The sequence below is a fragment of the Oryza glaberrima genome, chromosome 5 (assembly GCF_000147395.1).
Source record: "Oryza glaberrima chromosome 5, OglaRS2, whole genome shotgun sequence".
Classification (NCBI taxonomy): domain Eukaryota; kingdom Viridiplantae; phylum Streptophyta; class Magnoliopsida; order Poales; family Poaceae; genus Oryza; species Oryza glaberrima.
The window spans coordinates 15,128,512-15,200,255 of NC_068330.1; the positions used below are offsets into that span (position 1 = coordinate 15,128,512).

Here is a 71,744-nt window from a genome sequence, read left to right on the forward strand (position 1 = left end):
GTACGCGTGCACAATTTGCGCTCTGAATTTTGAGTTACTCCACTTTTGTTTCTTCTAATAAAATTTTAGAAGCAACAGAAACCATTCAATTTAGCATCACCCCGTTAAAATCCTATGAAAAATATGCGCACATAATATCTTAATATTAGAACCTTGATAGAATCATACACCCTGATCCTAGCACACATAAAAACTTATACTGACGTGCAATTGTTTTGCCCGTTCAGAAAAACACCGTACACGAAAAAACACAAGTGCTTCTCAACAAACCGTCCAAATTAATCCTACATGAATGGAAATATATATGGAATTGTTCATTCGGCCTCAGATTTTTGACATTGCTCTACTTTTGACTCTCTACCACGGCCGTTCAAAGTTCAAACCTTTGTATATCTCTTGCTCCTGATTTGACTTATTTGAGCACGGTAATAATGCTTCGTTTATACGCATCTGATTCCGATCGAATTAAGACGTGTCTAACTTCGATCGATCAGATGCTGGCAACCTGGCAACGAAGGCGGCGCTTTTGGATTTACGTATTCTAGAGAGGACGCCTAATTAACGTTTAATTATTTAATCGTAAATGGTCCGGTCTAATCCAACGATCGAGATGTGTGCTGTGTATAGTGTGTCGCTGCTTCACAAATTCAATTTTAACTTCGCTTTCGTTTTCGCAAGCTGTTGCTATAAATTTACTCACCATGGCTGCGCCATTCTCCGCAGCAGCCAGCCTAGCTAGCCCTAGCCTACTCCCATGGAAACCAAGGCGGAGGCCGCCGGCGGCGGCGGCGAGAAGAAGGCGGCGTCCGTGGCGCCGCGCGACGCCGGCGACGCCCCGTCGTCACCGCGAGCGGCGGTGGGAGGAGAGCAGCAGAGCTCAGCGGCGGCGGCGTCGAGTGGCGATGGTGTGGCGGCGGCGGCGAATGTGGATCGGAGCGGCGGTGTCGCCGCCGCCGGCGAGGCGGAGGAGGACGAGGACGACGAGCAGCGGGCCGTGGAGAGGTTCTACGCGCTGGTCGCCAACGTGCGGGCCATGAGGGGCATGTACAGGAGCAGCGGCGACGGCGCCAGCGCGGACAGCGCCACCGGTGGTAATGCCGGCGGCGGCGGGGAGAGGAAGCGGGCAAGGCGCGCCGACCAGCCGTGGAGGCCGGTGTTCAGGATGGAGGACTTCGCCGACGACGTCGCGGGCGGCGCCGCCACCACCACCACCAGGTCGGACGACGGCGCCAGAGCGCCGCCGGTAGAGCAGGCGGCGGCGCCGGGAGTGGAGGGCGGCGGCGACGTGGAGCTTAGGAGAGGCCGGCGCCGCCGCGCCGCCGCGTCCACCTCGCCGCCTTCGCCGCGGCGCGCGCCGCTGCCATAGCCGTGGGACGAATTAACTTTTTTTTTTTTTTTTTTGGCAATGAATGTTTGACTAGTCGGCAGGTTAGCTAAGCTTAGCGTGAAACATCTGTGGCGAGCGCACGATGTGTTTTGTTTGTTACCACACGTTTTTGTGTGTTATGTTAATTGGTACACCAATTAATTTCTGCGGTAGGACGCATTTGTGACGCGCTTACTTTAGCAAACTTTCGCACGACTTATCGCTTTCGATCATTAATGTTTGAAGTTAGTATTAGATTCGATCTCACTTGAAAATTAAAGCATCAGACCTTAGCTATGATCTGTTAACAAGATACTACGACACTAAAAGAGTGAGCTAAGCTATCTTTGACTTGAACAAATTTATGTACGTGTAGGCCGTAGAAATTCTACAAAAAATATGCATATATATTGCCTAATCTTACCAAGGTTGGTGTTTACTGTTTAGATTGAGATTGAAGATTTGCAGTTAGTCTTTGACTTAGAAGACTCATTATTTTTGGATGTGGAAGCTGGAGGTGTTGAGCCCTTGATGGAGCTAGGCTCACTATAGTTGGAGTTCAGCGTTTTCTTTTCTCTCTCTTTTTTTTTTGTCGAAATATTGTTATAAAACCGATGATGGCATTGAGTGGAAACATGCAGCATCGTTGGGCCATGGAGGACAGGACAGGGAGACTGGCACATTAGGTTGACGGAGTGATAGCCACACGGGACAACAGCCAAGAGAGATGGCGAGCTCTAGGGCTCCCTAGGGCTCGTTCGTTTCAAAGGCATTAGGGCTCATTTGTTTCAAGGAATTGTAAAGAAAAAGTACATAAGTATGCAATACTTAAATAGACATCAAACTGTCATTCGTTTTAAAGGAATCCACCGAAAGAGAATTTTCAATTCTATCCCTCCAATTTTAGGGGGAAGACAAAGGAAAGAACAATCCACTCTTAACTCATTGTTTTCATGTTCTTTGGATTGTTTGTTGCACAACTATAGACAAGTTTTCTATGTTTTTCAATCCAAAGTTTCCACATGTATTCCCATACTATTCTTTTTTTTTTCTATTCATACATTTTAAAAATCCTACAAACCAAACGAGCCCCGACTGGAAATGAACTATCAAACTATCTTCTAGTTTATCTTTTTTGTTAAAAAAGGAAGAAAAAAATTTAGTATAAGACTCAAAAACCTTGATAAATCGAGTTGAACTTGAGAGTTAAAAGGTGATCATCCTACGGAGTTGAATTTGAGAGTTGAAACGATATCTGTTCTAAATTATTTTCACAAACTTTTTACAAACACCGATGTGTTACATTATGGTTGAATCTTGACTTTTATAACTTCTAGTTTACTCAATCGGACATTTGAGAATTTTGTTAGTAAGAAGTTTGTAAGAAAATTTTAGTACGTGTAGCATTACTCTATGGAGTAGGAGGGTAGCTGAGAGTAAAATGGAGAAAATTTGAATGGGATGTGATTGATGTGAAAAGTACTACTACCTCATGTATGGCGCTGTTAACTTTTTTTATAATGTTTGACCATTTATCTTATTTAAAAAATTAGCATAAATATGTTAAACTATAAGTTAAGATTATATTTTATTTGATGATAAAACAAGTCACAATTAAATAAATAAAATTTATACTATAAGACAAATGATCAAGCTTTATACGAAGAGTCACTGGCATCATATATTTGGAAATTGAGGGAGTAGTATGGTTGAGTTGCATTTACTTTAGGATAAAAATTAAATCTAGAATTAGATCCCTCGTTATACTGCTACCCCCATAGTATGATCCCCTCAGGCAGCAAATGAACCTCCCAGTTTAGAGCCCCATTGGATACCCTAATAAGCTAAAGCAAAAGCTAAATTTTAAATTTCAAACTTAATTTTGAAGTTGATTTTAAAATAATTTCAATGTGGCATTTTTATATTGGATTTTGAGTCGCTAAGAACATATATATAAAAATTTTACCTATAAATTAATTTTTCTTCCTTAAGAAACCGTTTTGGCTTATAATACTTGAAGAACAATAATTCAGTATTAGACTTGAAGCCCTCAATAATTCGAGTTGAATTTAAGAGTTTAAGGTGATCGTACTATGGGATAGTAGTAAGGCCTTTCACAGTGGGCGTTACTTCATATACGTGGAGCATTACTTCGTCCTACATGGTAAAAAAAAGTTGGTGGGACCCATAGCTTCACTAGCTTCTTCGGTTCCAAGTGAAGGATCGAGAACCTCACTCAAAAAGTTGAGCGCGGGGCCCACTGATGAGAGGGATTTGGGTCACATGAGCCTGGAGAGATTGGGAGTGACCTACTTTTGTATGGGACCCACTAGGATGAAAGTTCTCTTGGTTTTGGGTCACGCACTGTGGAGAGCGTGTCCTTCCTGCCAATTTCTTTGTTTCGTTCACTTTTTAGGGCTGAAGACACGCTATACGTGCCTTGCACTGCTACTGCCCTAATAACATCTCAAAGTGAGCAGCCGACCTACAGAGAAAGTACGGAACCAGCAGCAGGCATCAGGTAGTTGGACTGTGTCGGCAAAACTACACACATCGAAAAGGATTTTGCACCCACGTGCACACAGAAACAAGAATATGTACTCATATGGCATTTTGAATTGGTTTTTTTGCAACGCTTTACTAAACTTTTTGTTTATACAAATTATTATTTTTATTTGGTGGCCGGCCAGATGGAGATGTGCCACTGTTACATGGATTGAAATTCGTAGTACCTTTATTCCAAAATAAGTACACATTCACGAATTAGGATAAACTTAAAGTGACCTAAAAAAATAAATACACATTTATACATGAATTCTATGTTTTAATTTATACATGATTCTATGAATTCTGGCTTCTTTAGCCAGGATCCATGAAAGGAGCAAGAAGGGAACTTTACAACCCCTCTCCTCCCTTAAGAGAATTTTAAAATATCTAATTAAATGATTGAGATTTTAGAAAAAAAAAACAAACTTACCACTATTGGCCCTAGCTCTACTCCCTCCGTAAAAAAAAACCAATCTAAAAAGAGATACTTTCTAGTACAACAAATCTGGATCATATTCTCTTATAGGTTGGTTTTTTTTTTAGGACGGAGGGAGTACTGCGTAAATTTGGTACCTTTGCCACCATCTTGATGACTTAAGCCTTGCAAAACCATTATCGTTATACGCAAGCAAGCGGCAAATTTAACGATTCTTCAGGGGAAAAAGGGTCCAAAACCTCGTTCTTTCTTTCTACCCGCGGCTTCTCTGAGCTGGACCAATTGATTCACTACAACTCACAACGGCACAGCTTGTACTTGCACAGATCGAGAGATATTTTGCTGGAGGGAATCGTATGCCAAGCGTATGTAAAATGGCCGGTATCAATGGCTATAAGCACATCTCATTCATGGGAATCAGATTACCTTTTATTTTCTTCGACAAGGATGCGTACCTTTTTTTCTTTGCGGGAATAGAGAGCTTTATTGATTACGTAACAGGATTACAATCATGCTGCAGACATTGCATAACACAATTCGGTGCATTATTACGCCAACCGTGCTTTGCCCCGAACGGATAGCAATCTGAGCAAGTTCATGTGCGACCCTATTACACTCTCTATTACAGTGCATCAAACGCACTTCCTTAATTAACCCTATAACTGATCTTGCTGCTCGCAGCAGAAAAGACCATCTTGATCTCTCTTCAGTAGTGGAGGACAACCTCGCAATCGCTGTGGCACAGTCACATTCAAGCATAACTGGCATGGGAATCCATTCAGCAGCTAGCTTCAGCCCTTCATAGCACGCAAGCAGCTTTGCTTCCTCCGCTGACGCACATCGCTTGAGAAACTTCCAAGAAGACAACAGAACTTTGCCCCTCGAATTCCTGATTACAAGTCCAAGTGCCCCATTACCATTTTCAGGATTGAAAGCTCCATCGACATTGATTTTAGCCCAGCCATTCACAGGCATAAGCCAGCAAACACGTTGCTTTGGAAAGGCCCGAGTTGGACCTGACTCCTTCCCCTGTTCAGGGTGACACAAAGCCTTCCCTTTTCTGTTAGCTCTTGGTTGCCCTCGTCTGATCGTCGGCACGGTTTATAAGATGTAGCAGCTAGTCAGGTCCTGACTGAGAGAACTCCTGTTCCCCCGGTAGCCACCAATTCTGCCGCATCTCTGCCCTCAGCGCAGCTGCTTTCGTGCATGCAACCGTAGCATGAAACGCATCTTCCACTTCTGCCCCACATATCTCATAGTTTGGCTTTTGTACAATCTGTCGTCGATGTTTATTATGTTGTGTGGCTAGACAATCTCTTGATACTCTCTAGGCAAAAATCCTTATTTTCTGTGGCACTTGCACATTCCAAATGTTCTTCCACAACTTCCTATCACCATCGCCATTTGAGCATTGTGCAACCTCTTCGTCAGCTCTGATTTGGGCCTATAGGGCTAATTTGTAAGCAGAACGAACAATGAACATACCCACCTTATCATAGTGCCAAGCAATGAAGTCCTCTTCAGGGCTATGTGGCAATTGGATTCTCAAAATTTCCTCAGCATCCGGGGGATAGAAGATTCGATGAACTAGCTCTTCATTCCAAATTTGTTGATGTGGAACCATAAGATCCGAGACCCATTTGATTCTCGATCTAACAGCCTTTCCCAAAACCTTTAGGGTATGCTCTCTCGGTATCTAGTTATCCCTCCAGATTCTGACTTTGCTTCCTGATCCAATCCGCCAAATTAGACCTTGTTTCAGTAGCTCTAACCCGTGGACCACCCCCTTCCAAGTTTCTGAAGAGTCAACAGGGAAAGCAGTATCACACAAGTCCCCATTGGGGTAATATTTTGCCTTTAAAATTTGAGCACACAAACTGTTGGGAAACTGGATCAGCCGCCATGCTTGCCGAGCTAGCAGAGCCTGGTTAAAAAGCTTCAAGTCCCTGAAACCAATTCCCCCTTGTCCTTTGGGTTTAATCAGTTGCTGCCATGAGATCCAATGGACTTTCCTTTTCTGACGGTCTTCTCCCCCACCAAAATTTCCGGATCAGCTGCATATATTCCTCACAAAGCCCTGCTGGAAGCTTAAACTAACTCATCACGTAGGTCGGAATGGCCTGTAGGACTGATTTAATTAAAACTTCCTTCCCTCCCATAGAGAGGTATTTCTCATTCCAATCCATTAATCTTTTCTCAAATCTCTCCTTCAGAGATTGGTATCTTCCTACCTTCAGTCTACCCATCGGAGTAGGCAGACCAAGATATTTATCTTCAAAGGAAGTGTGCTGAACTTGCAAAAGTGATCTGATGTCAGACTGCAGAGCATCCCCACAATGCTTTCCAAACATCAAAGAACATTTGGCCGGGCTCAGGAGTTGGCCTGTGCTTTGCTCTTACAAAGTAAGAGCACTCTTAACCACATTAGTCTGTTCCATATTTGATTTAAAGAACAACAGGCTATCATCTGCAAACAAGAGATGGGAAATTCCAGGGGCTCTCCTGCAGACTTTCAGAGGTTGTAACCGTCCTGATCTTTCAGCTTCACTCAGCGCCGTTGATAAACCGTCTGCCACAAAGAGGAACAAATAGGGCGACAGGGGATCACGCTGTCGGAGACCTCTGGTCAGTTTGAAGGATTCAAGCATGGATCCGTTGAAGCGAACAGCATAGTTAACAGAGGTAACACAGGTCATCAATAGCTGAACCCATTGAGAACAAAAACCAACCTTAAGAAGAGCTCCCTCCAGGTATCTCCAATCCACCCTATCATATGCCTTTGTAAGGTCCAACTTATAAGCACAGAATTGAGACTCAACTGATTTACACCGATTGATGGCATGGAAGCACTCAAAAGCTATGATAGCATTGCCAATGATCATCCGGCCGGGAATGAAGGCGCTTTGCGCTGGCGCGATAACATCCTAAAGTAACGGCCGCATCCTATTCACCAAACACTTAGCAATCACCTTGTAAATCACATTACAAAGGCTTATTGGTCTGTAATCTTTCAAATCCTTTGGCTCTTTCTTTTTCAGAATTAACACAATGGCAGTGTCATTTACACCTTGTGGCATTCTTCTCTGTTCAAAGAACAGCTTAACAGCCGCAATAATGTCCCGTTTCAACACATCCCAATTCTTCTGAAAGAACCTTGCTGGAAAACCATCTGGCCCCGGCGCTTTTAACGGACCCATATGGAACAAAGCATTTGAAATTTCATCATCAGAGAATTCTTTACAAAGCAGCTCATTCATCTCCGACGTGACTCTGGGCTGTACCAAATCAAGTAATGGTTCTGGCTCAATAGAAGGGTCATTAGTGTAAAGCTCTTTGAAGAAATTTGATGTCATATCTTCCATCTCCTCCCTCTTATCACACCAGGTTCCATCACTTCTCTGCAGCCTATTAATCTTGTTTTTCTTGTGGCGCCAAGCCGCTTTCCTATGAAAAAAGGATGTGTTTCGGTCACCTTCCTTCAACCAAGAGATTCTTGATCTCTGCTACCATTGCATTTCCTCCCTGTACAAGAGTTCATCCAGCTTCCTGGATATATCGAGATAGTCTTGATCACTAGCACACCTGCCTGCCATCTGAAGCTCTACCAATCGATTCCTTGTTTCTTTAATATCTTTGCTAACTGAACCAAATTTATCACGGCTCCAAGTCTGCAGTGCTCCCATCACAGACTTTAAGCGGCTTGCCACCGAGCCTAAGTCTGATATATGTCCCTGTAGTTGCCAAGCAGATTTAATCTCATATATCAGGTGCTCATCCCTCTCCCACATAATTTCATACCGCAGACACCGATCCCCTTTCTTGATGCGATCCACTCGGGAGGCTTGGAGAAGAATAGGACTGTGATCAGAACTGGACACAGTAAGGTGAATCACTTCTGCAGCAGGAAAGAGAGAAGACCAACTCTGGCTTGCTACTGCACGATCCAGCCGAACTCGCACATTATTCCTTCCTTTTTGCTTGTTATCAAAAGTCCAGGTGGCACCCGTGAAACCTAAATCAAACACATCGCAGTGCGACAAGACTTCCCGGAAAACCATCATCTGCTTCTCCCTTCTCTTGTGGTCAGAAAAATGCTCAAACTGCCACATAGCTTCATTAAAGTCGCCCACTAAGCACCATGGAGCAGCAGAATTTGATTTGATGCGACGAAGAAGAGTCCACATGTTATGCCTTTCGCTAGCTTTGGGCTCACCATACACAAAGGTGCATCGCCATTGCATAGGGCAGCTTTCGTCCTTAATGAGCACATCAATATATCTGAAGTTGTAGGATAGAAGATCCACTTGTACTGTGTCATCCCAAAAGAGGGCTAGTCCACCCCTCGTTCCTTCTCCAGGCACTGCTACACAATTTCGCAGCCCCAATCTCCATTTTAAGCCACACACTCTTTCTGTATTTTGACGTGTTTCAGACAAAAAAACCAGCTTGGGCTTGTGTGTTTGCACTAGGCAAACAAGATCTTGAACTGTCCGAGGCCGCCCTGATCCTCGGCAGTTCTAGCTTAAAATATTCATTGCTCCTGACGGGCTTCCTTTGGAATGCCCGTCAGGTGGATCGACTTTGCTGTCGATAGAGATAAACTCTTACTCCTCTTACTATCACCTCCAACTAGAACATCAAACGAAGGTCCATCATATCCTGGGCCAAGGAGAGATTTATCCATACTCCTCTTTCCTAGCACAGGTTTTCCCCCATCATCGATATTTTCCTTCTGTCCCTCACCAAGTTCGTCCTCTCTAAGCTGGTTTATAAGAGAGATATCTTCATGGATCGCTGATAGGGGTGGAACATGTTCGTCCACCTCCTCACGGCCATTCCCAGCACCTTCATCAAGCTATTCGTACTGATTGATTGAATCTTTGCCAGACACCCAAGTCTCCCCTGCAGTCTCACTCCCTATTTGTCCCTCCTTAGCTTGCTGTGAAGCTGCATGGAAGGTAGGCTGATCTTCTTGAGTTTTTCCCATATGCTCCCGCTGTTCAGCTAGCTTCCTGACCTCACCATCCTCCCTGGATTTTCCTGGGTTCCTAGCATTTAAACCCTTCAACTCTTCCTGCACCGTAGTGATCTCTGCCTATATCTCATCCCGGTTAGCAAAATTTTCCTTTACTGGAGCATTTTCCTTTGGCGAGTTCTTCTTCCTATCTTCCTTGCCTAATGGGCCATCTTTATTTCGGCTTCCCGCAGGAGCTGGCTTGGACTGGTTCTCACCTGGGAACCTTAGATTTCTCTTCGCGTTGTTGTCAACTTTACCAGGCAGAGCCCAGCTACGATGTTCAAACTGCTTATAAGGTGACGCCCTGAGATTAAGGCCAAATCTCACCGTTTGCTTATCCGAGGGTAAATCACATTCCCTCTCCATGTGACCAATGTGGCCACAGGAAAAGCAAAACCGAGGGATCCTCTCATACTTGACATCATACCTCTGAACCACCGAAGATGATTCCTTGTCTTTCAGTTTCAGCCAACGCGTCAGTGGTTTATCCACAGGGTCCTCCACCCGAACTCTCATAAAATCATCCCATGCTCTTCCCTGATCATCCACCGCCACCTTACGAACCTCACCCAGCCTTGCACCAATCAATTTACCCATTGTTCCAGTCATCATAGATAGGGGTAGATCGTAAATTCTCACCCAAACTGGTAGCGAAGTCAGTTTCACATCCGAAGGTCTAGACTTGCCATCATACTCCATGATCAGGAAAGCATCCCCTCGATAGATCCAAGGACCGCCTCCAGTCGCAAACCTGAAATCCCCTGCAGATTGGAATTCCAGTAGAAATCGATTATCATGCAGGCGTTTGTACTCCATGCCTTGTCTCAAGCCCCATGCCTTTTGCATGGCTTCAAACAGTCCCTTTGCGCTGAAAGTCCTCCTGGAGAAGAACTTCCCAATGGCCACATACTGTGTATCAATCTGCTTTTTAGCCTCATCAAAGTCTACCACAATTGCATCTTCATCGTCTTCCTCCTCCGAAGCCTCGCCCTAATCTTCAATCGGTTCCTCATCGGCTGTTGCACCACCTTCATCACGATGACGATCGCGCGGATCTTCATGGGATGCCATACTGCCAAGAACCAATCTGATCTATATGTTGGACTTCCCCGACTGCAGACGACGCAGCAGACACCAAAGCGAATCGATCTACACCAGGGTCAAGACCAAACCCTAAGTTCTGGTATAAAGGATTGCACCAGAGACCTAGATTGACCCGGCCTAGACTGCAGGTTAAACAACACCCGATTCAATCTGGAAAGCTTCAGGAATCGGACAGACAAATTCAACTCCCGTGCACTCTAGCATCGCCTGGCGGCGCCTAGGGTTTCACGGAGCGAGACGACAACTTACTTTGTGCTGACAAGGATGCGTATCTGAGTTAGGATTCCCGCTAATCTCGACCAGTCCCAATCAACAATGTTTTAATCGAATTTATGTATTGTTACTTTTAGATTATGTTAGCTAGTAAAAATACCCCCTTCTAGAGATGTGGGTTTCTAATTGCAAAAGTGGCTCACTTATCATAATAAATTTATTTGAGATCGTTTGTCTTAAACTGTGTCGCGACTTTGGGTCACAGACAAATTCGGGGATATGCTGGAAACCACAAATTCCCCACCTATCCTAAGGATGAGCTCAAATAGAAATGCTATGATGAATGATATGATATTCCGTTATTATTTATGTATTGTCTTGTTATAGGGTTGAGTCTGATTTATATAGCTTAAAGAGGTGTACATAATATTACAACTTTGCCCTGAGGAAGGGCATAGAAAGTTACTACAATGCCCCATAAAGCACATGACCTAGGGGGACTTAAAGGTTCATTTAGGTGGCGTCAGCTTGTAAAAGTGGTTGGCGTGACCCCCACAGTATATTCCTTTGGTCGATGGTGTATTCTACAAGTTTCCCTCCAACTTTATGTGGGCGATCTTCTCCTTTGGTCCACGAGTTCGAATGCTCTGGGCTCAAACCATATGTGCGTCGGTCATTAAGAGATTACCTGCCATGATTAAAAACCACTAGAAAACCACTAGGAAGTTCTACGGGTGTAAGAAAAACCCACTTCGTCCTTCCTCAATGGATCGAAATATACCGATTTTTTTATTTGTGATAATTAATTATACCTAAATTAAATATTTAATAATTATGGGATGGGATTTACCTATATAGGAAGGACGCTCTTGACTGTAGCGTCCAGATTGAACGCTGTAATTAAGTGCGTCCAGATCGGGACGTTGTTTGCAACAGCGTCCATATCCTGCTTCGCACGCGCAACGCGTCCAGCCAGAATGGATCGCACATTTTGGGTCTCTGGGTGCGGAAGTCTCCAATCCATTCACTCACCACGCCAAAAGGAGAGGATCAACGAATGATGATTTGCGTCCTTAATGGAGTATTTACGTACTGTACCCCTGTCTTTAGCCATTGAAGTGCATATATAATAGCTTTGCCTTCATCCCTTTCTCTAACAGACAGACTGTACACGTTATCAATTTTGTCAATGTGATGCAGTCATTTGCTCTAGCTTTTTACTCCTATTAGTGTCTAGCAGGCTGTACAGAAGAATACATATAAACAGAATGTGACAATTAACTGGTAGTGGTATGCATGGAATTCACTAATATTTGAAAGTAGAGCACTGTAAGTACAGACGTTGAGCACATAAAATAAAGCAAAATAAGAACCAATGTCTTGTTTTCGGATAGTTTTGATACATTGACTGGCCAAGGCATCCATAACACATAATTGACATCATTAGTAGCCGGTTTTTCTAACCTGCAAACAAATTTATCAAGAAGATCGATCACCAATGCAACATTGGGGGTATGTCATGATGGACATTAGCATCAGTAATATTGTTGTTCGCGAAGCCAGAGATTTTTTTTTTCTAAACTTGATTCAAGTATTGCCAAGTACTGAAGTAAATGAACTAATCATTTTGTTTTAATTTGGTAGGCCATGAACTGATGAGTAATGGAAGCTCCAAATAAAGAATTACATGAAGAGAACACATCACAAAGGGCGGTGACAGGCAATGGAGGCGATTGGGCTTCCAGTCTACCACTGACGACGACGAGCACTGCGGAGTTGAGTAACAGGCTCGCATCTCCTCTGAAGGCGGTGGCAGCAACCTTGTGGCGTACGTGAGAAGGGATGGAAGACAGCATGGAGGGGAACGACGATGGTGGTTTCTTGGGCATGGAGGCAAGCGGCTGCGGTCTCAAGGGTGGAGGAGGACAGCGATGGGCCGCCTCCCCAGAAGCCGGAGCCGAGGTGGACTCAGTACCTTCCCTGGTGGAGGTGGAAGTCGATCGGTGCGGGCCACCCGGACGTCGAGGTGGACGGCGGTGGTGGCTCCTCTGCGCTAGCCGTGCAGGGAGGAGAGGAAAGCCGGCGATGGTACACCTTTGCCTGCAAATGGTTGTGGAGAACGTCGAAGAACAACCGAACCCAAGAGGATGAGGTGAACCAGATTGGACGCCGTCCGGAACAGCGTCCACCTTTGGACGCTCTTCAAAAGAAAGTGTGTCCAAGTCTGGACGCTATTGGGAATAGCGTCCTTCCTATTTTTACAAATTTAATCTGAGATTTACTATTTATTTAATATAAGGATCATTAATTACTATAAATAAAAAATTCGGCGAAATATAAGTCACTGGTGAGAATCCCCTTTGGCCATAGGAAGTGGTTCGAATGGGATTTTCCCCTCTGACCATAGGGGATGGCTCGAATAGAGACTTTCCTCATTGGCTACAGGAAATAGCTCAAAAGGAAGATCCTACTGGTGGACATCGTCTTGGGCAGCTCCATTTCAATTTAATTACTAAGGATGTTTAGACTGAATATGGGATGATATTTACCCCCTGCTACAACAAAATGCATGTCTGACATTGGTTTCGTAGAAATATTTGATTTAACAAGTAAAGTTGGGGATTTTTCTGGTGTGTTGCTTCCTGCCCGCATACACAATATTTCATTTAATCTAAATTCACAAACCGTAGACCGGATACTATTAAGTTATATAAAGCCTAACAATCTCAGATACTATTAAGTTCCTTGCCGTTTTGATGCATAACAATCCTTCGGTATTTTCTTGCTTCAGAAAATCAGTTCTCCTGTTTCTTTTGCATTTTCATAACGATTCTTCCTAATGACTGTATTATTTGCAGAAGAAATTTTAGCACTACCAATGCCATGAAGGCAAGAGGCTCAGGAATCAGAACAAGGCCATGGTGAGATGATCACTGCTGCCAATCAACCATCAAAGGCTCTGCCCGTCATAGAGACAAAGATATGACCACTTGTGCCATACCTTGAAAATGGATATTTTTTTTGTTATAACAAGTTTATGCTTAATAATCATTTAACCATTTTAACTGGAGTAGTTTTCAATTTATACTTGGATTATTATTTTTTTGCCCGTTGCATAGTATCTCTACTACTTAAAAAATAAGAGATGTTTCCTTCGTCCGTCAAAACAAAATAAATAGCGAAAAAATAAAAAGAAAAGTCCGACTCCCTCTCAGAAAAAATAGTCTGACTCTAGATCCGATTCCCCCTTAAAACGGAACATAAAACAAACCACGGTTTGAGTCCCCCAGGCACCACTCCTCTCGGTTTCAATCTATAACATGATACCGAATACATCTTCGTGAAAAAAATTAATATGCCGGATTGAAGATCTGTTTGCAAAAACGGAACCTACCGGTCGAGAGCATTCCATTTTTATATGATTTTATTTTTTGGGGTTTATACATTTCTATTTGAGTCCCTGTAATTTTTATATTTACATTTGAGTCCCTATAATCTTGCAATAAGATACTTGAGGTTATTTTTGTTAAGAAAAAATAATAAAAGGGAGAGAACAAAAGTAGAAAGGTGCATAAAAAGAAAAACAAAAACCACAAGAAAAAAAAGAAAAACAACAACAATAAAAGTTTGTTTCCCCTAGGTGGCGAAAAAAACCGTAGATCCGATTCCTCTAAAAGGCAAAAAAAGTGGTGAAAAAAAAGCTAGATCTGATTCCTTTAAAAACAGAAAAAAAAAAACTCTGTTTCCTATAAAGGTGGAAAAAATTCGAAAAAACATCTAAAAACTTTGTTCGATTCCCTAAGAAAGTGGCGAAAAAAATTGTTCGTAAAAAATAAAAAGTTGGTTCGTACAAAATAAAAAATGCGTGCGAGAAAAGAAAATGGAAAGGGCGAAACAAATTACAATTTCTAATCAGTATATATGTCTTCTCTATCTCTAATCTAATCTAACTATTTAAAAAGAGAAAATACACGAGAAAAAACGGTTCAAAAAAATGCGTGAGAAAAAAGCGAAAAAAAACATGCTAAAAAGGTTTTCCATCTTCCAAAAAAAAACGTGGGAGAAAAATTATTTCCATTGTAGGTAAAAATTTTTTTAAAAAAATATGCCAGGAAAAAACTGTAAGAAAAAATGCACCATTTCTAAAAAATGATTTAAAAAACCGCGCAAGGAAAAACACCGTCTATTAAAAAAATAAATCGCTCTGAAAAAGCTGTCAGAAAAAACACTAAATTAATGGACGCTTGAGTCGGATAGAATCCATCGATTTTTTGCCATCTACTACACGGCTTTTATTTCGTCATATATTCTCTTGTATTGGAAAAAATCAAAACAAGAACATTTGAAAAAAAAACAAGCAAAAAACGCATGAGAAAATAATTGTTAGAAAAAACAGGCAAAAAACACACGAGAAAAAAAAAAGCAAAAAAGGGAGAAAAATATGGTTTTTGTCGTCAGTTAAAAAAAATAAAAAAACATGCTAGGAAAAAATGTTAGAAACAAATGCGCCATTTCTGAAAAATGGTTTGAGAAAATTGCACAAGAAAAAAACACCGTTTATAAGAAAACAAGCCGCTGATTAAAATACAAACATTGTCATTGACATAATTATGCATGAAAAACGTATATTATCATTAGAATTTATTCACCCGTTGCAGCGCACAGGTATTTTTGCTAGTAAAACAAAAAAAGAAATCAGGGCGTAGGAGATGATCAAATACTCGATCGGTAGTGCATATGCATACGGAATAAGTCCACTTTGACTCCCTTAAAAGTGACCCGAATCTAATCCATGACCCTAAACCGTAAAACCGGATATCTCAACCCCCGAACTATCGAAACCGGTGCAATTTGACTCCCTTGATGGTTTTGGAGGGTGGTTTTGGTGACGTGGTGGTGTTGACCTAGTCTGTGGAGTTGACGTGGCGCTTAGGTGTCATTTGAATTAAAAACGAATATGTGGGGCCCGTTTGTCATTGACACATAAAAAAAGTGGGGCCCACTGACATGTGGGACACGTTCTTCTTCCTCCCCGCTTCCTCCCCTCTCTCTCTTTCTTTCTCTTTCTCTACCCTTTGGCCGGCCGGGCCGCCGAGGGAGCATGAGCTGGAGCGGCGGCGGGTGGGCGCCAGAGCGGGGAAAGCTGAAGCGGTGGTGGCGGTGGGAGCGGCGACGGATGACGCTCGCCCTGCAAGCCGACTGCTTCACCAGCGACCTGAGCCAGCTCATCTTCGCTGACGTGATGTCCGGGTTAGTGCCGCTCGACGCAAGCATGAGTATCTTCGGGAGGGTGGCCATCTTGGGTGTGTTCAAGCCAGACAAAATTAATTGCTCCCGTATGCCTACTCATCCTATTCTTCAGTGGATGGTGAACGACCTGCTAACAATCTCTGGTTAGTTGCTAAATGAATCAATTTTATTTCTGGATTTTGTGATGCTTGTGGCCTTAGCAGCACCGGTTGAAGGAGACGCAATGGGGGATGAGTTGGTGGTGATGATGGGGCTGGTGCGGGAATTGACGGCCACGCAGCGAGCTTGAGCAATGACTTGACGACGTCGTCGTTGCAATGTTGAATGGCGTAGCTCGATGGCGGCCCTCGCCCCTAACTAGCTTGACACTTGAGAGGCTCGATGTCGCATACGCCAGATGCCCGGATCTTGTTGTTGCAATCGGCGGAGAGGCCAGAGCGCCGGATCTTGTTATCACAGACGGCGGGAGGTGGCGGAGGGAGCAGGGAGCTCGTTCCCCGGTGAGGGCGCCGTGCCGGTGGAGGTGAGGACTGGGGTTAGGGCGTTTAGGTGCCGTGCCGTTGACCGCTGTCCCCCCGCTTGATCTCTTCGACGTCGGCGTCAGCGTTGCCGTCCTCTCCCGCCTCCTTGCCGGCCATCGAGCTACCCGTTGCCGCTCTGGAACCCGCCGTTAGCTCTAGCCCGCCGCCACCACCGCTTCAGCTTCCGCTGGCCGCCACCACTCTAGCCCTCGCCCGTGAGAAAATTGGGATTATACTATCGCAAAAGTGTGATTTTGCTGAAATGCTATCGCTTCAAACTGATTCACTAAAATGCTATCCTAAACTGAGAGGTGTTCACCAAAATACTATTTTTGCTCTTTTGGGTGAATAGAAATGTTTTTCTTAATTTTAACTTTTTCTCGGGGCCCACCTATCATACTCTCTAACGTCTTTTGTTCTTGTTCCCCTCTTTCTCTCTCTCGAGGACGACGTCGGGAGTGGGGTGGCCGGCGGCCAGCGGCGGCGTGGCGAGGGCATGGTATAGCGGGGCCTGCAGAGGAGCGGCTCGGCCAGCCGCCTCAACCGGAGTTCATGCCTTGGACCGCCGCCTCCCAGCCACAGCCGCCGCCGCCGCCGGTGAGCCGCGTGTTTGCGCGGCGCCTCCCCCGCTGTGGGTGGCCTTCTTCGCGCCGCCGCCGCATCGTCGCCGCCGAGGAGCAGGAGGCGAAAGTGGACCCGGATGCGACGGAGGCGGCAGAGCCACTGGTTGACGGGCGGCGCGGAGCTAACCGAGGGGCGGTGGACGCGAATGGTGGCCGCGGCGCGACTGGATTGGAGGAGGAGCAGGAGAGGGAGCAGCGGGGGCCGCCGGCGCCGGACCCGGACCTGATGCTGAGGCGCTGAGTGAGGGGCGGCAGTGGCAGCGGACGCGAATGGAGGCGGCAGCGCGAGTGGACTGGGGCAGGAGGGAGGGGAGGAGTAGGTGGGGGAGTGGCGGGGGCCGGCGCTGGCGCCGGAGCCGGACCCAATGTGGAGGCGCGACGGTGTCGCCAGTGCCGATGTCGCTCCGCACTCCTCAGTCAGCGCCGATTCCATCTGGTAAACCTATCTGAGACAAGGTATTTTGGTCAGAACAAAAATGAAAATAGAGCAAAATCATTTCTAGCAACCAAAAAGACCCAAAATAGCATTTTAGTGAACACCCCTTAGTTTAGGATAGCCTTTTAAAGAATCACTTTGAAGGAATAGTATTCCAGCGAAACCATCCTTTTGCGATAGTAAAATCACAATTTTCTCCCCGCCCGCTGCCGCTCCAGCCGTGCTCCCCGCGGCTGGCCGAAGGGGAGAAAAAGAGAAAGAAAGAGAGAAGGGAATAAGAGGGGAGGAAGAAGAAAGAGAGAGAGGGGGGATGACATGTGGGGCCACATGTCAGTGGGCCCCATAATTTTTTATGTGTGTGAATGACAAACGGGTCCCATGTATATGTTTTTAATTCAAATGCCACCTAAACGCCACGTCAACCCCATAGACTAGTTCAACACTGCCACATCAGCGCCACGTCACCAAAACCGCCCTCCAAAACCACCAAGGGAGTCAAATTGCACCGGTTTCAATAGTTCGGGGGTCGAGATATCCGGTTTTGCGGTTTAGGGTTATGGATTAGATTCGGGTCACTTTTAAGGGAGTCAAAGTGGACTTATTCCTATGCGTGCGAATTCTACTCGCGACATATTTCTCCCGATTAGGCCCAGCCCATCAGGAACCAAACCAGCCAGCCGGGCCACGGCCTCTTTTTACGCGACCACGAAGCGGGCCCGGTCCGTGAGAGCCTACACTTGTGCTGGGCCGCGAGCCAACCCAGATGAGCCCAAGTACTCCGCCACATCCAAATCTGCACCGTTAACGCCGCATCCCACGGCTGTAAGCTCCCCTCCGGGAGATAAAACACCCTCCCCCCGATCCAGCCACCATCGCCATTCTCTAGGGTTTATTCCACGCCTCCCGTCGCCGCCGCCGCCGCTGCCGCCGCCGTCGTTGTCCTCGCCCGCGCGCGAGGAGAACGCTAAACTCCGGTCAAGATGGTGAGATCCGAACGCCCTTTACTCTCTCTTCTTCGCGTCGTTCAGTTATTTTCTTTTTGTTTTTTTTTCCAGTTCGTTCGGTGCCTTGTATGGTCAGTCCAGTTCTTGATTTAAACCAGGATATGTGATCGTCTAGTTGGCGTAGAATTACGTGCATTGTACCGGTGGAATCTTGTTGCCTGTGTTAGATCACGCGGTGAGTTGATTTGTTCGGTTGGTTAGTTCTTACTAGATCGGTCTCTTCTTTAGGTTCATGTCTTTTTGATCTACCTGTAATTCTTTGTAGAGCGAGTTCTTTGTCAAATATGTTATTTTGGATCAGAGATCATTTTGGGTAAGTGCTCTGTGGGTGACAACCTGGTCAAGTTGTTAGTAAATGGCTCAACACCCGTTCTATTAGACATCCTTTTGGTAATTAGGAGTTACTTTCTGTAAAACTGTGATTCCCAATCATAAAACATCCTTTGATAGTTATGAGCCATTCCATCTCAACATTAAATGTTTGATGAACGCATAGAATCCCAAGGAATGATGGCATAGATTGTAAGTGCTTATTTGGTGAATCTTGTTTTTACTGTATTGCCCCCTTTTCATTTCTCTCATTTGGATTGGTTAAACGCTATCAATATGTATTTATCTTGTTAAAAGAATCTCCTTTTCTGCTTAATAGGCGAGGGGTTTGAAGAAGCATCTGAAGAGGCTCAATGCCCCCAGCCATTGGATGCTTGACAAGCTTGGTGGAGCATTTGTAAGTACATTGTATAGCCGCAAGTTATATCACGCAGTTCAAATGCATTCTGTATAAGTGTTCACTTGATAAGTGTTTGCTCGAATTTTTTCTGATGTTTATTTCCTGGGCAGGCACCCAAGCCTTCTTCTGGTCCCCACAAAGCTCGGGAGTGCTTGCCTTTGATCCTTATCCTCAGGAACAGGTTGAAGTATGCTCTGACCTACCGTGAGGTTATTTCCATCTTGATGCAGCGGCATGTTATGGTTGATGGAAAGGTCAGGACTGACAAGACTTATCCGGCTGGATTCATGGGTGCGTGCCCTGATTTGCTGCATCATTGTACGAGAAGTCAATGTCTAATTAATTCCATGGAATCCCTTATTAGTTTCTTGTATCCTGCAGACGTTGTGTCAATTCCAAAGACTGGGGAGAATTTCCGCCTTCTGTATGACACCAAGGGTCGCTTCCGTCTCCACAGCATCAAGGATGAGGACGCTAAGGTTTATATTAAATTATCCATCACTATATGGTTCATAATAGTAGGAACTTTTGCTTTGTATTCTTCTGTGCAATACAAAAACAAACAACTAAAAATATCCTTATCAAGTGAAATCCTATGCCTTGCCTAATATCAAGCAAACTTCTTGATCTTTAAATTCTACTAGTCATGTTTGCCTCCTATGGCTGGTTTCATCCTCCATCGGTACTGTTGACCCACAAATGTGTACGCCAGTGGGCCCGTTCCACCAGATGTAGCTTCATATCATGTTGTTCTGTTTAGTTCTTTATGTTTGAGTGATGTAGGAATTGAAGACAGATCCTATTAATATCCTACTAATATGTGTTCCTTTTATAGGATTCTTATCTTTATAGATTTACTTTGAGGTTCTCTTTCTTGTGCCAATGTGGTTTGCTTGGTTTGTGCCTTTTTTGCTTGACAAAATTCTATTGAGTCCTACACTTTTGCTTTAAAATATTTACTGAAATACTTCTGTTAATAATGCAGTTCAAGCTCTGCAAGGTCCGGTCTGTACAGTTTGGACAGAAGGGTATTCCTTTCCTGAACACCAACGACGGGCGCACGATCCGCTACCCAGACCCACTCATCAAGGCCAACGACACCATCAAGATTGACTTGGAGACCAACAAGATTGTGGACTTCATCAAGTTTGATGTTGGAAATGTCGTGATGGTGACCGGTGGGAGGAACACAGGGCGCGTCGGGGTGATCAAGAGCAGGGAGAAGCACAAGGGCAGCTTTGAGACCATCCATGTCGAGGATGCCCTCGGCCACCAGTTCGCGACTCGCATGGGCAACGTCTTCACCATCGGCAAGGAGAGGAAGCCGTGGGTATCTCTCCCCAAGGGCAAGGGCATCAAGCTCAGCATCATTGAGGAGGCGAGGAAGCGCAATGCCGAGGCTGCCGCTGAGGCTTGATTTCTGAAAATCTCCATGAATGAAACTGTTGATTTGAGCAGTCTATTTATATAGATTATTTAGCTCTTTAGATCATATGTCCATTGGAGACCGTCAATTGGCGCTTCATTGTTCGATACTTGTCGAGCTGTTTTGAAACTATGAATTCATCATCTGTTACCTTCAGCATAATAGATCCAGAATCCTTTTTTAGCTTGTGTAATCTCTCCCAAATGAGAAGCTACCTTGCATACTGAAATGAATTCCACATGATGTTTGGATTTGCATGTTCGTATTTTTGGGCCCTCTTTTATGGGTTGTGATGGTCAACGTTACCCTGATACGGCTACAAAGCGACGTATCTGTATCTGATACGGCAACGGATACGTTCCGGTACGGACGGATACGGATACGTTCCGATACGTATTCTGTATGTATCCCATATATTTGTGATTTCAAAAAAACAAAATAAATCAAGATACGCCAGCGATACGGCCGCGACGTGCCTCCGTCTTAGCTCGCATCAGGGATGCGCCGCCTCATACGCTCCCATCCTGATGGCTGTCTCTCGTGCGTGCCCGGCAATGCCACCGGAGACGCCGGCTGCAGCCGCGCGCTTGGTTGCCGTGCGCGGGCCACAACGTCCTCTCCGCGAGACGGAAGAGCTGCCGCGGCTGGGCGGCGGCGCACCTCCTTCGCCGCCAACCTCGGAGGCCACGACCGTTGCCGGGCATAGCGGAGGCCGGTGGCAGGCTGGCCGCTGGCAGCATCAAAGCAGGGAGCTTTTTCTTTGTTTGCTTGACTGCCTGCCGGGTAAATCCATGCTCTTTGAACGTTTCTTGCTTGAATCTGTTGTGCCTTTCTTGTTTTTCTTAGGACAAAGTAAGTGCTAGTGCATCCAGCAATCCTAGTGGTTACTGGTTTGTGCGGCTGCTAATGTTGATGCAAAGTCATCAAGAGTTATATGATTGAACTATTAATACGTGGTTTTTGGGATCTTAATCATTTGTTAATTTGAATTGCTTATAGAAAAGAAAATTGCAAAATATTGATATGGAATCGGCTACACTAATACTAGTATTATATCGCTATTTCTTTATAAAAGCTCCTTATTTTTTTTGTATTTTTAATATATATTAATGTAATTTCCTTAATTTTTTTTGTGTTTTCAATATATATATAGACGTATCCCCGTATCCTTGTTTTTTGGAAAATATCGTATCCCCTTATCAACGTATTGCGTATCCGTATCCCTGTATCTGGGTAACGTAGGTGATGGTTGAACAGCAAACTGTGCATCCACATGATGTGCATCCAAGTGAATTCCACATGATGTTTTGGATTTGCAAGTTCCACATGATGTTTTGGATTTGCAAGTTCGTATTTGGCCCTCTTTTATGGATTGAGATGGTTGAACAGCAAAATCTATGCATCCAAGTGCTGGCTCGAGCTTTGGGATCTTGGTTTGGGCAAAGTTTGAAGAACAGGATGCGCTGAAAATTTCATAAACTCCTTTATCCAGTGCATATTCAGAGTTATGGATTCTATGTATTCAGTGCACATTCAGAATTTGCACGAGCTGCGTGTAAAAAGACAAAAAATTCCGTTGCCGGGACTCGAACCCGGGTCTCTCGGGTGAGAGCCGAGTATCCTAACCAGCTAGACTACAACGGATGTTGTGCTGTAGTTGATCCCTGGGAATATATATTAATGTTTTTTGATCACATAAACAGTATTTTCAACGCGTATTGTCGTAGATACAGCGTACAAATAAATGAATGTATTGGTTGGGTCGCGTTGGATACGTACAGGACACAGCAGCCTAGGCTAGTAGGCTTGATTGACATGTTACCGAGAAAGGCCTATACGGCGATAATGTCCATGGATGACCGACCACTCATCTGCATGCGCCGCTGCCTAGCTGCACCTTCCCTTATTATTAGCCGAAGCACCTGCCATGGCCTCCCTGTTGCTAGTATATACTCCCTCAATCTCTTCTCTACTACTTAATAAGAGATGCTTTCATCGTCAGTCAAAAAAGCCAGATAAAAAACAAAATTTGTCCGATCCAAAAAAAAACCGGGCAAAAAAAACGTGCGGAAAAAAAAGAAAAGAAAAACCAAATCTGCCCTATCTAGAAAAAAGAGGCGAAAAAAACCGGCAAAAAAAACCAAAATAGTCTGATCTAAAAAAACCGGCGAAAGAAAAAGTCTAGAAAAAAAGAGGCGAGAGAAAACCAAAATTGTCTTGATCAAAAAAACCGGACGAAAGAAAACGTGCGAAAAAAGAAAAGAAAAACCAAATCTGCAAATCTGTCCGAGCCGGAAAAAAGGGGCAAAAAAAGACCGGGCAAAAAAAAAACCAAAATTGTCCGATCCAAAAAAACCGGGCGAAAGAAAACGTGCGAAAAAAAGAAAAGAAAAACCAAATCTGACGCGATAAAAGAAAATTCGGGGGAAAAAACGAATCTGTCTGATTCCCCAAAAATAATTGTCCGATCTCTACTATTATAAAAACTAGCATTGTGGCCCACGCAGATTGCGCGGCTAGCATCATTATATTTTCTCTCATATAATAGCATATATGTTTTTTCATTATATTATTCAAATATATTAAAATGACAATATAATTTTAAATTTTGCAATAACTCTACAAAACTACTAATGTGTAATGTTCATATTATATTTTATATACGTGTTAGTTATTAATTATTTTTAATATTAAATTTTAGTTATTCGTAAATTATATATATTCCTATATGGATTCTAGAATCGTCTTTTAATATTTCTTTTTTTAGTTCCGAATTTTCTGTAAATTGTATTTCTATATAGACTCTATACTCTTCTTCCAATATTATTTATTTTTATCTCTTAATTTTCATATTATATTTTATAAACGTGTTATTTATTAATTATTTTTAATATTAAATTTTAGTTATTTGTAAATTATATATATTCCTATATGGACTCTAGACTTGTGTCAGGGTTATGGATACCACATAGCTAATAGTAGTTGACTAAATCTCGGCAGGACCCACCACATACCATGTCCTATACGGATACAACCTGCGGATATAGGAGGAGTTCTATATGGAAACGACAAGGACTACTCGGATTGTATCCATATTGGTTTCCTTATTTCTACTTGGACAAAGGAACACCTATGGGTATAAATACAAGGCCCCCTAGGAGGAGAGGGGACACAATACACACCCGCCATGGAAGAGACCCACAATCAACATACATGGAACATAGATCAAGACAGAAGATCAACATACAAGCCAACATACGTCAAGACAAGACGCCGGGTATCGACTTCAGGGATAAGCATGGCTAGTCCCTTACGGTGTCTCCGGATACTGTCAAGAGAGACGAAAGCGCTATCTTTGATCTCGCCGGGCACGAACTCGAGGAGGAAGACTACCCTGTTGTCGACTACGAGTCAGAACTACAGACCGCCATGTCGACAACAGTTAGATAGGCTACCCCAAATATTGTACTAGTGTGATTATGGTGAATAAGAGCAATACCGGCTTCGGCCAACAGGATGTAGGGTTATTACCTGACAATTCAAGGGCCCGAGCCTATATAAAAATCCTCGTCCCCGTCTCTTTTACCTCAGTCTTATGTATATCCTAGTACCAACGATTCCCATACCATGCAAATACTGGAATCGCGACATCAAACGTCGACAACTTGTCTTTTAATACTTCTTTTTTTTAATACCAAATTTTCTGTAAATTGTATTTCTATGTAGACTCTATGCTCTTCTTTCAATATTATTTATTTTTATTTCTTATATTTCATATTATATTTTATATACGTGTTAGTTATTAATTATTTTTAAAATCAAATTTTAGTTATTTGTAAATTATATATATTCCTATATGGACTCTAGACTCGTCTTTTAATATTTCTTTTTTTAATTCCAAATTTTCTATAAATTGTATTTCTATATAGACTCTATGCTTTTCTTCTAATATTATTTATTTTTATTTCTTAATTTTTATTATTTCTAATTGTATTTCTATGTGGACTCTAAACTCATCTTTCAATATTCTTTATTTTTTATTTTTTCGAATTTCAGTTACTTCTAAATTGTATTTCTATATTTGTATTCCTATATTGACCTTAAATTTTTCTTCCCATGTTTTTCTTAATTTTGAATTTTAGTTATTTGAAAATTATATTTTTATACGGACTCTAAACTGTTCATTTAATTTTATTATGTTTATTCCAAATTTTAGTTAGTTTTAAATTCCTATATGGACTCTATACTCTACTTCTAATATTCCTTTTTTTTTAATTCTGAATTTCTATTTTTTTCTTAATTGTATTTCTATACGGACTCTATACTCTACTTCTAATATTCCTTATTTTTAATTCTGAATTTCAGTTATTTCCTAATTGTAGTTCTATATAGACTCTATACTCTACTTCTAATATTCCTTATTTTCAATTCCAAATTTCAGTTATTTCCTAATCGTATTTCTATACGGACTCTAGTCTACTATTCTAATATTCCTTATTTTTTAATTCCGAATTTCAACTATTTCTAAATTGTATTTCTATATAGACTCTAGTCTTCTCTTCTAATATTCCTTATTTTTTAATTCCGAATTTCAGCTATTTCTAAATTATATTTTTATATGGACTCTGTTTTTTCTTTTTTCCAATTAATGTGAGAATATCTAGGCCATGAAGCGAACGTGGAGACTCCTTTTTCTATTCCTTTAATAATATAATAGATTAAAGATGCTTCCGCCGTCCGTCATCCATGTTTGAGTCGGTTATAAAAACTAAAGATATTTCCACGGTTTGTCATCCATGTTTGAGTCAGTTTTGCAAAAAAAAAAAGCAAAAAAAACAACCGAGAAAAAAAAGTCCGACTCCCCTACGAAAGCGGTGAAAAAAAAGAAAAAGAATAAACGTAGATCCAATTCCAAAACTGGGAAAACTAAACAACGAAAAGTCGGGAAAAAAAGCGCGGCCTCTACTACCAGTCCAAATAAAAAACAACCTAGAAAAAAAAGAGTCCGATTAAAAAAAGAAAAGGAAAACCGTAGATACGATTGCCCTTAAAAACAGGGAAAAAGAAAAGAGAAAAGTCGGAAAAAGAGCGCGGCAAAAGGACCGATTTTAATTTGTTTTAGTAGTATGTATATATCTATTCTCTATCTCTAATCTAATCTAATCTAATCTTACTATGTACAAAAATAAGTTTTCATCGTACATTTAAAAAGAAAAATACGTGACAAAATGAAAGCGGTTAAAAAAATGTGTGAGAAAAAAATGTCAATTAAAAGCGCAAAAGAAAATGTGTTGGAAAAAAAGGTTTCCTTCATCCGTAAAAACAAAAAAAAAGAACGAGAACAAAAAAGGGTTTCCTTCATCCGTAAAAAAGCAAAAAAAACAAACATGCAAGGAAAAAACTATCAGAAAAACACGCCATTTCTTAAAAAATGGTTTGAAAAAATCGCGTAAGAAAAAAAATACCATTTATAAAAGTACAATCTGCTCTAAGAAAACGGTTAGAAAAAAAAGATAAATTGATGAACGCTTGGGTCGAATAGGATCCATCGGTTTTTTCCATCTCCTCTACGATCGTCATTTATTCTCATGTATTGGAGACCCTGCGTATCTCTGTAGGCAATTATAAACTATTTTTGTTAAGTATAGCTACTATTCTTGATAACATATTATATGGAAATAATATTAAAAAATAAACATATTTTTAATTGTTATTTAGAGAAGAGTGCTCAATGACTCTATTTTATGTAGACTTGGTCATGCGAGACAGGGTAGGATTTAATTGGTCCTATTATTGGTTGCAGGAATGAGATTGAAAGAGCATTTTAGATTATATGTATGTTGCCACATGAATAATCCAATTATTTTTAGATAAAGCAAACATCGGTAAGGTTGCCATCGTCAAGGTTGGGCTATTATATTGAAGATGTTCCAATTTTTTGATTGTCTTAGCTACAAACGATCTATACAAACATTGCCATTGACATGGTTATGCATGAAAAATGTATATTATCATTAGAAATTTTTCACCTGTTGCAACGCACGGGCATTTTTGCTAGTCTAAAAAAACGAACCTAGAACTTGATGTGCCACATCATACTACAACGAATCTAGATAAATATATGTTCAAATTCGTAGTATTAGAAAATGTCACATCTAGTACTGGGGTGTAGTACTGGGGTGTATTTAGTTCACGCCAAAATTAGAAGTTTAGTTGAAATTGGAACGATGTGACGAAAAAGTTGAAGTTCGTGTGTGTAGGAAAGTTTTGATGTGATGGAAAAGTTGGAAGTTTAAAAAAAAGTTTGGAATTAAACAAGGACTAGGTTGGTTTTTTTATAGGACGGAGGGAGTACTCTGTAGGTTTCAAAATAAGTTTATTTTTCGCCAATTCAACACATACCAATATAAAACTATACGAACCAAAATATTCTCACTTTATCAAATCCTATTGCAATAATCTTTTAATTTATTTACTTCCTGATATATTTATCTCCAAATTTTATAAACTTCGATGTAATGATTACTTAAAACAAATTTATTTTATAACAAACGAGAGAGAGAAAAAAATTAAACTTAGGGCCCCTTTGAATCAAAAGATTTATGTGCGAATTTCATAGGATTCAAATCCTATAGGAAATTTTTCTATTTAGCCCTTCGATTCAAAGGATTGAAGATGTCCAAATCCTATAAAATTCCTATAAAATGACACATTGCATGTGGATTTTAGAGAAAATGTAGCAAGAGCTTCAACCTCTTGAAAAATTTCCTTTGAGTCTGTCGCTCTCCTCCGATTTCTACATTTTTCCCACGCTCTAATCAAATGACCCGTTCATGTGTTTTGCAATTCTCTGTTGCACTTCAATTTCTATTAGAATTCTGTATTTTTTTTTCTATTTATCTATTTTTTCGACCCTATGATTCAAATGGCCCCTTATTATGATACGAAGGGAGTACTACCAGCTTCCTTACATTTGACATGACCATTCTTGCCCTGCTTGGAGTGCAGCACAACTGCACAAGGCAAATACTACCGGGGCTCTATTGGAGTATAGACTTCTACTCCTACTTGAGTTAAATCTGCCACATTATTCTTTTCTCTGTGGTTCTGATCACAGATCAAATTTAACATTGTTCGCTACTACTAATGTATCAGAATCCTGTTGAGCTCATGGATTCAGTACGATTTCAAGTCTGGGTATTAATTTGATTGTAGATAAAATTCACCACAAGAATACAAGATAATGCAGGACTCTGGAAGGGTGGATCGTTGAGGGAAAAAAAAGGCTGAGAATAAAGTATGAGGGCGTTCACAGCGCAAGTACGTGGTGTTTAGCCCCACATCAAAGAAACCAAATATTCGATGTCATATCGCTAATATGTGGAGCCAAAACTAGACACTCGTTCTTCGCCTTGCTCGAGGGCTTGCGAGTTGCGACACAGGGAGGAACGCGCGCAGCCGCGTTGTGAAGGGCGGAGCCTTACGCAGCATGGCTTTGCACATGCGTCGGCGAGTGACCCCCTCCCCCCGGCTCACCGACGTGGATCCTGGATTTTAGACCCGTATCTCTAGCCTATGTGGCACTGTGAGGCTCCTCAAACTAATGTGACTGCACTGTAAACATCGTCTAGTTAAATATATACAAACATATATATTTTTTTCAGAAACTTTTGGGTATTCACGTGATACCCAAGAACCCTCTGGATCTGCCCAAGCAGCTTGCCAAGGAGCTGATTTGATTGATTTTGCCAACGTAATCTTCATCGCTACCTAGGAAAAACCGACTTCTTCGCTGGAAAGAAGCAGCAGCTTTGCTCAACAAATGGCACCAAACTGAAGAAAAGTTTCATTCTGAAGACAATTTTTGACCGACGAAAATGCAGCAAGCAAAGCATAATTAAGCATCCTCTAGTCATCAGTCAAACGTATGCTACCATGCTGTCAGGAAACTTCGGAGTTTTGTAAGTAAACCAACAACTTTGGATCATAACAGGAAGATGGAGTATGAAAGAGTACTAAACAGATGAAGCATATCCTCCTCAGTGATACTTTTCTTGTGTCTGAAACAACTTGGAATTAGACGAATGGCCCACAAATTCCCTTTTTTTTTACTTGATTTGCTAGTCTTACTCGATCATAATAAATATAGCAACATCAACTACAACCGGTCAATCGAGGTTTTTGGGCACTGATCATAATAAACATAATGTCAATCGAGTAACATTTAGTTTAAAATAAAATACTGCTAACATTTACTAGTACCTGGACAAGGTATGCAGAAAGCAAGCCTGAAATCTGAAATCTGTACTCCTACTGGCCTACCTTATTTACCACACTGCTTCCCAAGTTCTCTGTTCATGAGGGCCCTACTATTTATTCTCCAGGATCTGGGCCCACCAGCTCATGAGCCAGGATAGCATCAAAACACCCTGTCCATGATCCAAACTAATGCTTCTTTGTACTAGCAAAACACCAATGTCGCCTTCATGTCCTAGACAACTGAGACACAACTTATCTTCCTTGGCTGTTCATGTTCTTGCAGTTTGCTTCGTCAGATACAGTCATACAGAACTTAAATCTTTTTTTCTTCACAAGCTGTGAGTGTTGTCTTTAGCTGTGGATGCAAGCTTTGTCTGAACCTTGTGTCCTCCTTGGTCATTCATCCATTCATTCATGGTCATGCACTATATTCCAAGCTTCAAGCTGGTCTTGTCAGTGGCCTGCAACATTAAATGCACTTTGCCATGTTAGCTTCAGCATATCCCTGCTGGGAGAGAAAGGTGAATCCACCATTGCTGCCTGCACCTTCTTGTTGCTTGCTGCTTGGATTGGCCATGTTCATTCAGTGAGAAAATCAGAAAGAGAAAAATAAGGGACAGTTGAATGTTGAAACCCAGTTAGTTCATTCATGGCTTCTTTTGTTCTCTTCTCCGAATGGAAACAAACGGCAAAAGGGTTTACCAACTTGTGTGTTCATAATCAAGGTTAATAATGGAAGTTGCATAGCATTTTGGTGGCAATTAGCATCACAAGGGATCTGAATGCACTTGTCTGAAGGAAAACTGTATACTACAGGAATGGATGCAGGTTTCTTGCAAGACCTGCACTGCATTCAGTTGAGTCAGATTTGACTATAACAGTACAACCTCTTGAATGGATCTGGTAATTAGCACATAATTGATAATTGCATCGAGTTCGACAGTTTCAATTGGTTAACTTGACCAGAACTATAATTGCATATCATTCCATCTCTTTCGGAGTTTCGGTCTTTCCTAGCCAAATGATTATTGTCCTCCAGTCTTCTCTGAAATGATCTCATATGCAGTATTTTTTTCTGCTGAACTTCACTCAAATCTCATATGAAGTATAGGCTGTTTTTAGATCCAAAGTTTGGATCCAAACTTCACTCCTTTTCTATCACATCAACCTGTCATACAAACATAACTTTTCAGTCACATCATCTCTAATTTCAACCAAAATCCAAACTTTGCGCTGAACTAAATACAGCCATAGCATAACTGTATTACCCAAATCTACATAAAGTGATAAAAGATCATGAATCGAAAAAAATTCAAGAACCTGTTGTTCTGGTTGCAAATAGTCATCAAAAGCTCAGGCATGTCACCTTACAAAATGTTACTACAACAAGACCTGCCTTTTGCTCAACATCTCAAGTGAGAGAATCATCTGACAACAACTAATACAACAGCTACCTTTGAAATTAATTTCTACATTAGTAGCAATACGACTTAAACCTGCTTATAATACTAGATAAGTTTAGCAAGTCTAAACATAATCTGAATTAATTTTTTCGAGCTTGGTTTCACATGACGCTGCAAGAGTTGGCGTTGTCGTCGCTGAAAAGGTCGCCGTAGGAGTTCCTCGCCGGCGAGGCCGCGCTCCTCTGCGGCGTCCTCTGGCCGCCGCCACCGCCGCCGCCGCCGCCGCCGTAGTAGTAGTAGCTGTAGTAGCCGCCGTAGCGGTAAGGCGACGGCTGAGACTGCGAGTAGTACGGCGAGTACGCGTACGAGTGCTCCTGCGGCGGCGCCGGCGGCAATGGAGGTGGAGGCCTCGCGGCGGATGCAGGACGCGCGGCGGCGTAGTACGCCGCGCTCGAGCTCGGCCGCGCCACGTTGTAGCTCATGACGTGCACCGGCTGCTGCTGCAATGGCGCCGCCGGGAAGTGGTGGCTCGTGTGGTTGCCCTGCGTTGATGCCGCCGCCGCCGCCGCCGTGGCCATGGTGGCTTCACCTGCCTTCTCCTCTTGCTGCTGCTGCGGCGGCTGCTGCTTCCTTCTCCTCTTGGGCTCACTGGGCTGCTGCGCCTTGACCGTCTCGACGCTGCCGCCGCCGCCGCCACCGCCGCCGTCGCCGGCGCTCTCACTGACATTGGCGTCGGTGATCTCCGTGCCACCGTCTTCAGCCGGCGCCACGGCGGCGGCGCCCTCGCCGGCGACCTTCTTGGGTTCTTCATGCGTCACCTTTGGGTCGCTTGGCTCCGCGGCGTCGCCGGACGCCGGCTTCTCCGGCTCAGCCGGCTCGCCGGACATGCCCGGGTCGGCAGCTTGGTTCTTGGTTTCTTCTTGGCACTGACCACCATTGGGTTGCTGCTGCTGCTGCTCCTCCGGCCATTGCTCGGCGTGCTTCCCGGCCCTCCTCAGCTTCCTTACGAGAGTGTCGGCGCTGACCTTGCCGGTGACGGTGACCGTCGCCTTGTTGCTCCGGCCATCGACGTCGCATCTGTACACGCCTTCGGAATCAACAGAGCACATTATTCTGTCAGTTTTAGTCACGTTTTTCTCTGCTTTTTTGAAGTGAAAAGAGAAGGGAAAAAAATCTGTTTCCACAGATGCTTCGCCGATGAAACTACTAACTGCAGCATCAAAAAAAGGGGAGCTAAAAATGGATCAAAATGCAGGTGATTTGATTTGATTTGATACAAACGCACACACCTTCAACTCTCTGGAGCACCTTCTTCACCTTCTTCTTGCATCCCTCGCAGTGGATGGACACTCTGAGAGCCAAAACCTGCAGCATGAATCAAATCATAATCAATCATTTAAAATATCTCTGATTGAGATGAAAAATAAATGTTCTCTCTCATTCTCAACCTCCCAGTGGATGTGAATGCATGCAGAAGGAAGACAAAGTAGTGAGATTGTGAGTGAGAATGTGTCGATGTTGGTAGTCTGGTAATTGGTACCTTGCATTGCAGAGATTCTGAAGCCATGGAGGAAGGGAAGGTATAGCGGTGGAAGAAGGGAAAGTGGCCAATGAGTGTGTACTGCACTGTCAACGGCGCATGGACGAGGGAGGAGAGGTTTTATAGTGGCACGGAGTACCTACCTGTAGTTCAGAACGCCATAAAGAATCACCACTGTTTCATGTAAAATTCGTGGTACAAATTTTGTAAGAAACTTCTTTTTTTTTATTTTACATATTACGTGAAAGACACGTACACAACAAAAAACAATGCTGTTTTAAATGGACTCTTTGCCGATAACCGATTATGTAACACTAGTTTATATAGCGGTTAACTTTATAACTCTTTTGAAACACATTCATATGAAAATATAGGAATGTGCCGCGTGTGTAAAATAGAAACACGAAAAGGTATAAAAAACATTTGACTGATTTTTTAATGGTTGGTAGGGAAAAAATAGGAATACTGAGTATTAAGTTAATAGTAGATCTCATTGCCTTAATCCATACAACTTGAGGCCAAATATACTTTTCGAGAATGCTGTTGATCGGGCGCTCGGGGGAGCGCAGCAAAAATCGTCCCCCCCCCCCCACCCGACGCGCGTGGACGCCCCTAGGGCCCCACCACCCACACTGCCACGTGTCCCCACCACATACTCTATTGTAACAAATCACCCACATATTTTAGAAAAACCTCTATTAGGAGATTTCGTTTAATTTTTTGTTTCGCCTAATATACTCACAATGTTTCACTATGTATAGATCTAATGTTGCAATGAACTGAAATATTTTTTTTCAACAAATCACTCACATATTTTGGAAACCCTCTATTAAGGGAATTCGTTTTATTTTTTTTCCACAAAAAATGTTTCACCTAATGTACTCACAATGTTTCACTATGTATAGATTAATGTTGCAGTGAACTGAAATATTTTTTCGCTATTTGCTGAAACATTGTTTTTATATAAGGTGAAACAACGTCTGATTTAAACGATTGAAACATTTTCGATCTACTTAGTGAAACAATTCCGATATACTTGGTGGAACATCGTGCAATATTTTAAAATAATTCAATAATAAGCTAAAAAAATCATCGGAATATATCCTTGTGTGGTCTTGTCTTGAAGATTTAATTGTAACGAATTTAATGGTACAATCGGATCATAATTTAGATAAATAATTTAAGAGAAAAATTAATTTAAAGCGGTTTTGTATGCATGCGTGGCGCTGACGTCATGCTGATGTTAGCGTCCGATTTTTGCCAATCCGGATCGGGCGACCGATCCGTAGTCTCCTCCTATATTTATGTCATGACAACCTATTCCTATATTTTTTTTAGTTTCCACGTGTTTTTAAATCATGTGTTCTAAAAGAACCCTAAAGAATTTGGCAATTTCCAACCTTAGTATTCCAAACAACCCTCATAGGAAAATAAATCCTCCATATTTCTCATAATAATAATATTTGCCTCCACCCAACACGAGCTGGGAAAAACATGAGCGTGGAGTGGGTTTAACGGGTCTGGATCCCCTGGAGTTGAGTATAACTCTACCAGGTGGAGTTGGCCAAATCTGTGACATCCATTGTTTCCTACAGCTTAGATCATTCCTCATCAATTTCACCTAATAAATTAACTCCTTAAATTAATGGTTATGACTTTCGAGGAAACTTTTTTTCATGCATTTTCTCTATAATAGCGATTTGATTAAATTCTCACCAAAAAAAATAATAGACCAGTGTTTTGTTATTGCCCAAACAATAGATATAATCGATCAACTCTAAAGCTTCAAGCAGTCTATACCAACATGTATAGTGCTTTCACATACAATGAACCATATCAATATTAATGTGTGTGATTTTTTATATAACTAGGAAGGAAGCCCACGCATACGCGCGGGTATGTTGTTTAATCTTATTTGAAATTTTATTACAAATGTTTATGTGTGGATGATATTTTTAAATATTTTTTTACTCTATTTTAAACGTATGTTCGTTAATAACTGGTTTGGGCGTATTAGTTGAAATTGTATATCTTCAAATTTATTAGAAAAAAAATGTGTCACAATAATGAAGCTACTTGTATTACGTGTGATTCTTTTTAAAAATTTTTGGAGTTTCCAAACTTTATATAACATTTTTTTATTTTATATGCCATAGACGACTTTAATTAACATTTTAATTTTATTATATATTAATGAAACATATTTTCTATTAAAAATATAGCTAATGATACTACTTCATCTAATCGAAGATAGACTTATATTACTTGTATTCCCTCTTTCACATAAATTGAAGGAGTTAAATTTTATCCCAAAACAATAAAAGAATTTATACATAACCATATCATATTTTGACAAATTCTACCACGTTAATCTCCAAAGTACCGTATCATATTTTGACAAATATCTATAGTGTAGTGCATGTTAGTTCAGTGTTCAGTTTGTTTTCAACACCTATTGTTTCTAATCATATGAGACGCCACTGATAATTTGGAGAATACACATGTACATTTAAATCAGCCTTGTGTATTCGTTAAGTGCTTTTTACACCTAAAATATGATGTGAAATTATTATCATAACATTAATTATTACATGGCGGCTCCATATTTATAATGTATTTAGGGCTATTGATATTTAGTAGTTTATTTATTTAAAGGAATACAACCGGATTACAAATTGGATATATAATTTTAAAATAATTTAAAAGATAAAACGCTTAAAAGCATTGATTGAGTATTTTATATTTACATTTCGTAAATTTGAAGATTATTATATTTTATCCTTAAATTGTAGAAAATTATTTTTAAGGACTGCCGATTTTTTTGGCTTTATCATAAGTACGTTTTCTGTTCTTCCAGCAAACAATATGTAAGCAATATTATTTTTTTCAATCATATGTACATACGGAGTACTTTTTCCGGTCAACTGTTACATATTTCTCATGTATCCGTATATAGGAGAAATGTATTATTTTTAAATAATAAATTTAATCTAATGGTGTAAAATTAAGCAACTAAATTGTATTGTTTTTATTTTTACAAATGTAGATTTAAATTAGCGTTGTGTATTTGTCAAGACACCCTAAAATATGATGTGAAATAAAAAATTATCATAGCATTAAATATTATATATATCAACCTCGTATGTTAAGATAGAACGAATAAAGATCATTGATGGGATATTTCATATTTATAATATAAATTTAGTTTAACTATGTATATTTATGTAAATTTGTAGAGTAATATATTTATCTTTAAATAGTATATAATACTATTTCATATGACCATCGATCTTTTCCTAATGATACACATTTTTTTTGTTTTATTGTTTTTATAGTAAGGGGTTTTGAAAATACTATTTCAAAAGACTACCATGTGTAGATTTTTCTTTGTTCTGATGATAGTAGGTAAACTTCATTTCTTTTTCCAAGTCGTATGTACGTACGAACTACTTATGTTTTTACCCTAACAGTTATATAGCTTTCCCGTATACATACACAGAGTAACAAGGTATTAGTTTTTAAAATAAAATACATCTAATCTAATGGTCTATAATATTAGGTTCACCAATTTAAATGAAAATTGACAGTGATATTTGCTTAAATTTAAATAGTAGAAAGTTTGATTTTAAAGATAATCGATTTTTTAATGGTCCTACGTATGTTATGTTCGCTTTATTTTTTTTATAATAAGTCTGTGGGTAGTCTCTTTTTCTTTCGATAAACAGTAGGTAAGATTTATTGCTTTTTAGTCTTACGTATATGAACGTACCTATGGAGTACTTGTGTTTTTGTTTTCTTTTTCTGGTGAACAGTAAGATAAACGGCAATAAGATTCATTGTTTTTTAAGTCTCACGTACGTACGTACCTATGGAGTACTTGTGCATTTTTGTTTTCTTTTTCCGGTGAATAGTTTCCTTTTAAATAAAATACATCTAATCTAATTTAATAGTCTAAATTATCCGGTCCACCTTAAGTGAAAATCGACGGTGAGATTAGGCATTGCCACATGGCGGTCTATGAGCGTTTATAGAAGTGCCACGTGGTGGCTTGAGAGTGTTTATAGGAAGTTTAATGGACTTTTAGTATATAATAGATAGATGAAGCATTAAATTTTTGTGCTAATTATACAGTAAAAATGATCTCATGACAAGTTGTTGATGCAAGTTTATTTGTTGCATGGTCAGTTACTGGTTTTTAAGTACAAATTAATGTGGCTTAATCTCAACCCTTGAAGTATACCGAATGGCAAATGTTTAACCAACTCCACCCTGTAGAGTTATATCCAACTCTAGGGAATCTGGACTCAGGTTTAACATTTCCTTTATTTTTCCTCCGGAATCACAGGGAAAGGAAAATTTTATAGCTTTTCTTGTGTTCATTCCTACGAGACCAAACAGTCAGACAATGCCAACAAAAAAAAAAATAAAAGAAGACTAAGAATGTTGGTTATGTTTCCTGGGATTGTTTTATATTCCAGAGTTTCCATTAAGATTGTGTTAGCTGTAGTGAATTTCCTCGGTGTTTCATTATCTGTCTTCCGCGTCATGCCGTTTTGTCTGTCATCACGGGAACCGGAATATCCAACTGTACACCAAAATATTTAACTATTTATCACTTTTACACGTGATGTTTAACAATTTACGACTGAACTTACATGTCATATACAAGTACATAAGAACCAATGCCATATGAAAGATAAATTATTAAACATCAAATCTAAAAAGTGATAATTAGTTAATGCTCCGTCCAAGATAGGAGATGATGATATATAGGGCTGCAGTGTGGAGCGTTTCCAGCCCACGGACTTGTTTGCTTTGGGAAGCCCATGAAATGTACAGGCTTCTCCTTTGGTGAATGCGCACTCTTTCTAAGCTGGTAGATTTTTGATTTTATATAAAAAACTAACATATTAATTTTTTAAATACCTTTTGAAATAACCTTTGAACTTTGTAATAATTTATTCCTTTTTTACTCTCAAATAATTATCACAAATCATTGTCTTAAAAAACAAAAAGAACTCATCAGAGCCTAGTATTTACGTACTTCTCATGGAGTTTCCTAAAACAGAACAGCATTTCATTCGATTACCCATAAGACATTGATTAATTAATATTGTTGTAACCAGCTTTGATATAGTGATAGTTCCAGAAGCTTACCCGAATATTCTTTTTTTTTTTTGCTTATATACTTTCCCCGTTTCACAATGTAAGTCATTCTAACTTTTTTCACATTCATATTGATGTTAATAAATCTAGATAGAGATATATGTCTAGGTTCATTAACATCGATATGAATGTGGGAAATGCTAGAATGACTTACATTGTAAAACGGAGGAAGTAGTTCACTAATCCGTTCGACAATAAGACCAGCAGTAGGATAAGAAATCCAGACCTCCAAACGAAAATTGCTATACATATACGACCTAACTGTTCGACTTATATATATGACTAAATTTGATCAACAGTTGTAAATGACTACGGTGTATATGGATATGCTATTCTTTCATTAATCTATGGTTACATGTTTCGTTGTATATGAGTTGTACAACTAGGTCCTATTTAATTACCAAAATAAACGAACAATGAAAATGAAAAAGGTTGGAACTTGTTGCTGATTGCTCATAGGATCATCCATAACTAAGTCAGTCTGATTCTTTATACTCTTTTTTCAGGCCTTGAGGGGAGTCAGAGACCAACAGCAGCTTCTCATTTCAAGAATGCCTACAGATAATGCTGCCATTATCTGTTGAGAGTGGGAGGTGAACTGAAACATTGAGTAGCGATTTGGCGCATCAAAGGAAAGAATAAATCTAAACAAGTGCTTACCGGATTCATTCTCAGAAGCTGGTTTTTTCTTCGGATTTGATATAAATGTGTTGCCATATTTTTCATGAAAAAAAATACTCACTCCTTTCCAAATTGATCATCATATAATGGAATCCAAAATTTCTCAAATTGATCATCATATAACCACATGAACATGGATTTCATTGAAATACAATTAATGCCACATAAGAGAATATGTGCATGCTAGGGTGTAATTGACATGATGTTTTAATTGATGCATGTATTGCAGGAGAATGTGTGCATGGTGTCTTGATTGATGTGATTTAAATTATCCTTAGTCTTGATGCATAAACATATATTCCCTCCGTCCCTAAATATTTGACGCCGTTGACTTTTTTAAACATGTTTGATTATTTATCTTATTCAAAAACTTTTGTGAAATATGTAAAACTATATGTATACATAAAAATATATTTAACAATGAATACAATGATAGAAAAAGAATTAATAATTACTTAACTTTTTTTTAATAAAACGAACGGTCAAACATGTTTAAAAAGTCAACGGTGTTAAATATTTAGGGACGGAGGGAGTATGATTATCATTTTGGGATGGAGGGAGTAGTCAGTATGTATTTATATTGTACTAAGTCCCTAAATTATATATGTAATTACTAATTATAGTGTATCTAGAATATAAGTTCCTAAATTATATGTGTAAGTTCCAAAATTACGTATGTAACTCTCTAAATTACATATATGTAATTAATTACACTTGATTTATAATATAATTATATTTGACGTATTTTTACAAAAACCTGTGGCCGTAGATAGTTTTCTTTGAAGGAGGGTACACAAGCATATGGCACACACATACCAAACCTAACAGATGCAGTTACTGATATGATCCATCCACACCTTCTGCAAGTTCACGATTTCAAGGATGCATCTCCCATGTATCCTGGGATCACGCATACTTTGCAGGGCCATGTATATTCCTGTAGCAAAAAACAAAATAATCCAACCAAATTACAGGTTTAATTTCGAGAGCATATATAAACATGGGATCACTCACGCTAAATTAATTTTTGTGCTGTGCACGTACACGATTGCATTGCTACTGCCATGGCTCACATGATGACGTCATCACCCACTGCCTGCGTTGTCCTTGCTCTTGCCTTTGTCCTCCTCGCAGTGACGCCGACGCTCTGCTACGTCACTGACGGCGCGACGCGGCGGCGAGGCGCGAGCACGAGCCGGCGCCATGGCGAAGCTCGGACTTACATCGTGCTCGTCGAGCCACCGGATGCCGACGGCGATGACGACGAGGCCGCGCACCGCCGGTGGCACGAGTCATTCTTGCCTGGCGGTGGCGGTGGCGGTGGCGGCGAGGAGCGGGCGTCGCCGACGCGCATCCGCCACTCGTACACGGGGGTGGTGTCTGGCTTCGCCGCGACGCTGACGCGCGGCGAGCTCGCCGCCGTGTCGAGGAGGCGCGGGTTCGTGCGCGCGTTCCCGGAGCGGAGGTTGCCGCTCCTGACGACGCGCTCGCCGGGGTTCCTCGGGCTGACGCCGGAGCGGGGCGTGTGGAAGGCGGCCGGGTACGGCGAGGGCGTGGTCGTCGGCCTGCTCGACACCGGCATCGACGCGGCGCACCCGTCGTTCCGCGGCGAGGGCATGCCGCCGCCGCCGGCCAGGTGGAAGGGCGCGTGCACGCCTCCCGCGCGGTGCAACAACAAGCTCGTCGGCGCGGCGTCGTTCGTCTACGGCAACGAGACCGGCGACGAGGTGGGGCACGGGACGCACACGGCGGCCACGGCGGCCGGGCGCTTCGTCGACGGCGTCTCGGCGTTCGGCCTCGCCGCGGGCAACGCCTCCGGGATGGCCCCCGGCGCGCACCTCGCCATGTACAAGGTCTGCAACGGCCAGGGGTGCTTCGAGTCCGACGTGCTCGCCGGGATGGACGCGGCGGTGAAGGACGGCGTCGACGTGCTGTCCATCTCCCTCGGTGGCCCGTCCTTGCCGTTCGACAAGGACCCGATCGCCATCAGCGCGTTCGGGGCGATGTCCAAGGGCATCGCCGTCGTGTGCGCCGGCGGCAACAGCGGGCCGACGCACTTCACGCTGTCCAACGAGGCGCCGTGGATGCTCACCGTGGCGGCCGGGTCGGTGGACCGGAGCTTCCGCGCCACCGTGCGGCTCGGCGACGGCGAGGCGTTCGACGGCGAGTCGCTCAGCCAGGACAAGCGCTTCAGCTCCAAGGAGTACCCACTGTACTACTCCCAGGGCACCAACTACTGCGACTTCTTCGACGTCAACGTCACCGGCGCGGTGGTCGTGTGCGACACCGAGACGCCGCTGCCTCCGACGAGCTCAATCAACGCGGTCAAGGAGGCCGGCGGCGCCGGCGTGGTGTTCATCAACGAGGCGGACTTCGGGTACACCATCGTCGTCGAGAAGTACTACGGCCTCCCCATGTCGCAGGTGACCGCCGGCGACGGCGCCAAGATCATGGGATACGCCGCGGTGGGGTCGCCGGCCGCGTCCCACAACGCGACAATCGTGTTCAACAGCACGGTGGTCGGCGTCAAGCCGGCTCCGGTGGTCGCCGCCTTCTCGTCGCGCGGGCCGAGTGCGGCGAGCCCCGGCGTGCCGAAGCCGGACATCATGGCGCCGGGGCTGAACATCCTCTCCGCGTGGCCGTCGCAGGTGCCCGTCGGCGAGGGCGGCGGCGAGTCCTACGACTTCAACGTCGTCTCCGGCACGTCCATGGCGACGCCGCACGTCACCGGCGTCGTGGCGCTCATCAAGAAGCTCCACCCGGACTGGTCGCCGGCGATGATCAAGTCGGCGATCATGACGACGTCCAGCGCCGTGGACAACGACGGCCACGCCATCATGGACGAGGAGCACCGGAAGGCGAGGCTCTACTCCGTCGGCGCCGGCCACGTCGACCCGGCGAAGGCCATCGACCCGGGCCTGGTCTACGACCTCGCCGCCGGCGACTACGCCGCCTACATCTGCGCGCTCCTCGGCGAGGCGTCGCTGCGGGCCATCACCGGGGACGCCGCCGCGACGTGCGCGGCGGTGGGCTCCGTCGCGGAGGCGCAGCTGAACTACCCGGCGATACTGGTGCCGCTGCGCGGCCCGGGGGTGGAGGTGACGGTGAACCGGACGGTGACGAACGTCGGGCCGGCGAGGGCGAGGTACGCGGCGCACGTGGACGCGCCGGGGTCGGGGACGACGACGACGACGACGGTGAAGGTGGAGCCGGCGGAGCTGGTGTTCGAGGAGGCGATGGAGAGGAAGACGTTCGCGGTGACGGTCACGGCGAGCGGCGGCGGCGGCGCGGGCGGCGGCGGGCATGTGGTGGCGGAGGGGAGCCTCCGGTGGGTGTCGCGACGTCACGTGGTGCGGAGCCCGATCGTGGCGGACAGTAGCGTCGGCGGCCCCAGCCGCAGGTCGGCACAAGATGCTTAATTAGTTGCCGCCTTCGGTTTGATCAACACTACATTTATATACTATCGTCAATTAACCCATGTCATCGATATTTATACATTTCAAGAGGTAAAGTTTACAGCAAATTGTCTCGAAGTTTACGGTCGACGGTAGTTCGTTTACAGTGATATGGTGCCTTGAATTTTTTTTTTCACAGTACGGTTCGAAGTTCTATTGATAGATCATGAAAATCCTTGAAGATCGTAACCAGAAAAAACGAAAAAATTATACCACCTCCCACACACCGATAGCGCTAACACACAAGGCCAGGAAAAGGCTAGCACCGGACCAGCCGCTGCTGAGTGTGACCGACCACCGCTAGGCCAACAACAGAACACAGTCGAGATCGTCCAAAACTCGACCCTTAAATCCAACACAAAGCCCAACTCTATCCATGTATTCAGGATTTATGGAGAGAAGGTGAGAGAGAAGTTAGAACACCTCGACCCCCTAGGCCCTCCGACGTGGTTAACTTGTAGAAACTAGGACGCTGCCACAGGAGGATGAAAATCTAGAGTGTGCTTGCACCAATTGCTTGGGTGGTTTCGGCAAGGGGATGCCTGGACGACCTCTCCAAAGAGAGAAGCGACGGAAAACCGTCGCCGCTATCCGTCAAGGTCTCAATAGAGCCGAGACTGGGTTTTCTCCCGGCAACCACCCTTGAGGGGGTGAGACGGCACAACGCCCTCAGGAGGGGGGAATGACACTCGAGCGCCATTGTTGTCGGTCCGACCAAGGTTGGGTTGGGTTTTTACCCGCCATCCACCACCTGCCAATCTACTACAAATGCACCAATGCTCCATCTCCATCTAATCCTCCGCCACCAATGTTGCACTGGCACCCCCCCCCCCCCCCCCCCGCCGGCCCATCGTCACGTGTTGCCACCTCACCGGGCTCCAACTCCACTTACATCACCTCCCGCTGCGGCCTCGATGCTGCTGGCCGCAACTCCTCCGCCGTGCCGGATGCCGGCCGAGTCTCCCAGCCTTGCCGGCCATCCACAGCCACCGGCGCCCGTGCATGCCGCCACCTTCGCCGCTCACCCAACACCTCGAGGACCATGGGCAGATGAAACACAACGAAAGAACTTTATTGATTTTTGCTATACAGGACATGAGCTATTGGAAGGGAAGATGGTCATCACGGGCTCACAGACAAATCAGGAGAGAAAGGAAGAGAGAGAACCAGATGAATGGGGAATAAAATATTAGTATTTACATTAGCTGATGTTAGAGGCTGTTTATTGTACTACTACAAGCAGGTACAATAGCAGGCTATAAGCCAGCTATAAACATATTTTAAGGAGATAAATGAGGAGAGAGAAGAGAAGCAGGCTACAGATTTGTAGCGAGCTGTAGCACGGACTTTAAGACACAGTGTGTATATGGGAGGTGAGATCAAGTATTAATAGTGTAGTATGTAATTATTGTATGAATGAGCTATTAGATTAACTATAGATAAATTGGAGCTAGTAGTTGAACTTGCTCTACATGTTAACTACTCTGTTGCCTGTTGGCGGTAAATGAGGGGTCCATGCATGACACAGACTGGTTCGACTTTTCGTGCTCCTAGATGGTTGAAGGGAGGCGGCGCTGCGGGCGTTGGCAGGAGGAATGTGCGCGCATGCTGCTAGCTGGCCATGGCGGTCAATTTGTTGGACTAATCAGCATGGCACACACCAAATCCGAGAAGAGGAGGAGCAGCACTGCGTAAAAAAATACTCCATCTGCGAAGAAGAGCTAGCACCTAACGCAGATAGGAGCATCTCGCAAGCGATCGAGACTTCGAGAGCATGGAGCCACAGCTGCCGACCGTGATATGGATGGAGTGGGATAGCGCCACCGAGCCGGCCGAATCGTCGCCGCCGTCACGGAGGTACAGCTACCTGGAGAGGATCCGTAACTTGTCCGTCGTCTCGGCCGAGGCCGGCCGGCGGTGGTTGCCATGGTCGTCGTCGTCGTCGACGGCGAGATCCAGCTACTACAGCAGCAGCATGTCAAGCAGCGTGTCCGGTACTGGCTCTCAGAATCAACGGTACGTCCCTTACTCTTCGTCGCCGATGATGGTAAGACTCGACGTCCACGGTCCTCGAGACATTGCGAGGCAGATGGTGCAAGATGGGTTCATGGTGAACTTGATCGGAGACTTCGACCGGGAGCCCGACCATGCGCTCGAGAGGTGGTTCTCCGAGCTCGACGTCGGTTGGGTACTCCGGTCGGCGGCGGAGAAGGAGCTAGCCGCCGAGCTCGGCTGCTTGGATGATCTTGTGCAGCGGTGGACGCGAGGATATGCCGTGATGGTCGAAGCACTCGTAGCTACGCAGCAAAATATGAAATCTCAGGATCATACCAATATGGAGCTAGAAGACGACCTCCGACCTCTCCAAGTCACTCGGTTCGTGGAGGCGACCGTATCCAAGATGCTTGCCTTTGCTGATGCCCTCGCCGCTGATAACACTTGGCGGCCAATTGACACGCTCTCGCGGCTCATGTGCCTGTGCACCTCGATCAACGAGTGCGGCATACGAATCTTGTCAGAAATATTAGTATTTGAATTTGATTGCATATTCAGCAAAATGAATGGTGCTTTCTCAAATACAGCGAGTAAAAGTCGGATGAAGCCATATACAGGATGGCCAAGGACGCTGAAGCCATCACTAGAGTCTTGAATAGGGATTCCTTGGAAAATTTTCAGCATAGCGGAGAAATCCACAAAGCTACTCGGCTAATTGTAGACTATGCAAGATTGTTTTGGGGATACGAGGGCTTGTTGCGTCACATCCTGCTTTCCAAATGGGATCCTCACTCGGACGACCGATGCTCTCAACTTCCGATCACCATGATTCAGCAAATGCTCATCAACTTAGAAGATCAGCTGGAGAAGAACTCAGAGTCATTCTCTGACCCTAGCCTGAGGTACCTGTTCCTGCTTAACAATTCCTACTTCGTAAGAGAAGAGTTTCTTGAGCCCAAAAATTACGTGTACATCCTTCCGTCAGGCACAACGCTCAAATTTATGCAGTACCAAGAGAAGTACATGCTTGCCTCCTGGGAACCCGTTCTGTATTGCCTACTCCCTCCGTCCCAAAAAAAAGATAAACTGTATTGCCTACTCCCTCCGTCCCAAAAAAAAAAGATAAACCCTAGTTTTTCGTGCCAACGTTTGACTGTCCGTCTTATATGAAATTTTTTTATAATTAGTATTTTCATTGTTGTTAGATGATAAAACATGATTAATACTTTATGCATGATTTATCTTTTTAATTTTTTTCATAATGTTTTTAAATAAGACGGACGGTCAAACGTTGGACACGGAAATTAGGGTTTGTCTTTTTTTTGGACGGGGGAGTACAGGATAAGATGCCGCTGTGGTTTTCTAAACACTCCTCACAGCTGTCAAGTCAGAATTTCAGAAAACATGTAGACATCAGAAGCTATGGAAGGTCCCCAACCCAAGGCTCAGTCAGAAACTGCGAGAAGCCATCATTAATAAGGTCATTACTGTGGATACAAAAGGTACCTGGAGGACCATCCGGAGCTGGAGAAATGCAGCAGTGATCTACAGGACATGGAAGACATGGTCAACGAGCTATTTGAAGGATGAATAAGGTTGTTCCAGTTTTAGACTGACATGGCCATGTGTATGGAGTGTAAACTTTAAATCAGCTACGACGAGAAGAGACAAACAAGTTCACACTTGATGCCTTTTTAATTGTATTTTGATGTTCTATCCTCATTCTACTTTTTTCTAGGAAATCCTCATTCTACCTTACTAGGAATAAAATGTATCAATATAAAAAAAAAGAATAAAATGTATCGACAGTTTAATACAAGCTTCTTCCTGTATTATTATCTCCTCAGCTCTTTAAAATTTACAGTGGCTTTATAATATTAGTGTAGGTACTTTACACTGTAAAAATGATTTGACTATTTTTTAGTAAAAAAAAGTGGCTTCGTAAATATAGTATTCCCTTTTCGGTTTTGCTAAAAATTTGTCGACAAATTTTTTTGTTAGAAATCTCCCAGATTTTTCTACCGTCCAAATATATTAACTTATTAAAGGAATAGAAAAAGGAGCCTCCACGTTCGCTCTCACGGCCTAGAAATTCTCATATTAATCGGAGAAAAAGAAACAGAGTCCATATAGAAATACAATTTAGAAATAGTTAAAATTCGGAATTTAAAAATAAGGAATATTAGAAGAGGAGACTAGAGTCCATATAGAAATACAATTTATAAATAACTAAAATTCGAAATTAAAAAATAAGGAATATTAGAAGTAGAGTATAGAGTTCTATAGAAGTACAATTAGAAAATAATAGAAATTCGGAATTAAAAATAAGGAATATTAGAAGTAGAGTGTAGAGTCCATACAGAAATACAATTAGAAAATAATAGAAATTCGGAATTAAAAATAAGAAATATTAGAAGTAGAGTATAGAGTCGATATAGGAATTTAAAACTAATTAAAATTCGGAATAAACATAATAAAATTAAAAGTAGAGTTTAGAGTCCGTATAAAAATACAAGTTACAAATAACTAAATTCAAAATTTTAAAAAACATGAGAAGAAGATTCTAAAGTCAATATAGGAATATAATTTAGAAGTAACTGAAATTCGAAATTAAAAATTAAAGAATATTGAAAGATGAGTTTAGAGTCCACATAGATATGCAATTAAAAATAAAAAAAATTCAGAATTAAAAATAAAAAATATTGGAAAAAGAGCATAGAGTCTACGTAGAAATACAATTTACAGATAACGAAAATTTAGAATTAAAAAATATTAAGAATAATTAATAACTAACACGTATATAAAATACAATATGAATGTTACATATTAGTAGTTTCGTAAAGTTAGTACAAAATTTAAAATTATGTTGTCATTTTAATATATTTGAATAATAAATTGAGAAAACATATATGCTATTATATATGAGAGAAAATATAATAATGTTGCGCAGGTCACCACGCTAGTTGCATTAGTTGCATTATGATTTGTGCTAGCTGTCCGTTACAACCAAAAAAATGACTACTATAAACCTCCGTGGGAATCGATCCCATGAATCATGATCTGATGCTTAGAATGTGAAATATTTTGCTAGCTGAGCAAGAAGGAGCAACTAATTGTTTCACCAAAACAATACTTACTTATTAATTACACGGTATGTACATATTAATTATATTATTAGTTACACTATAATTATATATATTAGTTATATTGTACTTACATATTAGTTATACTATAGTACAGTGTAATTAGGGTGTAATTTTTTTAAAAGAAAGATTTTGGTGTAGTTACACTATAATTATATTATAGCTACAAATGTAAGTGTAACTAGGGTGTAATTTTTTTAAAAAAGCTTTTAGTGTAGTTACACTATAATTACACTATAGTTACAAATGTAAGTATAGGTGTAACTAGGGTGTAATTTTTTTTAAAAAAAGCCTTTAATTAGTATATGTGCTGACAAGTAGTTAGTTTTGTGGCTTCGATTAACACGCCTTAATCTAGACTGTACGCGTTGTTTTTTAATTTGGCTAGCAAGTTGGTCGTTTGGTGGTCAGAAAAATCTGTGTGATTTTATAACAAAAATCTATCGAGTTTTATATAGATAGATCCTTCCCTTTACAAATGGACTCTTTCACGGCTAGTTCCCTTTAGCACCGTGTGATACCCTAAAAAATTGTTGAAAAAGAGAAGGAAATAGAGGAGAGAATAGCTAGTGGGCTGTGTTGAGGCCTAGATGACCATAGGCCCAGCCCACTCTTGAGAAGGAAGAGCTAGGAATAAGTCTATTTGTAATCCCTGAATTATTGTCCTCGGTTGAATCATATCCCTCAACCATAAAACAGGGCATAGAGGCCGAAACTTCTAATGGGCGATCGATCGCCCTGGTGATCAGGTAGCAATCAGGATTCGCCCCCCTCCCCCCTCACTCCCTCCACCTGGTTTCCTTTTTTAGCACCGTATTACTTTTCTATTTTAATAAATTTATACACCTCAAGTTTACATATCTAAAGTTCAGAGACCAAAAGTTTATAAGTCAAAAGTTTATATATCCAATTCAAATTTGAATTTAAATTCAAATATTTTTTATATATAGTATTTCTATACATCTAAGGTTTATAGACCTAAAGTTTATAAGTCAAAAGTTTTATACTCGTTTCAAATTTGAATTTGAATTCAAATAATTTCTACATATAGTATTTCTATACATCTAAAGTTTATACACCTAAAGTTTATAGATCCAAAGTTTATAAGTCAAAAGTTTACATACTCGATTCAAATTTGAATTCAAATTCAAATTTTTTATATATAGTATTTCTATACATAAATTTTTCTAACTTTTGTTTTCTTTTTAAAAAATGTGGTGTACTTTAGTAGGAAGAGAAGAAGGGGAGGAGGAAAGAGGAGAAGAGGGAGGAGCGTATTGCGTATAGGGGGAGGGGAGTGCGGGTGATCGCTCACATTAGCAACACCCTATAAAGGCTCCCTCAACTATGAAAACATGATCAATTTGCCTCCTCGAGCTGTTTGAACGGTGGTTTTATCCTACGTGACACGTTGACCGAGTCTTTATTTGACATAGCACGTACATAGCAACATAGTAAAAAAAAAAAGGTGGGACCCACCTAAAAGTCCCCCTTCTTCCTCCATCTCTCCCCTCTTTACTCGCCTTCACCACCTCCCCTCTCCCCGGCCCGGACCAAAGATGCTGCCCTCCCTGATCTAGCTCGCCAGCGCCGTTGCCGTCCCCGCCATCCCAAGCATTCCGCAATGCGGGATGGGAGCGGCTGCCCCAGCGTGCCGACCTGGCCATGCAATGCCATCGGGAGATGTTGCACCGACACCGCCGCCGCTGCCTGCTGCTACTGCTGCTGTTGCCGGTTGAAGTTGATCATGTCGTCGCGGACGCGTAGCTCCTCCGCTTGCTTCGGCATCTCTAGGACTCAAGCTGTTGCAGCGATGACGAATGCGAGAGGGAGAGAGCCCCTCACCACGCCGTCCGCACCGGCGCCGCCGAACGCAGGGAATGCTTCGTGGTGCTGGTGGATAGCCGACAGCGTGTCCGACTGCGGCGGTGACGTTGATGACCGGGATTGGTGCTGCTGTGTGGGTTCATCAAGAAGAGGTGCATCGCCATAGCCGGGTCGGTGGCAAGGCTGTTAGCATTAATCCTTACTCGTACATGTTTTAGAATATCAACATTAGTTAGTTGTGTATGTGTGTCATGCACGTAGTGGAGTACTGCATATATGTTGCATGCATGTAGGAGATTAGCTCAGTTAACAGCCATGTGTTTGGTGATTTGTTGACCGAGTAATTAGCTTATATGGTTAGTTGAGTGCCGCAAGTTAGCAGGATAGTTAGTTGCATGCATGGTTAGTTGGACGAGTGGGTCTCGTAATGCATGGAGTTAGTGGCTCATGTATTCAGGTTGTGCGTGTGTGCGCATGAAGACCGGCAACAATTCGTGCATGTAAGGCTATTTAAGCGGTGCTCTGATCCATTTTCAGTTAAATGTGTGAGTCACAGATAAACAGAGAAAAGGGCATTTGTTGCCGCAAAGCTTGCTTGTGTTCACTGTGTTCATCTGAGCCATTGCGTGTGTTGTGTATTCGCGTGAGTTTCCACCGTAGGTAGTTCGTTGCTCCCCGGCAGTTTGATCCCTGGACGAAAGCCAACAAAGGCCAACCATGGCAAAGTTCATCGCAATTTTACTAAACAACACAAAGCACAGCAATCCGTCATCATCGATCTGCTCCTCCCATGGTCAGGTATCGCAGTAATCCGTCGGTGGTTGGTTGCTGTCATAGGCCTCTGCCACGGCTTGATCCCTTTGCAGCTGCTTTCTTGCTCCTGATCTCGTCGGTGCACCTTCTTGCTCACCTTCATTCAGATTGCAGTTGGGTTAATTAGTGGAGAAGGGATTTCAAAATATTAATTATTCGTTGCAAAGTGCAAAATGTTGCAACAATGGAGAAACAGTTTGCAAAGATTGATTCTTGGAGTGACTCCATTATTTTGCTTGTTTGAAAAGATTGATCTCACCTTGTGTGATCCTGCGTGGAGGCGGTGATCGAGAGGACACCACCTTCCGGCGAGGTAGGCTCCAGCCGCCGCCCCTGAGGGGGCTCTTGCTGCCGAGCTTGTAGCAGTTGGCAATGGACATAGTTGACCCTGCAACGCTCCTTCTCCTCACCGGCGCCGGCGAGGTCGCCGCCACTGAACCATGCATGATCACCAGCACACCACGATCCCTGGGAGTGGGACATATATAGAAGAACTCATCATGGCCGCTGATGGGTTGGCTCACGAACATGGCGGTTTGCCCTAGCTGAGACGATGGTGCCGCTATTTCCATGCCGACGGCGCCACTGCCAATATCGTCGGCTAATGGAAAAGAGAGAAGAGAGAGGAAGATAGTGAGGGGAAAAGAGGAGAGTCATTGACATATAGGACCCACATTTAACGTTAGGAAACCACTGAAGAAGTCTATTTACATCGGATTTTAAAGATAGAGAAGCCTTATACCCGATTTTACGATTGAGAGACGTGATTCAAGTATTCAACCAAGAGTTGAGTAGCCATTTGGGCAACCAGTGAGCAGCATGCATTGATGCATAGCAGAAGTGCGACACAGCAGCAAGCAGCAGATGCATGCACATGTAGTGGCACCTTGATAATTGCTCGGAGGAGTGGTTTAAAGAGGATGAATAATTTGGATCTTTTACACGAAATGATAATAACTATAGTGTGTTGTAACGAAAGTAAAATAATCTTTATTAGGTCGGTTCTAATATAAAAAATAATCTTTATTAGGTCGGTTCTAATATAAACCGGAACTAAAGATTATATTTAGTTCCGGTTAAAATTTTTTTTGATCTTTACCAACTGGGACTAATGACATATTTAGTCCCGGTTCATCCCCTATCAAAGGCCTGTCAGGGGACCGAGAATCTTTAGTCCTGGTTGATACTACCAACCGGGACTAAAATGTCCCGGTTTAAAAATCTATCTTTCGTCTCGATTGGTAACTCCAACCGGGAGTAAATATTTCTCTCCTATCTCTGATCGGTTAAGTCCTAGACGAGACTTTTCTCCTCACCGAGTTATTTAGATAAGATTGGATCGATCTCATTCCCTCTCCTCCTAACCCCTCAGATCCTCTTCCTCCTCCTCCTCTCTCATCTCCTCCTCCCCTTCCTCCTGCCCCCCTCTCCTCCCCTCCCATCTGGCGGTCGGCGGCGGCGGGCAGGCAGGGCCGCGAGGCGGTGGCCGGCGGGACCGCGCACGGGCGTAGCGAGCGGCGGAAGGCAAGGCCGCGCGCGGGCGTGACGAGCGGCGGCAGGCGGCGGCCGTGGTGAGCGGCAGCGTCGATTCTCTTTTTTTGATAATTTGTGATTCACTGAGATGTATAATTTCCTTTTTTTTAGAATTTGTGATTCATTGCATAGATCTAAGATGTATTTGATTTGTGTATAATTTTTTTTAGGATTTGTGATGTATTTGATTTGTGGGTATAAGTAACTTAGGAATTGTGATGTTACTATGATTTGGGGATTTGGGGTTTGATTTGAAGATATGAGTGGCACTCGATTTGGGAGAAAATATAGGGATTAACTCTGTCAATTAGCAAATAAACAATGAAAAAAAAAGAAAAAGGGACCAACCGGGACTGCCCTACCCTCTCTTTACTCCCGGTTGGTAATACTAATCGGGACTAAAGATTCAACTTTACTCTCGGTTATTTCACCTGAGACTAAAGACGGGTATTTTAGTCCCGGTTAAAAAACCGGGACTACAGGGGTTCCCAACCGGGAGTAAAAACGGTTTCCCCAGTAGTGGTATAATCTAATAAATTGTGTTGGATCTAAAACCATTAATTTTTAGGGATGCAGCTACTCTAACGTAAAGTCATAGGAATATAGATCCCTGATAGATGAGATCCACCAATATAGATCCATTCCCGAGTGACCCATGTTACTCTGACGTAGTACTCCCTTCGTTTTAAAATGTTTGACACCGTTGACTTTTTAGCACATGTTTGACCGTTTGTCTTATTAAAAAAATTTATGAAATATGTAAAACTACATGTGTACATGGAAGTATATTTAACAATGAATCAAATGATATAAAAAGAATAAATAATTACTTAAATTTTTTGAATAAGACGAATGGTCAAACACGTACTAAAAAGTTAACGGTGTCAAACATTTTGAAACGGAGGGAGTATGTTAGAGGAGCCTCGCATTTTCAGGTGTTAACAGTTATGCATTGTTCGGGTCTTAGGAGTGACACATCGTACGAGCATATGGACCACAACAAACTAGATAGTTCTTGGGGTAAGTTGCCAATATTGTCGACGGGGGATACCCGTAGACCGGATATAGAGGGTATTGGGGTACGCTGGTACGAGAATCAGTGACGAATCCAGGATGAAAATATAGGGGTGCTTTGTTCGAATGAGAGTTTTGGGTGAGCAATCGTCTAGATTATCAGACAAGCTATTAACATATGATTACTTAAGCGCGGACTATTATAAACTTCAAATTTTGATATATTTGATTTTTGATGAAACTTCTCTATAAGATCTTTTTTGAAAATTCAAAAAGTTTAGCTGTTTGACAAGCACGCCCACAAAAAGTACCTAAAAGAACTCTAAATCTCAAACAACAGGCCCTAAAGCTAGTAAACTATACTACTCCATCCTAAAAAAGATTAATCCTAACAATGAATCTAGACAACACACATGTATTCGAATTCGTACTTAGAATTGGTTTTTTATGGGACGGAGGGGACACACGCCAATCTATTGTCAATCAAATTTCTGATTTGTACGAGAAAGAACTCAAAATAAAGAATAAAAATATACCAGGTATGATAGCTATAGTTGGCTGTAAATATATATATGAAAAACAGTTTGATGTTTTTTTTTCATCTTTTATTTGGCTACATTTACAATAAAGGAACCAGTTAGATAAATATATATGACCAAAGGCAGGCAGTATATTGCTTCCCTAGCTAGCCAACTACTAGTTCATTTCTTGCTGTGATGAACTGATGACTCACTAGAGCACGTACTGGATGAATGCGGATAGATACTTGTTACATATGGACTATGGGCCTATGGCCGGCCGGAGCTGGGGCTGGAGCCCCAACCAGCCCCAACGATCAATCCGCCGCTGACGAGGATCTACGTGGTACGACATCAAGTAAATAGAAAACAGGGATTATACTGGTTCAGGCTCCTTGGTAGGTAATAGCCCTAATTCAGTTGGTATGGGATTATATGATGGAAACCACAGATTACAAAGGGAGTAGTAGAACTCGACGATGTCGACAAGATCGTAGTCGAGTTGATCCGACTAGATCTCCCGGCGACTTGGCTTCTGTAAGCTCCGGCTTCGTAGGCTGTGGTGGATGTGTTGGCTCTAAGATTCGATCCCTTAGGTCCTCTTGGGGGGTCCCTTTTATACCGCAGGTCAACTGGTCTCCAAGTAGGACTCGGAGACATCAGACCCGACATAATACAATTACGACCCAGTTCTATCCGAGTAGGACTCTTTCCATCTGTAGACTCCATGATGGACTTCCTTAACTTATGCTGAGAACGTTCGTATACGCACAAACATACCATATCGATATGTGACGTATATCGAAGGGTGGAGGGTATACCTTACCCGTAACCCTGACAGTAGCCCCCGACTTCTACTTAAATGAACTCGTGAGACCGATCGCGACTTCTGATGTTGTCGTCATTCTCGATGTGGAAACCGAGAGACAAGGAGCGATCGACAACGTTGGGCGAAGCTCAACGGTCATGAGTGAATTTAAATTGAAGTCCGAAAAACTGTCGCGCGTAACGGACCCCGAAATTTCCGGCGGCCATCTCTCTCCTTTCCTTGGAATTCGCACCGTCGGAAGTACGTCTATTTAAGGGAGTTTTGGGGATCCCATTTGAAGTCCGCCTGTTGAAAAAACTCTCTAGCTTCCAAGCGTTCCTCGTCTTCTTCGCTCCCGCAAAAAACCCTAGCTAGCTCATCTCGATCCTTTCTCCGGCGATCCCCGGTGGTAATGGATCTCGACAAGTCAACCTCCACCAGTGCGTCACTGAAGAAACTGCTGGAGGATGGCGCCCTTCCTAGTCGTGGGACCGCGGAAAGAGAAGTAGGAGGTACTGAACCCCAGCCTGTCCTGGGTCGCATGGTTGCAATCGAGGACTTTATTCTATGTGGTTTTTTTCCTTCGCCTTCTGAATTTCTTCTCTTGGTCTTGAATTTCTATGGTCTTTCCTTGCTCCATTTGAACCCCAATTCCATCGCCTTTCTGAGTATCTTTTCTCATCTGTGTGAGGCCTACATTGGGGTAGAGTCGTTTCTTGACCTTTTCTACTTCTACTATGAGTTGCGCTGGATGGAACCCAAAAAAGTGTCCGGGTGTGTTGGTTTCCGACTTTGGGATGGCCGGAAGTCGTGATACATCCCCTTCCAGTGCCCATTATCTCGCAGCAAATGGCGGGGGAGGTGGTTCTATCTTCAGATAGAGGATTCGGATCCGGTCTTCGTTGTTCCTGAGGAACAACCAGATAAGATTCCATCCTGGATCACCAAACCCGCTTTGACCCCCTCCCTTCAATCTTTCATCGATGTCATTGATGACCTCTGAGAACGGGGGTTGTCGGGGTATGAAGTCGCTGCCGACTTCATTGGTAGGCGGATCCAACCGCTTCAGGCTCGAGCCCATCCAGCCTTTGATTATTCTGGGCCGGAGGACGCGACCCGGGTTTCTCCTCGGGGTATTTTCATTTTTAGTTAAATTGACTCCCTTATGCGCATGTTCTTCCCGACTTATCGGATTCTGGTCTCGATCTACAGGCTTGGACAAAGCAACCGTGGAGCGCCGCGTCGGCCAACTGATGATCAGTGGCCCGACAACAGCGAGCAACGTCCCCGTCCCCCTTTGCGAGAAGGGGGCAGCCGAGCGGGATGCTGCCATCAATGTAAGTGTACTCAGCGGTCCTTTTGCATTTTTCTTCCGGGATCGCATTATGACTTCATGACGCGTAGGCTCTCCCTCTGACTAATATCATCGGGCCGCTCGTGGACCATCAGGTGGCGGCGTCACTGAAGGAGAAATTCACCAAGGAGGCATCTGACGCTGCTGCTGCCGCTGCCACAACGAGTGGCGGCAACGCTCCGAAAAAGGGGAGGAAATTCTCCTCTGTAGTCGGACATCGTCGGAAGACACCCACCCCCTCGGTAAGTTTCTCTGTTCTTTTATTACGTAGTCATAAGACTTGCACCTTACATTGCATCAGTTGTACTCCAGGCCTCGGACGCGTCTCCTCCGCCTCCGTGACGGCAGTGGCTGGTGACGCTTGGCGAGAAGTAAGTGGATGTTTTTGAGATCTTGTCACTTCGTCAAACTGTTGCAGCCTGTCTCAGTTGCATCTTTTCGCAGGGCGGCACGGGCGAAGGCGGCGCAAGACGGGTTTGAAGGGACCTCCAGCGCGTCTCCTGCCGTGGCCTCGACGGATGTCGTGGTCGCGCCCAGGAGCCGCGAGGCGATACCTAGCGGCCCAGCCAGCGATCTTACAGCTGGTCGTGGTCCGCCAGCTGCCGTTCTCACCTGGGAGGAGCTCCAGATCGACATGGGGCACCTCCTCGAGGCTAGTGCTCGCGGCATTGGCCGCGAGATCGCGGAGGCAAGGGCGGTGGCAGCGTCGTCGGCGAATGAGCGCGCCGAACGGCTGGCACGCGACTTAGCGGAGGTTCGCGAGGACCTCCAGAAGATACGGGAGCTGGTGGCTGGCAATGAGCGACAACGGCAGGGGCTCGAGCACCGTATGTCGGAGCTCGAGAACCACTTGTCGGAAATCCTCGGCTCCCTACGGGTTACCTACACCGGCCTGCACCAGCTCGCCGGGGAGTGCGGCGTCAAGGCCACCATCTCGGCGAACCCCGACGAGTTCTCGTTGACGTCCTCACTTGCGGAGCTGGCGGTGGCGATGGAGGCGATCCCCTCCAAGCACGCGGCCAGGGTCGGAGAGGAGACGTCCAACGGGATCTATACCGGGGCATGCCATGTCCTTGCGTGTGTGAGGCTGGCGCATCTTGAACTCGATCTGCGGAAGATCTTGGATCGGGGGGGGGGGGGGGGCAACGATGTGCGCAAGGATGTGATGGAGGAGGTCGGCAACCTGGGGGAGTCCGTCCTCCCTCTTTTTGAAGAGTAGGGTCTTAGCTCTCTTGTACTTTTTGGTCATGCTTTGTAAAACTTTTTATTGGCTCCAACCGCCTTTGTGTGTGCAGTGATCGCCTTAGCGTTTTCAGCACTTTGATCTTGAGTACTTTGTTGTCATTTGTAGAGATGTTGACGTCGAGGATGTCCAGCAGCGCGGGCAGCCTGAGTTGCCAGTGGTCATTCCGTTACTTGCGTCTGAGCCACATGTGTCGGAGGGCGATGTAGATCGAAGTTCGCCTGTGGAAACGAGCATGGCGACGACTCCCTTAGGTTGGTTGTCTTGGTTATCATTTTCTTTGCCCTTCCGTCTGGATCGACTTGATTTGTTGTGTTCTCGGGAGAGAAGAGCAAATTGACTTAGTCGTTTCCATGGTGAGCAGATCTCGAGAGTGCGCTTGTTGACCAGGATCGTCGCATCCAGTATTGGAGGACGAAGTTTGAGGTCGCGGAATTCGAGAGGACTATGCTGGAAGTGAGAAAGGACCAGGCCGTAGAGACACTTCGGGGTCGTGAGATGTGGTTCAACTCGTATCTGAAGAGTTGCTGCACATCCATGTCGAGAGTCTGTAGAGAGGTCCGAGTACCCCGTGGGGATCCCGAGGAATCGGCGGCTGAATATATCTTGTGGCTGAATGGCGCTTGCGCCTAGCTCGAAGGCATCGGTCAACGCCTCGATGAAGCCTTGAAGCAGGAGTGTCGTCGGTCGAGCCGATATGCCGGGGGGCATGTGTTGGCTTGTATACGAGATCATCGTCTGCAACTGCACCTCGAGTTCCTCCGCGAGGGGTTTTCTCGTTCTCGGAGAACCTCTGCGGAGATAGATGGCCTGGCGAAATCGATGGCGCCGATGGCGGAGAAGGTCTTCCAGTCGATGGACTGGCGTTGGCCTTCCTGGTAGTTTCCATGTCCTGTGACAAATGTCTTAGGAAAAAAGTGTAATATAGCTTTGGATTTTGATGGGATTGTAAGAAATACTTGTGGAATAGAAAATAAATCTATCTAACTAAGCTTTCTTACTCTAGATATAGTGTGTATGAGTGTCTTCTCAGTTCGCGACTTTGATCAGTCGTTTGAGTTATACCTACCTGGCGTGCCACTGTCAACGGGGGATACCCGTAGACTGGATATAGAGGGTATTGGGGTACGCTGGTACGAGGATCTACGTAGTACGACATCAAGCAAATAGGAAACAGGGATTATACTGGTTCAGGCCCCTTGGTAGGTAATAGCCCTAATCCAGTTGGTATGGGATTATATGATGGAAACCACAAATTACAGAGGGAGTAGTAGAACTCGACGATGCCGACAAGATCGTAGTCGAGTTGATCCGACTAGATCTTCTGGCGACTTGGCTTCTGTAAGCTCCGGCTTTGTAGGCTGTGGTGGATGTGTTGGCTCTAAGATTCGATCCCTTAGGTCCTCTCGGGGGGTCCCTTTTATACCGCAGGTCAACTGGTCTCCAAGTAGGACTCGGAGACATCGGACCCGACAATGATACAATGACGACCCAGTTCTATCCGAGTAGGACTCTTTCCATCTGTAGACTCCATGATGGACTTCCTTAACTTATGCTGAGAACGTCCGTATACGCGCAAACATACCATATCTATATGTGACGTATATCGAAGGGTGGAGGGTATACCTTACCCGTAACCCTGACAAATATTACTAAGTTTTGGCATGTTTGCTTATGTTTCTACTCCCTCCATTTCACAGTGTAAGACTTTCTAGCATTGATCACATATATATAGATGTTAATGTATCTATATATGTCTAGATTCATTAACATCTAAATAAATGTGAGCAATGCTAGAAAGTCTTACATTGTGAAATGGAGGAATTACTAAAGTTTGATAAAAGAACTAAATATATGTATATCTTTAGTACTTTATTTAAATGATATTAATTTGAACAGCCCATTTATATGGACCGTTGAACTGAGCAATTAAAAAGTGTGGTCTATACAGAAATTATCATACTTAGGGGATGTTTCGATTAGGGACTAAACTTTAGTCCTTGTTCCATCGGATGTTTGGACACTAATTTGGAGTATTAAAGATAGACTAATAATAAAACTAATTTCATAAATGAGAGCTAATTCGCGAGATGAATTTTTAAGCCTAATTAATCCATAATTAGCAGATTTTTATTGTAGCATCACATAGGCTAATCATGGATTAATTAGGCTCAATAGATTCGTCTCGCGAATTAGTGCAGGGTTATAGAATGGGGTTTGTAATTAGTCTATGTTGAATACTCTAAGTTAGCGTCAAGCATCCGATGTGACAGGGACAAAAAGTTTAGCCCATCCAAATACCCCAACAGACCTATGTTCGACCTTTCAACCCACTCATATTTCACCTGGATTAACTGATGGCTTCTCCTATCTTATTATCATTATATGGCTAGCTTCTTCTCGCTATCCCAACATTTTTTAGGCTTTGATATCCTGAATTTTTCACCTTTTAGTTCTTTTAGAAAAACTCATTATTTTTAAAAAACTTATTCTATAATAGACCTCCGAAAAAATTTATTTTAAAAATTTTCTTTTTCTTCTCCGTACTGATTCGTATGGAATTAGCCTGACTCGGCGCACGATGCCAATGTTATTAGCGCCGTGGTCAAATATGACGACGGTCATTGGCGCCATCCCCTCCATCCCTAGGTGGAAGGTATATCACTAATGTGAGAGGGACAACGTCAATGTTATTGGTGTCGATGATTTATTTTTTAAAAAATAATTATCTACTTATAATTAAAAAGTACTTCCTCCATTTCATAATGTAAGTCTTTCTAGCATTGCCCACATTCATATAGATGTTAATGAATCTAGACATATATGTGTGTCTAGATTCATTAACATCTATATGAATATGAGTAATGCTAGAAAGTCTTACATTATGAAACGGAGGGAGTATATACAAGTAGGTCATCAGCATCAATGCTGAGGATCTATTTGTAAATATTATTTACTACAAATAGGGCCATTTTTGTTACAAATAGATCATTATTTTTTTAAAAAAAGTGCTAATTGGTTATCCTTTACATTAGTGACTTGGCTTTCACCCAGAAGTAGAGGGCACTGTCATGTTGGACCACGGCACCAATGATATTAATGCAGTGAATGTTATGAAAATAGATGCATAATGGAGACACGAATTTTACGTGGAAAAACCATACGGGAAAAAACCATGGGCGGCGACCGGCAATGATCACTATTGAGCAGTTGATTTCAAACGTAGGGGAATAACAATGGGAACCCATCCCTTCCCATACAACTTACAAGAGTATATATAGGTGATAAAAGAAAGAAACATAATAGGAAAAGACATAGAGTCCTATTAGGAAACTAATTCGAATACATGGTAGGCCTAAAATTTGTATCGCATACCGTATTTAACAATCTGCACCTTGAGACGAATTTCCTCTTGTAACATAAAAATCATCAATCACCAGAATACCTCATGTAGGTAAAATCACCACGCACCAAATAATCTATAAGACTATAATGCAACACCAACCAAACTTGAGCAAAACTCAAAATTAGTAGCATGAACTAGCTTTGTCATCATATTAGCTAGGTTATCATGAGTATTTATCTTGCACAACTTAACATCACCTTCAGCAATCACACCTCAAATAGAGTGATATCTCACATCAATGTGCTTTGTTCTCTCATGAAACATCTGATCCTTTGTAAGACATATATCACCCATCAAAATAGTACCACCTTGCACAACTTCATAGTTGGCAAACCAATCCCTATTCGGGCACATGTGATAGGTGCAAACAGTATCAAGAATCCATTGGCCACTAGTTTGTGCACAACCAGCATAAGCAATAAGCAATTCTGCATTAGACTTCTCATTAGTAACAACCGCGGCTTTACCTTCCACTTCTTTATTACCTTTTGGTATGTACTTTCCGGTTCTCTTGTCCTTGTTCTGTAGCTTCCAACACTCAGAGATATTATGTCCATATCTCTTGTAGTATTTGCATGACTTATACCTGCATTTAGACTTTGATCTCCCACGATAGTTACTTCAACTTTTATCTCTTGATTGGTTCTTTGTGTTCTTCTCCTGTTGCCTGCCCCGAACAACCAAGCCTTCTGCTTGTGAACTTGAACTTTCAAAGGGTAACATCTTCCTTTCTTTTGAATTCAAAGCTTCATAAATTTCTTTCAAAGTTAGATTATCACGACTATAAAGAATAGTATCTCTGAAATTTGCATATGAGCTAGGCAACGAACATAATAGAATAAGACCTAAATCCTCTTCATCATACTTTACCTCCATGGAGTCAAGGTCAACAACAATTAAGTGGAGAGATAATCCATCACAGACTCATCATATTGCAACTTGTGTAAAAATAACTTTTGCTTTAGGTACATCTTACTGGTCAAATCGTTTGTCATGCCTATCTTCTAGCTTCAACAACAGCCCAGCGGTTGTCTTCTCCTTAAACACCTCCTACAAAATATTGTTAGATAGATGAAGATGAATATGTGACATAGCCTTATGATCCATTTTCTTCTCATCGTCGAACTAATCCTGAGTCCTCTTGTCAGATCCAGATAGCACATCATCGAGGTCTTGTTGTGCAAGAGTGGTTCGCATATTCATTTGCCATAGTGAGAATCTTGTCTTTCGGTCCAGGAGCAGTAGATCATATTTCAAACTTGCCATGGGAATTGATCATGAATTTGCTGCTAAGAAATTAATGTAAACCTAGCAAAACGTTAACCTCTGGTGCACTTGTCGTGTGCACGTAGTGTAGATCTGGAATCCTCATGGTAAGCAGGCTGTGTGTGCGTAGCAATTTTTTCTAACCGTGAAAATTAATTCAGCACTGCCTTTTCTCTTTCTCGATGCGCATGCTGCTGGATGGTTTTCCTTGCTGCTCTGCTTTTTCTCCTGCTACGCGTGATCATTCTTTATTTATTTTTTTTTTGAGAAACGCGTGATGAGTCAACAGATGACTCAGGTTCGGCCTGCGACGAGAACTACGCGTAACGCCGCCGCAGCCGATGAGATCGATTTCTTCGAACGGAGAAACACGCCGGTAACCGGAATAGCAGATCAGATTTTAAATGGATATCACTTATTATAAAAATAGATGTATGACGAAGACATAAATTTTAAGTGAAAAATATTTATGGGAAAAAACTATAAGCGCTGACAGGCAATGATCACTATTGAGAAATTGATTATAAACATAGGGAAATAACAATGGAGCGTCACCCCTTTCTATTCGGGTTACAAGAGTATACGTAGAAGATAAAAAAAAGACATCTAATAGAAAAAGACATGAAGTCCTATTAGAAAACAAATACAAATATATTGTAGGCCTAAAATTCGGATCACACATTTAAGAGTGAAAATGATTATTTTAATTTACTCTAAAATAAGTTTTTAGGATCTATTTGTAGAATATTTTTTTAAAAGGATCAAATATAAAAATCCAGCATTGACCTCCCCTCATTAGTCAGTTCTCACCGAATCTGGTAAAGAACAGCATCACTAAGATCGGATCCACTGCCTAGAGCTAGCTTAGCACCTACTGCAGACATCGCGCAAGCGAGCATGGAGACACAGCTGCCGACCGTGATGGAGCTGGATAGCTCCGAGACGGCCGATTTCTCGCAGCCGCCACGGATATACAGCTACCTGGAGAAGATCCGTAGTAGCTTGTCCGTCGTCTTGTCGGGCTCGGGCGAGGCCGCCGGGTGGTCGTCGTCGTCGTCGTCTCGGTCGGCGAGATCCAGTTACTACAGCAGCAGCATGTCAAGCTACGCGTCTGGCCCTCATAATCATCGGTACGTCCCTTACTCCAACTCTTCGCGGAGGGTGGTAAGAGTACTTGATGTCCACGGTCCTCGCGACAATATTGCGCGGCAGATGGTCCACGACGGGTTTATGGTGAACTTGATCAGAGAGTTCGACCGAGCGCCCGGGCCAGCGCTAGAGAGGTGGTTCTCCGAGCTCGACGTCGGCTGGGTACTCCGGTCGGCGGCGCCGGCGGATAAGGAGCAAGCCGAGCTCGGCTTGGATGATCTCGTGTGGCGGTGGACGCGAGGATATACCGTGATGGCCGAAGCACTCAGCGCCATGAAGACTAAGGTTGGAGGCGTAGCCGTCATGGAACTTCGGCAGGCCCAGCCGGACCATACCAATATTATGTGTGATGAAGACGACCTCCGACTTCAAGTCGCGCGGTTCGTGGAGGCGACAGTATCCAAGATGCATGCCTTTGCTGATGCCCTTGCCGCTGATAACACTTGGTGGACAATAGACAACCTCTCGGGACTCATGGGCCTGTACAACTGCATCTTCAAGTGCCAAGTACACCTCCTAATACCTGCAATAACTGATTCAGAAGAAATAACTAATTCAGAAGTGCAATGCCTAGCACGCAAAGTGGATGGTGCTTGCAGAATTACAACGAGCAACTTGTGCACAGCGATATGGAGGATGGCGAAGGACGCCGAAGCTGTTACCCCTGTCTTAAGTGGTCGGGATTCCTGGGAAAATTTTAAGCAGAATGCAGAAATCCACAAAGCTACTAGGCTAATTGTTGACTATGCAAGATTGTTTTGGGGATACGAGAGCCTCTGGAGTAACATCGTGTGTTCCAAACGAGATCGTCACTCTTACAACCAACAACCTGACAGGATAATAACCTTGATTCTTCAAATGTTAATCAACTTACAAGATCAGCTGGAGAAGAAATCCAAGTCATTCTCTGACGCTAGCCTGAGATACCTGTTCTTGCTTAACAATTCCTACTTCGTCATTGAAGATTTTGTTGGAATCACTGTTTACCTATACACCCTTGGGTCAGGCAGCACAAGGCTCAAATTTATGCAGTACCAAGAGAAGTACATGCTTGCCTCCTGGGAACCCGTTCTGCGTTGCCTACAGGATAAGATGCCGCTGTGGTTTCCTAAACACTCCTCGCAGCTGTCAAGATTCAAGTCAGAATTTCAGAAAACATGTAGACATCAGAAGCTATGGAAGGTCCCCAGCCCAAACCTCAGGCAGAAACTGCGAGAAGCCATCATTGATAAGGTCATTACTGGATACAAAAGGTACCTGGAGGACCATCCAGAGCTGGAGAAATGCAGCAGTGATCTACAGGACATGGAAGACATGGTCAACGAGCTATTTGAAGGATGAATAAGGATTGTTCCAGTTTTAGACTGACATGGCCATGCGTATGGAGTGTAAACTTTAAATCAGCTACGACGAGAAGAGACAAACAAGTTCACACTTGATGCCTTTTTTATTGTATTTTGATGTTCTATCCTCATTCTACTTTTTTCTAGTAAATCCTCGTTCTACCTTACTAGGAATAAAATGTATCAATATAAAAAAAAAGAATAAAATGTATCGACAGTTTAATACAAGCTTCTTCCTATATTATTATCTCCTTAGCTCTTTAAAATTTACAGTGGCGTTATAATATAAGTGTAGGTACTTTACACTGTAAAAATGATTTGACTATTTTTTATAAAAAAAAGTAGCTTCGTAAATATAGTATTCCCTTTTACAAATGGACTCTTTCACGGCTAGTTCCCTTTAGCACCGTGTGATACCCTAAAAAATTGATGAAAAAGAAAAGGAAATAGAGGAGAGAAGAACTAGTGGGCTGTGTTGAGGCCTAGATGACCATAGGCCCAGCCCACTCTTGAGAAGGAAGAGCTAGGAATAAGTCTATTTGTAATCCCTGAATTATTGTCGTTGGTTGAATCGTATCCCTCAACCATAAAAACTGGGTATAAAGGCCGAAACTTCTAATGGGCGAGCGCGATCGAGATTGCTAATGAGCGATCAGTCGCGCGCGCCCTCCCCCACGCGACTGGACGCATGTCGCGCGCAGAGGGGGGGGGGGGGGGGGTGGGGGCGGGCGGCGGCGCTGCGCGTTGATTTTCTTTTCTTTTTTCGCAATTCCGTACTGTTTCCCTTTTTTCTCGTTTTTTCTGTTTTTTCTTTCCGTTTTGTTGGCGCACGTTTTTTTTTCTCTTTTCTGTTTTTTTTCCTTTTTTTTATGTTTTTTTTTCGATTTCTCTTTTCTGTTTTTATTTCGTACCTTCTGTTTTCGTTTTTTTTTCAGTTTTTTCTTCAGTATTTTTTCGGTTTTAATACGTGCGTATGCTAACTTTGTATACGCGTATACAAAGTTTGTATACGCATATGCATACTTTGTATATGTGTATTTTTTGGGTTTTATACATATGTATTACCAATTTTTTATACACGTATACAAAGTTTGTATACACATATATAAAGTTTGTATATACGTGCATATTTTGGGTTTTTATACATACATATACCAATTATTTTTTATACACGTATACAAAGTTTGTATACACGTATTTTTTAGGTTTTTTATACGTACAAACAAACCATTTTTCTTTTATTCGTGATTTGTTTTTTCGTTTTTTTATTTTTTTCGCTTTCTTCTTTTAGCTTTTTTTTCTAATTATCTTTTTTAAAATCCTTAGCACACGTATTTTTTTTTCAAAATGTTTTGAGTTGAAAGTTTTTAAATCTTAACTTGAAAATTTTTTAAATCTGATTTGAAAGTTTTCAAATCTCGAGTTGAAAGTTTTCGAATCTCGAGTTGAAAGTTTTCGAATCTGAGTTGAAAGTTTTCGAATCTCGAGTCGAAAGTTTTCGAATCTCGAGATGAAAGTTTTCAAATCGGAGTTGAAAGTTTTCAAGTCGGAGTTGAATGTTTTCAAGTCGGAGTTGAATGTTTTCAAAATTTTTCTTGCAAATTAAATTTTTCAAATTTTGAGTTAAAAGTTATCAAAATTTAAATCGTAAGTCAAAAGTTTTCAAATGTAATTTAAAATTTTTCAATCTATCATTAAAAAAATATCCCCAAAAAAATAAAAAATATTTCCTTAATTACCCTTATTATCTCTAACTAATTGAATTAGTTGCGTTAACACCAACACGTGTGCGCCGTGGGCGCATACGGGCGCCATTCTTCTCGTCAATTTGCCTCCTCGAGCTATTTGAACGGCGGTTTTATCCTACGTGGCATGTTAACCAAGTCTTTATTTGACGTAGCACCTACATAGTAACGTAGTAAAAAAAAAAAGGTAGAACCCACCTAAAAGTCCCCCTTCTTCCTCCATCTCTCCCCTCTTTACTCGCCTTCACCACCTCCCCCCTCCCCCGGTCGGGATCAAAGATGCTGCCCTCCCTGATCTAGCTTGCCACCGCCGTTGCCGTCCCCGCCATCCCAAGCATTCCGCAATGCGGGATGGGAGCGGCTGCCCCAGCGTGCCGACCTGGCCATGCAATGCCATCGGGAGATGTTGCACCGACACCACCGCCGCTGCCTGCTGCTACTGCTGCTGTTGCCGGTTGAAGTTGATCATGTCGTCGCGGACGCGTAGCTCCTCCGCCTGCTTCGCCATCTCTAGGACTCAAGCTGTTGCAGCGATGGCGAATGCGAGAGGGAGAGAGCCCCTGGTCTTCACCACGCCGTCCGCGCCGGCGCCGAGCTGCACCGGCGCCGCCGAACGCATGGAATGCTTCGTGGTGCTGGTGGATAGCCGACAGCGTGTCCGACTGCGGCGGTGACGTCGATGACCGGGATTGCTGCTGCTGTGTGGGTTCATCAAGAAGAGGTGCATCGCCATGGCTGGGTCGGTGGCAAGGCCAACAACCATGGCAAAGTTCATCGCAATTTTAGTAAACAACACAAAGCACAACAATCCGTCATCATCGATCTGCTCTGCTCCTCTCATGGTCAGGCATCTCAGTAATCCGTCTGTGGTTGGTTGCCGTCAATGTCACAGGTCTCTGCCACGGCTTGATCCCTTTGCAGCTGCTGTTCTTGGTCCTGATCTCGTCGGTGCACCTTCTTGCTCACCTTCATTCAGATTGCAGTTGGGTTAGTGGAGAAGGGATTTGGAAAGATTAATTATTGGTTGCAAAGTGCAAAATGTTGCCTCAGTGGAGAAGCGGTTTTACTGGTGGAGAAACCATATTTGGTCGGTCGACCAGATTTCACAATAGTCCTGGTTGTATTAAAAACTAGGACTAAAAACATTTTAGTCCCGATTTAAAAGCTACAGGGTACTTTTTAATCTTTGATAACATCAACCGGGAAAAACGATCGCCATGCGCTTTAACCAACCGGGACTAAAGATCTATTTATAGTCCCAGTTAGTGTTACCAACCGGAAAAAAAGATCAACGCTGAGATCGGAGAGGCGTGCGCGATCGGATCGAGGTATCTCCTCCTCTCCTCAACCTTATCTCCTTCTCTCCTTTTTAACTCCTCTCCTCAACCTTATCTATTCTTCTCCTTATCTCTATTCCTCTCCTTCTCCTCTCCTTCTCCTCTCTACTGCTAGGCCGGCGCGAGGGCGGCGGGGCGCGGAGGGCCGGCCGACACGGCGCGCGGTGAGGCGGCGGCCGGCGGTGCGCGGAGGGCCGGCCGGCCAGCGAGGCAGCGACTTTCTTTTCTTTTTTTTTTTGAAGAATCTGAGATTGTTGTGTGATGTATTTGTTTTGTGTGTGATGTGAATATGTGATGAATTCTGTAGAAGTTGTGATGTAATTTTTTTAAAGATTTTGTGATGTATTTGAGTATTGAGATGATCAATTTGTGGATTTGGAGGCAATTTGAGGATGATTGATTTGGGATTTTGGGGATGGGATGGGGTGAAATCAATATATTTAAAAACAATAAAGAAAAGAAAAAGAAAAGAATAAAGAGCAACCGGATCTAGCCTCTTTAGTCCCGGTTGTTAACACTAACCGGGACTAAAAATGCTTTATCTTTACGAACCGGGACTTAAAAATAGATTTTACTCCCGGTTTTTTCACCCGGGATTCGTAACTAAGGGGTGTTACGAACCGGAAGTAAAAACCCCTTCTCCACCAGTGTTTGCAAAGATTGATTCTTAGAGTGACTCGATTAATTTGCTTGTTTGATTGATTGATCACCTTGTGTGATCCTGAGTGGAGGCGGTGATCGGAGGAGACCACCTTCCGGCGAGGTAGGCTCCAGCAGCCGCCCCTGAGGGGGCTCTTGCTGCCGGGTTTGTAGCAGTTGACAATGGACACGTCGTTGACCCTGCAACGCTCCTTCTCCTCACCGGCGCCGGCGAGGTCGCGCTGCCACTGAATCACGATCACCTGCGCACCACAATCCCTGGGAATGGGACATATATAGAAGAACTCATCATGGCCGCCGATCAATCAGATCCTCGGCAGCCTTGGTGAGTTGGCTCACGAACATGGCGGTTTGCCCTAGCTGAGATGATGGTGCCGCTATTTCCATGCCGACGTTCCCACTGCCAATATCGTTGGCTAATGGAAAAGAGAGGAGAGAGGAAGATAGTGAGGGAAAGAGAGGAGAGTCATTGACATGTGGGTTCTATATTCTCAGTCAGCAACAAATCATTTATCAAATCACTAAAGGAGTCTATTTGCACTGGTATTTAAGTATAGAGGAGCCCTTATACCTGATTTTATGGTTGAGGGATGTGATTCAACAGCAGCCATCTGGGCAACCAGCGAGCAGCATGTATTGATGCATAGCAGGAGAAGTGCGACACGGCAGCAAGCAGCAGATGCATGCGCCTGTATTGGCACCTTGATAGTTGCTCGGAGGAGGAATGGTTTAAAAGGATGAATAATTCGGATCTTTTACATAATACGATAATAACCACAGTGTGTTGTAATGAAAGTATAATCTAATAAATTGTGTCGGATAAAAAAATCATTAATTTTGAGGGATGCAGCTGCTCCGAAGTAAAGTCATAGGAATATAAATCCCTAATACCAATATAGATCCATCCGTGAGTGGCCCATGTTGCTCCGACGTAGTATGTTTGAGGAGCCTCGTATTTTTAGGTCTTAACAGTTATACATTGTTCGGGTTTTAGGAGTGACACATCCTCCGAGCGAATGGACCAGAGCAAACTAGATAGTTCTTATGGCTGTTCAGATTATAATCAAAATAAAACTTACCAAATTTTGCAATGTTAAAATTTTGGTAAATTGACAATAAAAATTTAAGTTTTAGCAAGATTGTTTATGCATTTACTAAAGTTTGATAAAAAAATTAAATGTATGTATATATTAACAACTTTATTAGAAAATGGTATGATTTAAAATGATATCGATATGAACAACCTCTTTATATGGACTGTTGAACCGAGGGATTAAAAAGTGTGGTCTTTATAGAAATTATTATACTTCCTCTTTATAAAATATAAGGAATGTGCGTGCGTGCTGCTAGCTAGCCAGGGATGGGAAATTGGGAATAGCTGAGGAAAGTTCGTGGGAGGGGTGGGCCATAGCGGTCTAGTTGTTGGACTAATCAGCAATATAATATGCCGTTAATAACCTATTCTCGCTAGCCGTGCGCCCGTGCCTGACTGCCCGTGAGGCATTGATCTCCGAGAACCGTGCCGAGCTCCGTTGCTATGGGCCTATGGGGGGAATCAGATCCTCTAAAGGAATTTTTTTCATTTTTAATTTTTTTTAATATTTACACAAATAATCTATCATCGGAAAAAAAAATACAAAAATACATCCTGCCGCCATCCACTAGAACGGCAAGCTGACGTGGCAGACGAGGGAGGGACGGGCGGTGACGGCATACGGGGGAGGGATGGGTATTTTGCATTAAAACCCTTGCCGCCCACTGCTAGGGCGGCAAGGGGCCCCATGAAAAAAAGCCAGCCCGGGCCGGTCATTTTGCAGGCGGTCCCTTGCTGCTCTCTGCCAGGGCGGCAGGCCTCGCTGCCTATAAAAGACCTGCCGTCGTGCCCTCTCTCCTTATTTCTCCCCACACGTCCCGTCTAAAAAAAAGAAGAAGGGGAGGAGAAGAGAAGAAGAGGCGAAGCCCTGCCGGTTTGAGACTCCGATTTCAGGTAATATTCATAGATCCTATATGTGACTATTGAGTTAACTACTGTGTATTTTTTAAAACTTTGTTTGAATAAATGCATTATATTTTTCTAGGGTTTTAGTTGTACTAATCTAGAACTGTGTATTGTTAGATATCGGTAATTACGTAGATCTGCTAGTTTGAAATCAATACTTTACCATTACAATAGCATACACAACAAGATATTACGTTGTAGGCGTTTATTATATGAAAGAATGATCTAGTTATTTCGTTGACAGATATGTCCAACAAACATATATTTCAAGTTTACCATGGCCCAGGAAACGTCCGTTACGGGCCAACTAGGGTAGATCTGTCAGAATTTATTGTAACATCAAGAGGAATTGATAGACCGGCTGAGAGGAGTGTACCTTCTATAAAAGGATGGTTGATGAGGGGCTTGAGAGTTGATCCACAGACAAGTGACATAACAATCAATGTTGTAGTAAGTCGGGCAACTAAAGGTTTTTATTAGGAACTAATGCCAGTTCAAAACTCTCGAATGTGGGAATGGTATGTGGAGAATGCATTGCAACGCGGGTGGCCTCTAGCTATGGTTCCGTTTGTTCACCCGAAGGATCCTAGTGTGCAGATGAACATGGATGATGGCGAGGGACCAAGTGCTGAAGTAAATGAGACTTCCATGGAAGAGGTCAACGCACCAGAGGAAGGTGGCGTAGTAGCTCCAGTGGGCATTCAACCCGGTGGAGTGGCCGACGAGGGGGAGACTATCGGTGCCATTGTGGATGAAATGGAAAGAGAGGATTCTGACAATGAGCGTGTAGAGGAAGGTGATTCGTTAGATGATGAGGAGACCGATATTAATCCAGCTGAACTGGCGTAGCGATCCTTGTGTATACCTACTACCACCTTGGTGCCAGCGGCCTCTTTGCCTATTCGAGGAAGGCACTTTTTTAGGTGCCCTAACTATGACCGTGAGGTATTTTATTATCTGCATATGCTTATTCTTTTTGTATGGGCAAATGTTTTATTCTTCATCATACTACTCCATTCGTCAGACCCGCACTACGGCTTGCGGATACATCGAGTGGGTCGATATAGAAAATCTAGTTCTCGACCTAACCACTTGTTTACAAGAAAGACGCTGGTATTTCGCATCCGAAAGTATTGAGCAATACTTGCAGAGAAAAGCGCCTTACGAATGACAACGTCGTGAACAACAGTGCGACTAGCGGGTGTTAACTACGGCACTCCCTCCATGGGAAGCCTGTACAAGATACAGATGCAGTGATCGTTGTCAGGTTCTTCGTTCCATAAAGCCTACGACTTTGGGTCAAAGGTTCTTTGTTTGTTTAAATATTCTTGACGACGATTTCATGGTAAGAATATTTTGATTATCATGAATCCTTATTTTCTCACAACATTTATTAACTTTGTTCGCTTCACATCTATTCGTTTCTCACAGGAACCACCAAGGAGATGTCAATACAAAGAATGGATAGACGCTAGAAGGGTTCTAAGTCCACCTAGCCGTGTGGTGTAGCTTGAACTACTAGAGGAATACAGGGTTACTAAAGCGCGGTTTGAGAGAGGAGAGGGATCCTCACGTAGGGGTTAGCTATTATCGGACAACTTGCCATATTGAAATTTGTAATGTCATGCTTCCTTATCCCATTACTATATCGTCGTTGTGTTCAACTCTTGCACTACCTCCCTCCTAGTTCGAATCTAATCTTATCTATGTAACCGCAATGGAACCAGATGTATCATGTTCAAATTCTACTACTATTTCTTCATGTTACATAATTCTCTTTGTTTAAGTGTATATAATGTTTCTACGACCGAGACTGCGATAGGCCTATATCAATTTCGTACACTAATACGTTGAATAAGTTACAAAATAATATCTTACTCCCTCCGCCTTAAAAGTTTCAAATAAGACGGACGATCAAAGTTGGGCATGGAAACTTATAGTTGCACTTAAAATGAGACGGAGGGAGTACTAGTGCTGGTGGTATAGGTAGTACATTCTCTCTTCGTTCTAAGTTACATGACTTTCTCCATATATTCTAAGATGAAGGGATGTAGTCCTCTCTGTATACAAATATAAGGATATATAAAGTTTAAAATTTATCAAGAATATAATCCTAATTATTTAATTATCTCAATCAATTATAATCCGCCCAACCCTTTCACCTAGGCTGATTATAACCCGTCACACTTATTAGCCAAAAGTATTGGTTTCTGCGTAATATTTATTTTATATGTATTCTTAGTGACTTAAAACTAACACTTGAAAATAAACTACGATGGAAAAATTATTAAAGTCAACTCTAAAATTAAATCTTCAAATTGTAATGATGGAGTTAGACAATTTCTCACCTCAACCTATTTCATTGAAACTACCTGAAAAACTACCGCAAGTTTTTTTTTAAACAGTTTCAAATGTAACTGTAGTTAATTGCAGTATAATTATATTGTAATTATACTATAAATATATTTATAACTTTTATATAACTTGCATATAATAAGTATCTAAAAACACATTTAACTTCAGTACATTTTTAAAACATTTACCAAATAATAATTCTTTAACTATTACCAACATAGCAGGGAAGCTGGGCCCCTTGCCAGCAAGGTGGGAAATGCAAAACTACCATCCTACTCCGTTCTCCACTAGAGGGCGGCAAGGGGCGAAATGCAAAATGCGCAGACGGTGCCGTCGAGCCGCCGCCTGCCACGTCAGCTTGCCGCCCTTTACTAGGGCGGCAGGATCTATTTTTTGTAAATCTTTTCGCCGATATATTATTTCTGTAAGTATTAAACAAATTAAAAATGGAAAAAAAATCTCCTCTAAAGTCGGACAAATCGACTTCTCTCTCCAGTCACTCATCTGGACCATCCAATTTGGATCTAACCGTGAGACCAGCAAACACTAAAACAAACCAGGCCTGCAACCGGCCCATATCTGCCCAATGACTAGCGTCCCTGACTCCCTGGTCGACTCGTTCTACTCCGCCGCCGCGATGGCCAGGTCGGCGCTCTGTATTTAGTTTTATTATTAGTGTCAGAACATCCCATACGATACTCTATATAATACTCGATGTAACATGTCAAAACTTTTACATCCCTGGATAAACACCCATAATGGCTTATCCTATCTTAATATGATTGGATGGCTAGCTTTTTCTAGCTATCCCAATATTTTTGTAGGCTTTGATCTCCTGGATTTTTCATTCTTTTAAAAAACTTATTCTATAAATAGACATCTGAAAAAAAATTATTTTATAAATTGTATTTTTTTCACGATGCCAAATTTATTGGCGTCCAATATGACGACGGTCGTTGGAGCCGTCCCCTCCATCCGTAGGTGGAAGCTAAGTCACTTATGTGAGAGGGACAGTGCCAATGTCGTTGGTGGCGATGATTTATTTGTAATTTTTTTAAA

At 42.9% G+C, this 71,744-nt stretch overlaps 4 protein-coding genes, 1 non-coding gene and 1 pseudogene across 6 annotated transcripts; 4 read left to right on the forward strand and 2 right to left on the reverse strand.

Annotated features, from left to right (window-relative positions):
• The first annotated feature begins 18,360 nt into the window (after positions 1–18,360).
• LOC127772558 (40S ribosomal protein S4-like) lies at positions 18,361–20,906 on the forward strand. Its single transcript, XM_052298493.1, has 5 exons — positions 18,361–18,496; positions 19,167–19,244; positions 19,358–19,538; positions 19,629–19,726; positions 20,233–20,906. The coding sequence occupies exons 1-5, from the start codon at positions 18,494–18,496 to the stop codon at positions 20,662–20,664; spliced, it is 792 nt and encodes a 263-aa protein (XP_052154453.1). The 5' UTR covers positions 18,361–18,493; the 3' UTR covers positions 20,665–20,906.
• A 1,338-nt stretch (positions 20,907–22,244) lies between these two features.
• TRNAE-CUC (transfer RNA glutamic acid (anticodon CUC)) lies at positions 22,245–22,317 on the reverse strand. The gene has a single exon. It is a non-coding gene; the product is annotated as a tRNA-Glu (tRNA).
• Positions 22,318–30,251: 7,934 nt separating this feature from the next.
• On the reverse strand, positions 30,252–31,952 carry LOC127774469 (heavy metal-associated isoprenylated plant protein 35-like). Of its 2 annotated transcripts, none has more exons than XM_052300728.1 (3): positions 31,876–31,952; positions 31,625–31,700; positions 30,252–31,422 (listed from the first exon to the last, which is right to left on the reverse strand). In XM_052300728.1, exons 1-3 carry the CDS (start codon positions 31,900–31,902, stop codon positions 30,497–30,499), a joined length of 1,029 nt encoding a protein of 342 aa, XP_052156688.1. In that variant the 5' UTR covers positions 31,903–31,952; the 3' UTR covers positions 30,252–30,496. The 2 variants fall into 2 exon arrangements, with proteins under 2 accessions (XP_052156688.1, XP_052156687.1); XM_052300727.1 differs by having other exon boundaries at positions 31,784–31,882.
• Positions 31,953–38,755: 6,803 nt separating this feature from the next.
• Positions 38,756–41,279, forward strand: LOC127774440 (subtilisin-like protease). The gene has a single exon (XM_052300693.1). The coding sequence runs from the start codon at positions 38,787–38,789 to the stop codon at positions 41,139–41,141; it is 2,355 nt and encodes a 784-aa protein (XP_052156653.1). The 5' UTR covers positions 38,756–38,786; the 3' UTR covers positions 41,142–41,279.
• A 1,672-nt stretch (positions 41,280–42,951) lies between these two features.
• On the forward strand, positions 42,952–44,762 carry LOC127772533 (exocyst complex component EXO70B2-like; annotated as a pseudogene).
• Positions 44,763–60,942: 16,180 nt separating this feature from the next.
• On the forward strand, positions 60,943–62,817 carry LOC127774777 (uncharacterized). Its single transcript, XM_052301069.1, has one exon. It carries the CDS (start codon positions 60,995–60,997, stop codon positions 62,585–62,587), a length of 1,593 nt encoding a protein of 530 aa, XP_052157029.1. The 5' UTR covers positions 60,943–60,994; the 3' UTR covers positions 62,588–62,817.
• Positions 62,818–71,744: the final 8,927 nt, after the last annotated feature.

What these genes read in the sequence shown, in the direction of transcription:
- LOC127774777 (XM_052301069.1), top strand. Translation starts at nt 60,995, where the DNA reads ATGGAGACACAGCTGCCGACCGTGATGGAGCTGGATAGCTCCGAGACG.
- LOC127774440 (XM_052300693.1), top strand. Translation starts at nt 38,787, where the DNA reads ATGGCTCACATGATGACGTCATCACCCACTGCCTGCGTTGTCCTTGCT.
- LOC127774469 (XM_052300727.1), bottom strand. Translation starts at nt 31,882, where the DNA reads ATGCAAGGTACCAATTACCAGACTACCAACATCGACACATTCTCACTC. An exon ending in GCATTCACATCCACTGGGAG is followed by an intron (nt 31,701 to 31,783) that starts GTTGAGAATGAG and finishes TTCATGCTGCAG; the next exon opens with GTTTTGGCTCTCAGAGTGTC. An exon ending in GGTGCTCCAGAGAGTTGAAG is followed by an intron (nt 31,423 to 31,624) that starts GTGTGTGCGTTT and finishes TTGATTCCGAAG; the next exon opens with GCGTGTACAGATGCGACGTC.
- LOC127772558 (XM_052298493.1), top strand. An exon ending in ACAAGCTTGGTGGAGCATTT is followed by an intron (nt 19,245 to 19,357) that starts GTAAGTACATTG and finishes TTTCCTGGGCAG; the next exon opens with GCACCCAAGCCTTCTTCTGG. An exon ending in TTATCCGGCTGGATTCATGG is followed by an intron (nt 19,539 to 19,628) that starts GTGCGTGCCCTG and finishes TGTATCCTGCAG; the next exon opens with ACGTTGTGTCAATTCCAAAG.